This window comes from Lactuca sativa, chromosome 5 (assembly GCF_002870075.4).
Source record: "Lactuca sativa cultivar Salinas chromosome 5, Lsat_Salinas_v11, whole genome shotgun sequence".
NCBI classification, from domain to species: Eukaryota; Viridiplantae; Streptophyta; class Magnoliopsida; order Asterales; family Asteraceae; genus Lactuca; species Lactuca sativa.
Window position 1 is genome coordinate 165,406,752 of NC_056627.2, and position 72,089 is coordinate 165,478,840.

General features: G+C 34.8%; 1 protein-coding gene, 1 non-coding gene and 1 pseudogene across 2 annotated transcripts; all 3 read left to right on the forward strand.

The window, feature by feature from the left end:
• Positions 1-10,817: 10,817 nt before the first annotated feature.
• LOC111897294 (small nucleolar RNA R71) lies at positions 10,818-10,924 on the forward strand. The gene has a single exon (XR_002852180.2). It is a non-coding gene; the product is annotated as a small nucleolar RNA R71 (small nucleolar RNA).
• A 2,816-nt stretch (positions 10,925-13,740) lies between these two features.
• On the forward strand, positions 13,741-21,306 carry LOC111919430 (protein FREE1-like; annotated as a pseudogene).
• A 7,427-nt stretch (positions 21,307-28,733) lies between these two features.
• Positions 28,734-54,737, forward strand: LOC111919428 (cytochrome P450 98A2). The gene is given in 4 exon segments (XM_023914990.2): positions 28,734-29,606; positions 52,829-53,226; positions 53,955-54,566; positions 54,568-54,737. Coding segments are annotated over 4 exon segments (1,536 nt in total). The 5' UTR covers positions 28,734-29,113; the 3' UTR covers positions 54,601-54,737.
• The last annotated feature ends 17,352 nt before the right edge of the window (positions 54,738-72,089 follow it).

The window sequence follows — 72,089 nt, forward strand, 5'->3', positions numbered from 1 at the left end:
TTTCCACTTTGAGAGTGGTTGTCCCATATAGGTCTCCATATGTCTCATTGCAAAGACCCCACAATCAACTTTGTTTTTAACTGTTCTCCATGACATTTCAAGTCATTGGGGTTTGATACTTTCTTTTGAGATTGCATTTGGTCTTGGATGGTTTATTTCTTTAAAGTATATCACAAAGAAATTTTTCTGATCATTAAATAAAATAAAAGTTAGATATGTAATAAATTGGTTATTTTATGTTGTTGTGCATTAGGTACATACCAAAGGTTTCAATATTACTCCGTATTTTCCTTCATAATCCCCCTCAACTGCACTATTGTCTAGAATTTCAATTGACGCTTTCTTTAAGTTGAAGACAATCACAAAAATGTGAGCACTTTTAACAACTGGAAAGAATACCTGTTTCTATGTATATAATGGTAAGTATTTTGTTGATAAAATATACATAAAAAAACAACTTTAATTAACATACCATGTCAATATCTTGTATGTTCAAGATTTTTTTGTACCCATTGGTACTCTCATGAAAGTTCTCCTTGAATTTTTCATACTTTCTTTCATCAGACAATATAATCAATATAATCATATGTGAATTTAGTTGAATATATATAATTATGTTAAAGAATACATCATATTTGTATAATCATATGTGAATTTCAGTTGTTAAAAAAATATAATATTCATAAATGAATACATCATATTGGTGTATTTATTTATGAATAAGGAAGGAATTAAGTTTAGAACATAAACTTACACAAATTCCAACTTTCAAGAAGAGTCTGTATGGTGAATTTCCAAAATCCCTTTCTAGCTCTTGGTGGTTAAGTAAATCAGACCAAGTGTCTAAAAATTCTACAAAAATCTCTGTGTTTGCATATAGACTTTCCATAATTGCTCTTTCTGTTATCTGACCATATTTTGTCTGGACAACCACATCTCTACAAATATATAATCAAAATGTCATAGATTATTGTATATAAAATAAAGTTACTTGCGATGTATTGCCTTATAAGTTGAACAACCATTCACAGACAATACTCTCCTGATGTGTCAGTTTGGGTTTTGTGTCTGTTTATTCTGCATTTGAAAGGTGATTTGAAAGCATCAGCAATCTTCTTCTCTCTTGGTTGATCCAGATCATGCTTTGATGGTCCTACTTCAGTAGGAATTGATACAGAGATTGGATTTGGATTAAGAACATTTTTCTTTGCTAATATGATAACAACCTTCTGATGGTCGTCTTTGATTTGTTTCTTTGTAAGTGGTTTTTTTTGGTGAAGATTCATTAGATTTTTTACTTGAAGTTTGATCTGAATCTTGACTGAGACCTAGACTAAAGCTTGGATGAGTATCTGCATGCCAGGAGATTTATCATATAAATAGTTGTAAGGTAATTATAATATTTGAGTTTATATTTTGAAATGTTTATCCAAATTTTTACCTCCTTTATTTCCTTTTGTCTTGTCACCTTTTTCTCCTTTCTTGTTTTAATTTTCTGGCTTTTTCTTTCCTAAAAGATAAAGAATTGTGATTAAGTAATTCATATGTGAATAAATAATGCATATCATTATTTATGAATAAGAAATATTAATTTTTTTTATATTGCATTATTTATTTGTGAATAATAAAACTTATTATATTAATTTATTAGTGATTCAACTATTTACCTTTATCTTCTGCATTTCCTTTCTCAGTTTATGTATGTTTTTCTTCACCTCCATCTTTCTTGTTCTTAGCTTCTTTTCCTCCTTCATTTCTATCTTCAGAGTTTTCCTTTCCTGAAACATATACATCATATATGAATATTTTTTATTTTTTATTCATTTATATAGTGTATTATTCACTTATGAATAAACAATGTTATTTAAAAAATCAATATAAATATTGTAATATATTTTAAGTCATTCATTTACCTGTATCATCTCCCTTTGTTTTTTCAACTTTTGTTCCCTGTTCATGTACACCTTCTGATTTTTCCTTTTCTGCAAGAGTATTAGTTTTACCTATACTCATTGGTGACCCTGGTCAAAATTTAACAAACAAAATTGTTATTGTGTATTAATATTTTTATATATATTTTTAAAATAAAAGTAAGACAAAGTTTACCTATATCAATATTATCGAAATTAGTTTTCATTTCAGGGTGATTCCAGATTTCATCTTCTTGACTATTTAAACTTGAAATTCCAATTCCAAGGACATTGTCCACAATGTTGTCAACAACTTTATCCAACAAATTTTCATTTTTAGTTTGTTGAATAGTCTCTTCATGATTATTTGTTTCCTCAGCATGATCATCTTTTCCCTCTTCATCATTCTCATTTTCATTCCTCTTCCCATCTTTCTCTTTTACTCCAATTTCACCTTCTTTTTTATTCTTATTTGCATCATTCTTTATTGCTTCATTCTCTGCTTCATTTGAATCAAGTAAATAATCTACTTCTGGTTGACTTGCATCATTATCACTGTCTTCTTCTCCATTTCCCTCTTTATCTTCATTTTCTTTTTGATCATTTGTTTTTTGACCCATTATTGGTGTCAAATTGATTCCTTCAACTTCAGTTTCATTACTTGAAAATTAAAAAGCATTGTGCTTTCAGTTTTTTCTTCAACAATCATATTTTTCATCTTTTCCTTGAAAATTCTAAAGCTTTCCTTTTCATGGAACTTTGTCATCGCATCATTAAGCTTTGAATTTAGTTTTTCCTTCAACCTCTCAAAACTATTAATCATTTTTGATATTTTTGATTCATATGCCTATGTAACAAAAAGAAGTATATGATTAGAATTTAATATAATAATTTAATGTAATCATATATTATTAACATGTTCAAACTAATTACCTCAACAGAATGATCTTCATCTTTATCATAATCATTGTCTTCGAGATCTGTATCTCCTTCATCGTGTTCGTCAACAAATTCTTCATTTATTTCTCCAAGTCCAAATCTACCTTTTTCTTGTTCAAATGCCTCTCGATATCTAATCTTCTCTACACTCCAATAACAAATTGTTGGACGTTTATGTGTTACTGTCAAAGCTTCTGATTGGATGTTATCAGCATAGAAAAACTACACATGAATGATAACTAATTGATATTCATATATGAAGAAGTAATATTATTTTTTACTTATTCATATATGAATAGGTAATGACTTATTCATATATGAATAAGTAATGTAAATCATTACTTGTGAACAAATATATTTTTCTTATTCATATATGAATATTTGCTATTAGTTTATGAATAATCAATATTATTAAAAATTGAGTATGAACATTAAAATAACTTGCCACCAAGAAAGCTGAAGGTCCAACAAAGAAGCTGGTATCTGAGTTTGGTATGTATCAGTTTTTTGTTCTAACAAGATAGTCCAAAACATAGTTGCACCAGTCTGTGTTGCTGATATCCGTTCTTCTTGAAATATAGCTTAAGGGAACCGTGTTGCATCTTCCCATTGATGTTGACTCGCAAAACATGTTGACAAAAAGAACTAAGAAGTTCAATTTGAAATTGAAATCAGCTTGTTTGGTAGAAACAATAACATTTTTTATTGCACTCAGTCGGATGATTGAATCTTTTTTAAATTGTTGCTTCCATTCATCATAACTTGTATCATCCTTAGGCCATTGATCCAGTTGTGTAAGTTTGGTTCCACCACTTGGTATGCCCAACATGTCATGAGCAGACTCAGCTGTTACTTTCAGTTCCTTTCCTTCAATATATATCACCATTCTCTCAGAATCAAATTTTTGAAGAACATTAATGTGCACAAAAGTACTCACTAATTTTAATATTTATAACCTAACAAACTTAACTAGCTATGCACTTATAGGCAGTGTACCTAGTCAGATTACAATATAGCTTGGGTAAGTCGGGTGTCGATCACAGGGAACGGTGTTCTAATTAATTTACTTACTATTAAAATAACCTAATTTATTAACAAGTTTAAAAGGGGTTTTATCTGGTTTTACAAGATCAGATGAACTTAAATAAAATTCAATAAAAACACACTCTTGTTTAGTTTGAATCCACTTCTCCCTTATGGCTAGCTAATGATTACGGATTATTAAGGTAGTTTTTAGTTGTATTAGTAATTTAGTTCTATCTTACCAATAATTAACTAATTCATGTCAAACCATGTATGTTCACACATAATTAAACACAGAACTAATTATGAATGTAAATATGTTATGTAAGATTTGTTGTATAAACGCAATTATGGTCACAATACACGTTCTCTAGCACAGCTAGGCTTTATTTATTCTAATTATTAACTAAGATTGGTCAATCCCAGCTCTAACAATTCAATGTTCACTAAATCATTAGGTAAACATGTTCATGAAGTTTAATGGTCACTAAGCTACACAGAACATGCAATCAAGCAATTAGATAAACAAATAATAGCATGCTAGGTTATACAAATCAAACACAAGCAATTTTTACCAACTAAAATTAATCCATAATCATATAACTATTCATAAGTTCAAAGCTTCATCTAGCTAAACAAGAGTAGCTAGATTCAGCTGCTCATCATAGCAACTAAACCAAAACAGCTAAAACTAATGAAAGACATGTTCTTATTTAACTAAAATATAAACCTTTACTTCTTTTGGTGTTGAAAACCCTCTTCCAGAACCTTTCTTTCGTTCCAAATCGTCTTCTGGAATTCTTTTCTTCTGCCAAAAGCTTCTTTTTTCGTAATAATCAGGAGGACTTATATAATCCTCAAAAACCCGCGCCACATCGTGGCCAGATGTGCCACGTCGTGGGCTTCAAGCAATCCGTATCCTTCAAGGAAATCCTCCGCGTCGCGATGTTTATCTTCTGTAACACCCGTGCCACGTCGTAGGCTTCATCGCCACGTCGTGGATTGAGTGTCTATCATGAATTTATTATTTTCTTTTCTTTCAAGCCTCCCATGTTCCACATTTTGGCATTTTTGGTCTTTCTCTTCGAAAATCCTTTATATTGACTGAAAATAACAATTTAAAGTCATAAGTATCATTATTCTAAACATATTAACCCTTTATTAATAAAAATGTACTTAAATATTGCCTAAAAATAAGTATAAGTATGGCAATATCAAAATACCCCACACTTAGGCTTTGCTTGCCCTCAAGCAAATTTAAACTTAATTCTTAATTACTAACACCACATAGAACAATCCGACTCTAGTTTAGGCATTATGCCAAGACCTCAACACATGCTTTTGTGTCTAAAATATTCCTAAAGTACCCCCCCCCCCCCCATACTTTTAAATACTCACAATCTTCATAAACACTCGCCCACTTTTTCCGAACAATGCTCATTTTATGCAACCCTCCGAATCCATCCTCTGAAAACCTCCTTATCCTCAAGGTATTTTTAGTTGAGCAACCTAAGCATACATAATCTAGAATTACAATTTTTCGATACCACTATGGAGCTCTTTTGGAATTCTTCACTTCCTTGATAATTTGATCTTTGATTTCTTTTGAATTCACCACCTTATTTGATTTGATTTCTTGGTATCTTCAGCCTTTTGAATTTCTTGGAATTTTGATCTTTTGATCTTCACTTTGTTTGCTCCAAAATTCTTCAAACTTTTCTTGTAATTCTCTTCTTTTTTCTTTTCACTCAAAACCTACATGCTTAAGCAGAGGCGCTCAACCTCAACCTTTATCGGTTAATGATAATAATTTTCCTAGATACATTTCAGGTTTAGGCTGCTAAACATATTGCATCCCTCAAACCAAGTGGGGTTATGTTTTTGTTCCATGATTTCACTAAAATAAGGGAGGCCACAAATGCACTATAACGTATATTGGCTCAACTAAACATTTGAACTTTCATCGGATCATCCTACATAATACTAGCAATTATAGCTCAACTTATTATTACTAGATTCAATTATTCAAAATTTTCAAAATTTTCAATTTTTACTATCAAATTCTATGATTTTCTAGCAACTTACTTTTTCTACCCCTACCCACACTTATTTCATACAATGTCCCCATTGTATTCATAAAAATAAATCAAAATTAAAGAAAAAGGAGAAAAAGGAACAGACTCCCCTGGGATAGTGGCGTGAGCATCTCCAAAAGTGTGGAAAACGTGCAATTGGACTTCCAAAAATAGAAACTTGGTGTAGAACTGGTTGAATACATAAATAAACCACAAACATGACTCGAAACTTCAATTCTTCAAAGTGGGTATTTGTAAGAAAAAAAATATGGCTAATGATAAACTGGGTCACGTCGTGGCAGGTGACTGGCCACGTCGTGATATGGGTTGAAACCACGAACACCAAAATGCTGAATTTCTTTAACTGCAATAACGCCACGACGTGGCGTTAAGGATTCCACGTCGTGGAAACTGGGCATCAGCAGAAAATGGCTTATTTGTTTTATTTACTCTAGCTACTTTGACCAATGGCTAACTGGTTTCAGATGCTTCTATGCAAATATATTTCCCAACTATAACCTCTCTCCTAATATACCCCACACTTATCTTGAATTGTGGTTTCCGACTCACGACTCTAAGCTCCTTTGACAAACATGACTCAAAAGTTAACCTTTTATGCTCCTTCGAATTCCAATGCTAATCTGAAAATGGATCAACCCAAAAGAAAAAAAATAACATCATAGTTTAAGAATGTTTTACATCACACACCAATTTCAACATAAAAAAACTACTCAAAAACAAAAGAGAAAATAAAATCAATCATCATCTTGATCTTGTGCTCCACTTGGCCCTGCCCCGTCATTCTGCGGACACCATAGCTCCTCCCATGTCGGAAAATAGGGATACTATGGTGGCATAGAAGGTGGTCGGGTCACACCCAAATGCAAATAAATACCCTCAGTAAGCTGGGTATGGTAAATAGCATGCCCCCGTAGATTATCCAAATACGTTCCCACCCGACTCTGAAAAGGGTCGGTGGGCACTCCCTGCACATACTGCAAAGCAGCACGTTCTCTCTCGACTTCACATCTAGCCCGCACATTCCGACGTCGCGGTCTGGCTGGTGGTTGCTGTCCTGGCTGCACCTCCTCCTGCTCATCATCTATCGGCGGTATAACAAAACGACCCCTGATATTTACCACCGCTCGCATAACACCCAAGACTTGAATGGTTAAGTCTATGTCCGGGAATCAAGTATGATTCCTCACAAAGTCATGGGTCAAAATATGATATGACCTACCCAGGCGAGTAACCAAATGCCCCCAGTAATCGAGCTCCCAGGCGTAGAATTGGCCGCTTTCTTCCCCATGAACCTCACCAACATATAAGGTAAATCACAACAAACTCCCAGGGTAATAAGAGTCCATAAGTAAAATAGATTCTGAATGGGGACTTTATCACCATGATGCTTGTGATTTATTGAAAAAGTGATAAGGCGGTGCAAAAATCGGAAAACAGGATTCCGAATTTGTGACTCACTCGAGTCACGAGTGTTGTACTCATGGTTAGAAATGCCCCGCCAGAACTGCACATCCAAAGTACCGGGAGCAAAATCTCGAACACATTCAAGCAAGAACGGAATGAAAAATGGAGATTGCGTCTCCACTTCTGTATAGAGCCCCATACGCCAAGAAAATTCCCGAAGACTATACTCTCAATATACACCACCCAAACGAAGCACGAGTGCCCGGTTGTAGGTGAAATCAAGGGTGCGTTCCTCGAAGCATACGGTAGAGAAAAACTCCACCGATAATTCCCGATACATGGTTTCTTGAATGACAAATAAATTCCTCCACCCGTGACAAGTGAACGAAAATTGATCTCCAACATAAGTCTTCGACCAATAACGTGCCAACTCAGCTACCATTCCCACTCCACCAAGCCATCCCCAATCGATAATTGGGGCTATTGTAAACTCCCTATTATACAGCCATCCAAGCCGATTCTCGTACATAGTTAGCAACGGTCGGGGAATGTTTTGGGGAAACTGGTATAAGGGATGTATGCTTGCTACATCTATCGGGTTTTCCTCCTGTGGAACAGCTCGTCGTGGTCCCATTTCTGCATACAAAAGCAAACCAAAACAGCAAACATCCAAAGCATTAAAACATATTAAATGGGTCTGCCAGAAGTCACGACATGGCCAGGCTATGCCACGTCGTTGGCCGCATCGCAAACAGCTTCTGGATCGGTCATTTTATAAGCGATTTCTACCAAAATTAGTGCTTGGGGTTTGTTCCTATGGACATCTAAATGACATGCAATCTAAAATCAACCACTAGATTCAACCAATTTCTTGAATCATACAAACCCTAACCATGAAAACTTGAAATTGGAAGAACTAACTACAAAATAATGAGTAAAACACATACCAAGTAGATTAATTGGCAAGATCTTGCAAGGAAATTGGAAGTAGATTAAGAAATTGGCTATGGGGTTTTGTTGTTCCCGTTCTTGCGGCAGCTTCCAATATGATTGGGAATTATCGGTCAAAGGGTTTTAAAGAAATGGTCCCCCCTTATTTTTTTAAAGGCCACGACGTGGCTGGCGATGCCCACGTCGTGGAACTTAAATCTGTTTTATAGTCCCGTATTTCCATTTCGACCCACGACGTGGCTGGCTATGCCCACGTCGTGGAACTGCCAAATGCAAAATTTTAATAAACTCTAACATATTAACTAATTACTTTGCATATCATTCATTGTTTAAAGTTCCCCACAGCTAATTCTTTACCAATTATCAGTTTTTAGATGACGAATTAATGTCTTTCCTAAATAAAAGCTAAAAAAATTTAAAAGAAAAGAAAATGCAAACCAAGCTCGGGTTGCCTCCCGAGAAGCGCTTCTTTTTCTTGGAGTCTTGAGCTGGACTCCGTGCCTTCTACGTTGAATCTTCGGAAGAGTCTACCACTAGGATCTTTTGTTCCTTGAATCGCCGTTTGTAAGCTTGAACTCTCCTTTTATACGCCTTCTTTGAATTTTCCTTTTTAGCTTTTCCATCTTCTTCAAGCTTGCATTTTGTGCCCTTCGTTTGTTCCTTGCATTCCATAGCATTATCCTCCTCTTTTACCACTGTCTTTATTACTCTTGAAGTGACCTCCTCTTCATCACTTGTCATTTCCTCGTCCTCTTCGCTTACCCAAGAAGGCGGGCTCTTGTAAGCTATAACTTCAATCAAATACGGGACAGATGCCCTCGGTTTTGTCCTCTTGATTTGATGAACTACCTTTATCTCTTCTTCCATAAGTTTTTCCAGTTCTTCTAGTTCATTCTCTTCATTAATTGTGAACACCTGTTCTTTATCTTCTTGAAAGTCATCTTTTATCCCAAAGACTTCTTGTTCATCTCCAACCCTCAAAGTGAGCTTAGACTCGCGGATATCAACAAGGGCTCCAGCGGTGTTAAGCAATGGCCGGCCAAGGATTATTGGAACATCCGGATCTTCTTTCATGTCTAAGACTACAAAGTCTATTGGAAAAACAAATTTTCCAATTTTTACCAAAATATCCTCCACAATGCCGCGGGGTTGTGTCACCGAACGATTTGCCATGTGAATCTTCATTTTTGTAGCCTTCACCTTCTTAATCTCCAATTTTTGATAAAATGAAAAAGGCATTAGATTAATGCTAGCCCCAGAATCGGCTAAAGCATTGACCTTCATTTTATTCCCAAACTCACATGGAAGAGTGAGGCATCTAGGATCCCCCATCTTTTCTGGTGTTTCTCCCAACACAGCTTTTGAAGTTTGTTCACTTAGAATCACTGTAGACTGCTTCTTTAATTGCCTTCGAGTATCTATCAAGTCTTGCAGTAATTTCTGGTTCTCGGGAGCTTTGGGTAAGGACTCGACAAAGGGGGTATTAATTGGGATCCCCTTCACATGCTTTACATACTCTAAATGCTCCTTCTCCAGTAGACTAAGTGCACCTCGGGTGGGAAATGGAAAAGGTGGCTGATAAGCTGGAACGGGCTCAAAAGGTTTTTGATCAGACATGCGCCACATCGTGGCTAGAGGAGTGCCACGTCGTGGCGAGCCTGGTTCAGCACTTTCTTCATTTTCGATCTTTGATTTCTTGGGCTGCTGCGGTTCTTCTTCCAATGCCTTTAGGAACTCAGATATTGCATCTTCTTCAGTATCGATGTCCATTACGTGAGATTGGGTCTTTACTTCGGGATTCTTTGGGGACAAGTTTTCATGAACTAGAGTGGCTAGTTGACCAAATTGTACTTCAAGGTTATGGATGGAGGCTTGCTGGTTCTTTATCAAAGTTTGTTGTTCCATGATGGCGGAATCAGTGGCATCGTGTCTCTTTTCCGAAGCCTCCATAAATTTTATTAAAATGGTCTCTAGGTCGAGTTTCTTCTCGGCCGGTGGCTGCTCCTTTTGATAAAGGCCTCGACCTGTCTGCCTATATTTCTCTTCTTTTTGCTTCTTATACTCTTCATATGGCAGCCACTCCTTCTTCGGTTTCCTCCAGTCCTTATCAAACTTATCCCCACTAGAGTAGCACACTTGAGCTCTTCTATTCCCAAACTCATCTATATTGCAGTCCTTGGTCAAGTGTGAACCACTGCATCTCTCACACCCCACTCTTATGGCATGTATCGACTGGTCCATTTGTGTTATCCTGCGATCCATGTTATTCAGCATGGCCATGACAGCTGCAATTTCTTTAGTTTGGGCCCCTCCACCGCCTTTGATTCCATCTTGCCTTGGGTTGTGGTATTCGCGAGAGTGTTTCGCGAATTATTCAATTAGCTCCTTGACCTCCCTTTGATTTTTCTTTGTCAACGGTCCTTGAGAATCAAGGAGTTGTCTTGTCATCACATTGACCCCATCATAAAAGATTGACATCTCTTGCTGCACATTTAGGTCATGTTGAGGGCAAGTTCTGAGCAAGCCCTTGTACCGCTCCCATGCTTCGTATAGTGATTCCCCCGGCTGTTGCTCAAAGTTGGCTATTGCCTTCTTGAGTTTGGCTATCTTGGATGGCGGGCAAAACTAGTCCAGGAATTGCTCATGCATTTGAGCCTAAGTGGTGATTGTACCCGGTGGGAGTGCTTTCAACCACTCCTTAGCAGCTCCTTTGAAAGTGATGGAAAGCATCCTAAGCAAGACTGTGTTTCTGTTGACATTTGGGACATTGAAGTAATCTGCAATGTCGTTGACTTCATCTAGATGCTTAAAAGCATCCTCATGATCTTTCCCGAAAAATGGGATATCCTTTAGTGCGGTCAATATGTGTCCCTTCAGCTCGAATGTGGCAGTGGCAGGTATTGCGGGTTGGACTAAACCGGGACTCACATCTTCTCGAATCCGCTTCTTGTAAGCTCCCATGGACATTTCTTCAATCGCTACCATCTCGTTCCTTGGCTCGTTCTCGGGTTCGCTTGTGTGTTCTTCAAATTCTGGCTCGGTATCGCTTTCGGACTCGGTCTGGACGGGTGTATGATCTAAATGCTCAAGATTGCTCTTGTGCTTCGCTGATGAACTTGACTCTCCTGTCTTCTTTCCCGACTTCCTAGAAAAAGCTGACTTCAGTTCTTGCAAGGGCGTCTTTTTCTTGTGAAGTGCAGACTCGGGGTCTTCAAGTGGTGGCACCAAGTGTGTGTTTGAGCTTCTGGTCATGAACTCCTGCAATTTGCTAAACTAAAAGCGTAAAACTGAACTAAAATAAGAAAAACTAATCTTCAAAAAAAAATCTAGCTCTTACTGTCCACGTCGTGGCCAGAGTAGTGCCACGTCGTGGACTCTAGGAATAACAGAAAAAATTATTTTGCTGAAAAATTAACTTTTTTGTGGGTTTTTACTCCACGAGAAGGATCGATCAATTTAATGCAAATAAATAAGCTAAAAACTAAGTCGTTCCCCGGCAACGGCGCCAAAAGTTAATGTACACAAAAGTACTCACTAAATTTAATATTTATAACCTAACAAACTTAACTAACTATGCACTTATAGGCAGTGTACCTAGTCAGATTACAATATAGTTTGGGTAAGTCGGGTGTCGATCACAGGGAACAGTGTTCTAATTAATTTACTTACTATTAAAATAACCTAATTTGTTAACAAGTTTAAAAGGGGTTTTATCTGGTTTTACAAGATCAGATGAACTTAAATCAAATTCAATAAAAACACACTCTTGTTTAGTTTGAATCCACTTCTCCCTTATGGCTAGCTAATGATTACGGATTATTAAGTTGGTTTTTACTTGTATTAGTAATTTAGTTCTATCTTACCAATAATTAACTAATTCATGTCAAACCATGTATGTTCACACATAATTAAACACAGAACTAGATATGAATGTAAATATGCTATGTAAGATTTGTTGTATAAACGCAATTATGGTCACAATACACGTTCTCTAGCACAGCTAGGCTTTATTTATTCTAGTTACTAACTAAGATTGGTCAATCCCAGCTCTAACAATTCAATGTTCACTAAATCATTAGGTAAACAGGTTCATGCAGTTTAATGGTCACTAAGCTATACAGAACATGCAATCAAGCAATTAGATAAACAAATAATAGCATGCTAGGTTATACAAATCAAACACAAGCAACTTTTACCAACTAAACTTAATCCATAAGCATATAACTATTCATAAGTTCAAAGATTCATCTAGCTAAACAAGAGTAGCTAGATTCAACTGCTCATCATAGCAACTAAACCAAAACAACTAAAACTAATGAAAGACATGTTCTTATTTAACTAAAATATAAACCTTTACTTCTTTTGGTGTTGAAAACCCTCTTCCAGAACCTTTCTTTCGTTCCAAATCGTCTTCTGGAATTCCTTTCTTCTGCCAAAAGCTTCTTTTTTTTCGTAATAATCAGGAGGACTTATATAATCCTCAAAAACCCGCGCCACGTCGTGGCCAGATGTGCCACGTCGTGGGCTTCAAGCAATCCGTATCCTTCAAGGAAATCCTCCGCGTCGCGATATTTATCTTCAGGAACACCCGTGCCACATCGTGGGCTTCATCGCCACGTCGTGGATTGAGTGTCTATCATTAATTTATTATTTTCTTGTCTTTCAAGCCTCCCATGTTCCACATTTTGGCATTTTTGGCCCTCTCTTCGAAAATCCTTTATATTGACTGAAAATAACAATTTAAAGTCGTAAGTATCATTATTCAAAACATATTACCACTTTATTAAGAAAAATGTACTTAAATATTGCCTAAAAATAAGTAAAAATATGGCAATATCAAACATAAAATCTCAACTTCAGTGGTATATCTGTGATTTTCATTTTTAACAAAGCTCCAAAACTAGGGATGAGCAAAAGGACCGAACCGGACGGAACCGGCCCAAACCGGACCAGAACCGGGAACCGGCTTCGGCCAAAATCAAGAACCGAACCGGCCCGGCGGTTCTACCGGTTCCCGGTTCCTACCGGTTCTTGTCGTGTCTTCCAATGTTGGAACCGATCCTTGAAAATAGCATCATATGGTTCCGGTTTTTGCCGATTCTAGTGGTTTTAGTTATATCGGTTCCAGTTACTGGTTCCAAAAATCCACAAAAATAACGTCCCGGTCCCGGCCAGACCGCTTCCATCTGGTTCCGGTTCCGGTGCGGGTTCCGATTCCGGTACCGGTTCCCCGGTCCATATGCTCATCCCTATCCAAAACCCATAGATTTTACTGATTCTTTTTGTTCTTTGCTCATCCCAAGGATTATAAATAGTAATGCCTCTGGTGAATATCTGTTTTTCATTGAGTAAAATTCTTTTACCATTGGTTTTTCTGGCTTTTTTGATTGGTGACTCCTTTCTTTTTGCTTTTTTCGATGGATGACTACTTTCAAAATCAGAATCTGAATCTTGTAGTTGTTGTTTTTCAGGAGTTTTCCTTTTTGATGGACTTTTTCTACTTTGATTCTTTACTTTCTTTGGTACTTTTGTTAATTTTTTAATCTGGGAAATGAAAACATATAATATTTGAATAAGTTACTAATATATGAATATGATATATGCTCGTTGATTTATTAATATTTATTTGTTACAAAAATATAAATAATATATACAATTTTATTCATATATGAATATATTAGATATGATAGGAATTTTGTACCTTTCGCATTTTTCCTCTTTTGCATGGATCTTGTTTCTCTGATTGTTGGTGAATCTTTATCGTAAATGTTAGTGTTCTTACCTTCATTCAATAGTAAGTAGAAGGTAAATGAGTTTGATATTCAGGAATGAATATTTGAATAAAACATATGTATTCATATATTTTTATTCACATATGAATATGTTTTGTTATATTCATATGTGAATAGAACATATATAAGTCATTATTGTTGTGTTCACATTTGAATAATGTATGTATGGCAGCAAGCTGTCTTCTATTCATATGTGAATATAACATACATATTCAGGAATGAATATTTGAATAAAACATATGCATTCAGATTTTTTTATTCACATATGAATATGTTTTTTTATATTCATATGTAAATAGAACATATACAAGTCATTCTTGTTGTATTTACATTTGAATAATATATGTATGGCAGCAAGCTATCTTCTATTCATATGTGAATATAACATAAATATTCAGGAATGAATATTTGAATAAAACATATGTATTCATATTTTTTTATTCACATATGAATAATTTTTGTTATATTCATATGTGAACAGAACATATGTAAGTCATTCTTATTGTATTCATATTTGAATAATGTATGTATGGCAGCAAGCTATCTTCTATTCATATGTGAATATAACATACATATTCAGGAATAAATATTTGAATAAAAAATATGTATACATATTGTTTTTATTCACATATGAATATGTTTTGTTATATTCATATGTGAATAGAATATATATATATATATATATATATATATATATATATATATATATATAAGTCATTCTTGTTGTATTCACATTTGAATAATGTATGTATGGCAGCAAGTTATGTTCTATTCATATGTGAATATAACATACATATATTCAGGAATGAATATTTGAATAAAACATATGTATTCATATTTTTTTTATTCACATATGAATATGTTTTGTTATATTCATATGTGAATAGAACATATATAAGTCATTTTTGTTGTATTCACATTTGAATAATATATGTATGGCAGCAAGCTATCTTCTATTCATATGTGAATATTACATACATATTCACGAATGAATATTTGAATAAAACATATGTATTCATATTTTTTTATTCACATACGAATATGTTTTGTTATATTCATATGTGAATAGAACATATCTAATTCATTCTTGTTGTATTCACATTTGAATAATCTATGTATGACAGCAAGCTATCTTCTATTCATATGTGAATATAACATACATATTCAGAAATGACTATTTGAATAAAACATATGTATTCATATTTTTTTATTCACATATGAATATGTTTTGTTATATTCATATGTGAATAGAACATATGTAAGTCATTCTTGTTGTATTCACATTTGAATAATGTATGTATGGCAGCAAGCTATCTTCTATTCATATGTGAATATAACATACATATTTACGAATGAATATTAGTTTTGCTTGTGTTCAGAAGTAAACAAAACATATTTTATTTACCTTTTTGATTTGTTCTTGGTTTTCGTTTATATGTATTCTTCACTGTTGGTGTTGTTTCTGTAAGGGTAAGTAGTTAATATTAGGAAAACATAAGCGAAATGTTAAGTAACCTTTGTATTTTGATAGAATAGTTTTGAATAAAGATGAAAAATGAAGAGATGATGTAAAATCATTTATATATCAAATAATAATGGATTATTCTTACAAAAATTTCAAGTAAATAAAGTAATAACGAAGGACGGTTACAAGAATGAACGAGTATCATAAATTTCAAGTAAAATTGAAGTAAACAACCTTTTTTGAAGAATGAACAGTGTGAAAAACAATGTTTTTAGTTATAAATCAACTAATAATTTTCGAAGATTACGAGAAATTTCAAGTAATCAAGTGATAATTTTATAAATGATTCGAAATCGTTAAAAACTCGAGAAAAAACGCCGATGGTTACCTTCCATTGTCAAGAGTGAGGAAATTGTCTCGTTCATGTTTTCATCGGAAGACATTTTTCTTCGTTTATGTTATTTGATGCTTCTGCAAATTGTTTTCTTCTTATCGATTCTTCTGCAAATGGTTTTCGTGTTATGGTGTATCGAAGAGGGAAATGGTGTTTTTCTGTCGAGATTTGACGTGATACCAAATTACTCAAGTGCCCTGACGGTTTAATGTTTTTGGATTATTTACAAATTTGTCACCGCTCATTAATGTATTTAGATTATTTACAAGTTTGTCACCGTGCGTTTTTTAAGCTCATTAAAAGATTGGCTGAGAATGGTTCCCCCATTCTCAACCTTTTTTTTCTCAATTGAACCCTCTCTCTCTCTCTCTCTCTCTCTCTCTCTATATATATATATATATATATATATATATATATATATATATATATATATATATATATTCATATTCATTTGAGACAATGCTAATTTTGTGAAACCGTGAGACCAAATCTAAAAAATAATTTCAAAATGCAAAATAAAAGGAAAAATCCAAAAATTCTTTTTTTAATTATTATTTTCGGAACTCTAATTACCTAAAAAATAAAAAAAAATTGCCGTTTTTTTTAAAATACGTGAAATATTCTAATAGAATATATATATATATATATATATATATATATATATATATATATATATATATATATAGAGAGAGAGAGAGAGAGAGAGAGAGAGAGCTAGGTTCATTTGTAAGTATTGTGTTATTGTATGCATGATTGTGGACCAATCAAAAAATAATAGAAAAAACAATAATTAAATAAATGAATAAGGGTAAATAGGTAATTTGAGAAATAACTTCCACAAATACTCCCTATAATTTTGCTAGTTACGTTGAATGTAACCTAATTCCCCCCTTTTATAAAGGGCCTACTGATCTGATCAATCTTCCCCGCTTTTGCAGGTGCGCTTCGTCTTTCGATTTGCGAAGAAGAAGGATTCTCCGGGTCGAAGAGAACGAAGGAAAGGAAAATTTGAGGACCTAGGGGGTTTGGCTAGACCGAAGGATGAAGAAGAACGAACCAGCAAGCTGCTGTCGATTCTCGGTGGCTGAAGTCGTAAGGAGGTGAGCACCTCCGTTGTTTGAATGGTCCGAAGAACAGGGAAGAGGCAGCTAAAACTGTCGTCGACCTTAGGGGTTTCTGCTGCTTTATCAATGGTGGAACAAGCAAAAAAATAGATCGAGTCTTACTCTAAAGGTGGACCAATTTCATACTCAGATCTCATCCAATTTCTATTTGATGATTACGGAAGACCTATAACTTTTGGTTCTGGTGGCGAGAATACGCAGAGGAGTTCAATTTCATCATTAGATGATGCGAAGATTGTAAAAGCTACACCAAAAGTCCATGTGAATGAAGATGTGAAAAGCGGAGTGCAGAAATTCCGTGTAATTCTTCTCTCTGAAGGGGGTGGAGTTCAGGGAGACATGGATGTGCTATGTCAGGTTTGTTTTATACATTTCACAAATTCTTGATCATATTATTACATAGTATTTAAAGAAACTCAACTCGATCTTATCTCTGAAGATTGGTTTAGATGGTATTCGGATGCTTGATCCTGCAACAAACCGAACACTGAAACTCTATTTCCTTGAATCTGTAACAAGATGGGAGGTAAGTATGTTGCATCAAATTAATTTCTTGTTAAAGTTTAAAATCTCTTAAATACGACTCTAAATTCTTTCTTTCCTTATAGGTAATGGATTCAAATGTATTTGTTTTCTGGACCAAAACTTCCATTGATGTTGATGAAAGACGTGTTAGACTAAAGTCAAACAGTTATACCACAACCAATATCCTTGACATGGTAGCTGCTGCAAGCATTCGGGTTCTGGCGTACTTGTAACGCCCCATTCTTAAAGTACTTATTTATGAGTCCCCAAGATTTAAGAGGAAGGGTATTTTGGTCCTTTTATGGGAAATGGGTTTCATCCGATTTCGGACCAGGGTATGTATATAGAAGCGTAGGGCTTCTCGCCACCTCTTCGTGGATATAAAGTTCATCGAAAACGGAGCTAGAATGAGGGAGTTATGACACTTTGAAGATATTGGCATTTATGGCCCTTAATGGAAAAGTTGACAATGTAAGCCATGCATGCATGAGACACGCGTGGGTACGCCCAACGTAGGCTGGGTTACGCCCAGCGTAATGAGTAAATAGACGCGGGTGCAAGGTCGAGTACGCCCAGCGTACTAGAGGTACGCCCAGCGTACTCTCAGAGTCTTAAAACCCTAATTTTAAGGGCAACCACTATATAAGGAACATAATGGTTCCATCCTCATCCTCCATAAACACTCTCTTACCCTCAGAAACCCTAGACATCCTTCTTACCTACATTGTTGGGTGTGGTTGACCTTGGAAAGCTTGGATTAGCAAAGGAAAGCATAAAGGAAGAAAGGAGAAGTTGTCAAAGAAGGAGTGGAGTGGCTGGAACTTATAGATCTGGAAAGACATCATCTTTTGGAGCCTATGTGAGGTATAAAGCTTCTTGCTTGACATTCATATTGTATAGATCTATGTGTTGTGAAGTATTGACACCATTCTTGTCCCAAAAGTCCTCATCTTGATGCATGTTTCGAGTTGGTCGAGATTATCTATCCTTTCAGACCTTGGGAGGGGTCTTGAGTAAGAAAAATAAGGTCCCAAGGGTTGTGGTTGTCCCATGTGTGAGATAAGTAGGTCTTAATGGATTAAGACCTTTATATACGTCCCAAGCAATAAAGTTTAAGACTTTATGAATCCTAGGTATATTTGGCTTATGGATCTGAAGTTTGGACTTAAGAGGTTAAGCCATTAAGAACCTATGAGGATTTGAAGTCAGCGAGATTACGCCCCGCGTAATCTTATGTACACCCTGCGTAGTGATTATGAGTCCCGATTCCAACCCGTGAACTTTGAGTTACGCCCAACATACCAAGAGGGGTACGCCCAGCGTACTCCCTCTGTTGAGTTCTTCGTTTTAGGCCTTTAGAGTTTGGGCTGTTATTGGGCCATTAGAGTTTGGGCCATGGATGGACATTATGGATGTAGTGTTCTGGACTCTATAATTGTATGGACCTGGGATCTAGGCCCGTTTAGAAAGGTGGGCCCAATTTGGTAAATTGGGCTAATATTGAGCTTTGCTTTGAATTCTGGATCATTGGGCCTTCGTGGGCCATCAAGAGTAAGGGATAAGAGCCAAGTATGTATGTTAGGTCTAGACTAAGGCCCAATTAAGAGAATGGGCCCAATGTAACAAATTGGGCCATTAATAGGCCATTGGTGGGCTTAAGATCTTATCGGGTGATTGGGCCTTTCATATTTTGGTTTTGGGCCTTTGTCATGGACCAGATTGAGTTAAGGGTAAATTGGTCAATTTACCCTTAGAGGGATGTTGTGCTTGAGCTAATGGCTATTTGCTTTTCTAGATAGCTCGGGATTATCGGTGAGACGGTGGTTCAGGCATCTGCTTCGTCGGTTCAGATTGGCGTATTGAGGTGAGTTATCCTCACTATATCAATAGGGTCTAAGGCACCAAGGCCGGCCCTTTATCGGATTGTGATCTGGGTATCGTTGTTATGTTATTGAATTGTTATGTTTGCATCCTGGTAGTTAGGATGGTATATGTTGGAGACCTGGTTAAGGTCGGTATCCTGGTATATAGGATGGTATATGTTAGAGACCTGGTTAAGGTCGGTATCCTGGTTAGGATGATGTTATGCTATGTGATCTGCTAGATCGGTTTGATTGAATGTGAATTGTTATATGTTTGAATGTTTATGTGCACATGGTTGTGGGACTAGGGTTGGGTTGAGGCGGGTCCTGCTTTGTGTTGTATGCTAACATACACAGGGCGGAACGGTTATCCCGAAGGCCCAGCGAGCGCTCCAGATAGGCTGTAGGCCCCAAGAGGGCGGACCAGACGTGCCGAGGCTCGGAGAGTGGACCATGCCGACTAAAGGCCCGGTGCGGGCTGACCAGTCATACTGTAGACTCAGAGAGTGGACCAGGTGGATTGAAGGCCCGATGTGGGCGGACCAATCACACTGTAGACTCGATGTATGTGGCTAGACTCAGAGGGTGGACCAGGTGGACTGAAGGCCGGTGCGGCGGACCAGTCACACAGTAGACCCGAAGTGCATGGCTGTTCTGTGTTCTGTTATGATATGGCTTTTTATGCGTGTATGGTATATGTGGTTGGTATTTTGGGGATATCTCACTAAGCTTTCGGGCTTACAGTTGTGGTTTAATGTTTTTCAGGTTCTTCAGGAGACCGTGGCAAGGCAAAGGCGTGATCGTACCGCTCCTCATGATTATGTTTTATGTTGTGGTTCTGGGAAGATTCTGATAATAATTGTATTGAAAACCTTTTTGTAATAACTTTATGAAACCGGGTTGTTTTTTAAAAGTTTAAATTGGCTTAGATTTTTAGAGTGTTACAGTACTACTATGCTTCCATATTCTCTATTGTTCATAAACTTTTTTCTTGCATATTCATGGTTCTTCTTTTAACGATTTAGCTCAAGGAGATGGAAGAAGTAACAATCTCTGAATAACCAACTGAAAAGAAGAAAGTCTTCCCTGATTGGAAAAACTTGATTAAGCATGGAAATGAAGAAAAAGATCACTGGGTTAGTTTAATCTTCTTAAATCTAAATTGTATTAGAATTCTATTAATGGTGTCAATTGTCAAATAAAAATATTTGGAATTGAATCTTCTTTTGTATGTAGGTTCCAGATGAAGCATCTACTAAATGCACAACTTGTAAAACATATTTTGGAGCTTTTGTGCGAAGGGTTAGTCTGTTTGTTTAATTTCAATTCTTAATTCTTAATGAGGATTATTTATTTATTTATTGTTTTGTTTTCTCTTTTGCTTTGTAGCATCACTGTAGAAATTGTGGTGATATTTTTTGTGATAAGTGTACTCAAGGTAGAATTGTTCTCACAACAGAGGAAAATGCTCAACAAGTTCGAGTTTGTGACCAATGCATGGTATGCAATGCATAATTTAAAAAATAAAAAATAAAAAAATTATAATGTATAGACAAATATTGATTTTCTACTCATTAATTTTTTTATAGGCTGAAGTTACTCAAAGGCTGAGTCATGTGAATGAGGTGGCAGATAGAGGTTCTTTTGGGTTTAATAGACATGAAGATCTTACAAAATTCTACTAGAATGGAATCTTGAATTCCGATTCTGACAGAATTAAATCTTGAAAATGAACATTGTTTGGGATGAGGATGAACAATAACCACCAATCTTCCAAAAAGAATAGTGTATTCCAGCAGAATAATGTACGAAATAATGAAAAAAAAATATATGTAATAGTATAATCTGGTAGAATGATTTATATATTGTATTTCTTTGTTATTAATAAATGTAACATTCTCATACAATAGTATATAATTTTTTTTCTTTTCTAAGAATTTAATGAATTTTATTTTAACTTGTATCCAAAATTTTATTATTCTTCAAGAAGTTTATTAAATCAAAATATATATTACGTCAAAATGTGTATTCTTGTATGGTTCAATCATATTTGTTATTTTTCATTATATTGATAGATATATTTCGTCATGTTACGAATTATGAGAATTATCATCCATACAATCAGATATTTAAAACTAATACAATCTATTTCCTTTAAAATATGCAATTTTCCTTAAAATATGCAAATTTCCGTTATTAAATTTATACTAACTAACTAAAATACCCTTTTAGTTAGAATATATGGTATTTTTTATTTATATTTAATTCAATAATATGTAATAATCACTTACTTAAAATAAGTTAAATTGATTGGCCACATTTATTTATATAATAACATAATAATTACTTTTAATAAAATAACCTAAGCCTATAAATATATATATATATATATATATATATATATATATATATATATATATATATATATATGGTTAGGTTATTTTGTTTTGACTATCTATTGAGTGCATATATGATTGATTTTGGACCAATCATTTTAGTTATTTTAAGAAAGTAATTAATGCATATTATATGTTGAAGATATAATGGGTATTAATTACATCTTCAGCATTTAATATGCATTAATTATTTTTTCTTAAAATAACTAAAATGATTGGTCTAAAATCAATCATACATGCACAATAGATAGTGAAAACATTTGAACCTAACTCTCTCTCTCTCTCTCTCTCTCTACATATATATATATATATATATATATATATATATATATATATATATATATATATATATATATATATATATGTTCAAGATCATTTGAGACCATTCTAATATTGTGAGACCGTGAGACCAAATCTAAAAATAATTTTAAAATGCAAAATAAATGGAAAAATCCAAAAATTGTTTTTTTAAATATTATTTTCGGGATTTGAATTAACTAAAAGAAATAAAAATAAATAAAAAAATCTCGTTTTTTTCTTAAAAATACGTGAAATATTCTAATAGAATATTACACTGACATATTCTAAAAAATAATTTTAAAATGCAAAATAAATGGAAAAATCTAAAAATTCTTTTTTTAAATATTATTTTCGGAACTTGAATTAACTAAAAAAAATCCATTTTTTTTGAAAAATACGTAAAATATTTTAATAGAATATTACACTATACATATTTAAAAAATAATTTTAAAATGCAAAATGAATGGAAAAATCCAAAAATTCTTTTTCTAAATATTATTTTTGGAACTTGAATTAACTAAAAAAAATAAATAAATAAATGCGTCTCATGGTCTCACAAAATTAGGTCGTCTCACATGAACCTAACCCTACATATATATATATATATATATATATATATATATATATATATATATATATATATATATATATATATATATATATATATATCTTAATTACCTTATAAAGCATTTTTGGTCAAATCCTGAATTTTAAGTCGTACAAACATACAATGCATTTCTACAATCAATTTATGCATTACAAAAAGAGTAGAGTACATATGGTCAACAGTTGAAAATGTCAAATCTCTTATCCCCTATTCTTAGGCTATTTTGACCCGGTTCATTCCTTATCTTTGTATTTTCCCAAATCTCGCAATTTCTGTTCTCAAATCTTAGATATATATATCGTTGACGTTTCCATTTCTAAGGTTTAATTCATCTTTCATCATTCAACCACCATTGTCACCCGTCGCGTGACGCGGGTAATGGTTAGTATATATATATATATATATATATATATATATATATATATATATATATATATATATATATATATATATATATATATATATATATATATAGAGAGAGAGAGAGAGAGAGAGAGAGAGAGAGAGAAAGAGTTAGATTCAAATGTTTTCACTATCTATTGTGTGCCTGTATGATTGATTTTGGACCAATCATTTTTGTTATTTTAAGAAAGTAATTAATGCTTATTAAATGCTGAAGATGTAATTAATACCTATTATATCCTCAACATGTAATATGCATTAATTACTTTCTTAAAATAACTAAAATGATTGGTCCAAAATCAGTCATACATGCACACAATAGATAGTGAAAACAAAATAACCTAACCCTATATATATATATATATATATATATATATATATATATATATATATATATATATATATATATATATATATATATATATATATATATGGTATCAGAACCATGGAACACTATGTGATATTACCTCGATTTGTTGTTTATGAGTATATTCAATAGATTTAAAAACAGTAATAAACAATTGATTAAAAACCAGTTAATAGAAGAATATGAAATACCAAAAAATTTAGACCTTCTTAATAAATGGACTATTCCTAGTATCCACCCTAAATTCATATATGAATTAGGAACTTTTGAAGAATTGGGTTTTATCCAAACTGTTAAAACTATAGAAGAGAATTTAACTATGAATGAAGATGACATGACAGTTCAGTTAATAACTCCACAAGATATTAATAGATATAAACATATTTATAATTACTTGCATATTGGTTTAGTGCAAATTGCTTTTAAACCATTAACATTACAAGGATTACCTGAAAGTTTTTTAGCAGTTCTTAGGGACGCTAGAAATAAAAATTGGAAACAATCTTTAATGGGTATAATAGAATCTAGTTTGTCTCATGGACCGGTATATTTTAATGTTTATCCAAATTTACAACTTTCTTTGTCTGATAGGAATATTTTTCAAGCTTTAACATTAAATGTCAAAACTCATGGTTATAATTATTTACCAGGATCGGAAGTAATATGTATATGTTATCGTATATATTTTAAACCATTAAAAACGATGAATCCTAAATGTAAGAAAGTTAATAAACCTATAAATGAAACAATTTTAATAGAAAGTAATTTTGATATGTCAAAAATTACAACTAGAAAAGCCATAAAATGGGATGAAATAAAATTTCCCCAACACTGGATTTTAGAAGATAATATACCACCCATGTCTTTAATAAATAATAATATAGAAAGTATTATACAAACTTCTGATGGGGCCGTTACTATTGAATTTAACAATGAAATAGAATATGAACACGACCTAATAAAACGAACAAGATCGACAAGATCTTCACATTCATACATATCACCACTAGATTATAAGGTAGAAGTCCCCTCTACTCGTGCTTCTGTTGATATCAGAAAAATAAATAATCTAAATATATATGATGATATTGTGTATGAGGCGGAGGCATCTACTCCTTCTGAAATGAATTTTACAGTTTAATGGATTTAGACGAAAAAATAGATTTTAGCCCTGGTTCTCAGGCAAGAAAAATTATTTCAGAAGAATTTTATTCAACTAAATGGACATTTTTTTAAAGATTGGTTATTTAAAAATTATTCTAAAGAGGAGTTACAAGAGATACAAAATAAATTTTATGAACATTTATCCTCTATAAATCAGATTATACATTTTATTTCTTGGTTTACTTATACCTTTCTACATGATATTCACAACATAGAAAGAGATTATACTCTATCAGGAGAACAGATAATAACAAGCATATTTCCACCTCAAATCCCTTTTACAATTACAAATAACAATGTTACCATAAAATTTTCAGCTTATCAAAAGCTTTTTGAAGAAAAGACTCTTACTGTAGATATAAATCATATTAATAGGATGATCCAACAATTAAATTTCCATAATTTATATTCTATAATAATAGGAGAACAATTAATGGATTTACACAAAAAAATAGAAAAAATAAATAGTCAAAAAGAGATAATAATACAAAAAAAGAGAAAGAAAAACAAATAAATGATACTATTCAACCACCACCAAATATTACTGGTTATAAATTAAAAAACTACGATTATATGCTAGATATTATACAAGAACAAATGAAAAAACTACATATTAATACCATAAATAAAGAAATTTTAGCATTAGTAAAATGTATTCTTAAATTTCAAGACGATTTATATAATCAACATTTCATTATAAAAACAGATTGTCAGGCAGCTAAATTCATGTTTAATAAAGACTTTAAACATGATGTTTCTAAGCCAATGTTTACTGGATGGCAAGCTACATTAGCATGTTTTGATTTTGAAATTCAATATAAAAAAGGAAGTGATAATAGTCTTCCCGATTTTTTAACTAGAGAATTTCTGAATGAGTTATAGCCAACTAAGACAGTTATCTCATGATATCATTAATACAAAAAAATTAATTAATGAAGCGGAAGTTGAATTAACCAACTTAACAAATGAACCATATTTCAGGAGAACAATAATTAATTTAAGATTAATTGGTTTAAGAATTCAGCTCAACAATCTTGAGAACAAACTTATATTACTCTTAAATTGACATTTTCAGGTAAATTTCTTATGGGTGACTCAAGATTACAAGTAAAGAATAATCTTCATTGTAAACATATCAAGGTCTTAGAATCGTTTATCAAACGAAGTAAAAAAGATAGATCGATAACAAGAACTGACATGAAACGATATAACATTATGTTCAAATATCTTCATAAGAAAATCTCAGAAACCACATGCTAATTTGCAGGATGAATTCCAATCGTGGAAGAGGCCATCCTTCATACAGGGGTAGTTATAGTAGAGGTCGAGGAAATCCTACGGCTTCAAGCAGTTCTTATAGAACTGGAAATTCGTCACAAGCAAATGATCAGTCTCTTCCAATTCCTGGAAGCCCATTATATGAGGAGTTTAAAGCATTTTTAGAATCAAAAAAGGAAAATATTCCTAGTTTCGCCCAAATGATCACAGATGGTGAAACCATCAACGATAATTTTGAATATAAAGAATCATCTCATAAAGATAATATTATTATCTTAGAACATAAAGATATAATGCTTTATTTTGAAAACAATGATGATCCATGGTTTTTAATGACAAGATACTTGGATACAGCGACATACGCTGGATATTCTTATAAACAAAGATTATATTATGAGAATATTTTGAAAATAACTGGATCAGTTGAATTTTCTCATTTTACATCCGGAGGTAATACCAGTGTTTACAATTTTAGCAAAGCCATTATCAAAAAGATCATATCACCTGAGGAATGGGGATTAAGTACCCTCAAGGAAAAAGAGTTTATACTCCCTCCTTCGAAGATACCAATGAAATTTACATATTGGGATTATATTGAAAGCTTTCATAAAGCCTTCCTTTATGAGAACCCTCAAAGAAAACATACTTGGTTCTTTAAAGTATGTGAAAAGGCTTATAACCAAAGTAAAGATATACCAAATTGGTGGATCTCATATGGCCCAAGTATAGATATTCTCCCTGAGGAACCATTTAGGAGATTATATGGGGAATGGTTACTCATCTCTCCTAGATACCGAAACCAAGCCATTCCTTTGAAATCAGAAGGGCTGGAAGCAATATCTTCCATGCATTTTTTCATGGAAGTTTCTATTCCTTGGATTTGGAAATGGTCCCCACATGTGGATTATACTCCCTCCAAATTTCCTTCTCTACAAAGGTCATACTTTACCAAATTCTGGCCTAAAATGTTTCATAAAAATCCAGAAACAAAAATCCTTAATGCACAGGAAACAATTGATCATATCAATCATCAAATTAAGAAATACCAAGACCAGAAAAATTTCTCGGAAATAGCCTCCTCAACAGAAGCAGCTCCCTCAACTTCTCAAAAGGTCAATCTAACTAAAGAAGAAATAATCAATTCATTCAGGTTATACTGTTCTGAATTAAAAGAAAACCTTAAACGGTTTACAAAACATGAAAATGCAAAAGATGAAGGTTCAAGTGAAGATATTTCAGATAATATGTCAGTTGATAACCACAGCCAATCACAGTGTTTAGCGGGGGAATCCCAACCAGATGATGAAGAAATTCCAGATGAAGACCTCCCCATTGATTGCATGATTGACATGATTGAGGAATCAATCACTCAAAGAAAGAATCTTTCCAAAACAAAAAGGACAGCACCACAATAGACTCAAGGTGACAAGTGGATGGACCAAAATAAAAGAGAATGATATTCTTCAAGAATTATTGAAGACAAAGAATAATATTCGTCAGATCTATTTATGTAGCCTCTCTCTTATGTTTGAGACAGGCCTGGAGCCATTTCTATATTTCTCTCTTATAATCTCTTCTTGTAAGAAATCCTTCTGCAACAAATAGTTTGAAATAAATTTGGAGTATCAAAGTTTTACTACACGACAATCTTGGATTCACCTTTCTGGTTAGTCTACTTCCTTATACTTCATTTTATTTGTAAGCCTAATGCAAGGCTAATTCGTTAATATCACATAGTATTCTCATGGAAGCAGTATTATGATCAGCAAATCATAATTAGATATGAGCAAAAAAAAAGTCTGGAGAAAAGGGCAAAGTCGTGTTTTAGCCCTGCTTTTATAACCACATTGTTGTTTTAGGGCGTTTTACTCATTGACTCGCCTAGCCCGCCTGACTCTTTTGTAAATATTTTATAAATTTTATTCTTTCTTTGGTATTGACTCTTTTGTAAATATTTTAAAAATTTTATTCTTTCTTTGGTATTTTAAAATTTTTAAATAATTTACTCATATCTTCGTTATGGTCCTACTTGGTTGTAAAAAAAAAAAAAAAAGTCTGGAGAAAAAGGCAAAGTCATGTTTTAGCCCTGCTTTTATAACCACAGTGTTGTTTTAGGGCGTTTTACTCATTGACTCGCCTAGCCCGCCTGACTCTTTTGTAAATATTTTATAAATTTTATTCTTTCTTTGGTATTGACTCTTTTGTAAATATTTTAAAAATTTTATTCTTTCTTTGGTATTTTAAAATTTTTAAATAATTTACTCATATCCTGTTATGGTCTTGCAGCCATGGAACACTATGTGATATTACCTCGATTTGTTGTTTATGAGTATATTCAATAGATTTAAAAACAGTAATAAACAATTGATTAAAAACCAATTAATAGAAAAATATGAAATACCAAAAAATTTAGACCTTCTTAATAAACGGACTACTCCTAATAAAATTTATAAAATATTTACAAAAGAGTCAGGCGGGCTAGGCGAGTCAATGAGTAAAACGCCCTAAAACAACACTGTGGTTATAAAAGCAGGGCTAAAACACGACTTTGCCTTTTTCACCAGACTCTTATATATATATATATATATATATATATATATATATATATATATATATATATATATATATATATATATATATATATATATATATATATATATATATATATATATATATATATATATATATATATTTCTCAAATCAGAATCAACATCCAAATCCTAAAAATCCTGATATCGTAATTTTCTGATAATTTTGGATCGAGTATTCAAAGGTGGATATTTCTAAGACCCAGCTAGGTTGTCATTAATGTGATTATATCCCACCGTATCATCAAACTATAGTGTTTTTGAAAGAAAAACATTATTAAAACATGAAAGCAGATCCTAAATCTATGTAACGTTTGATTCGAACATGAAGCCAAATCCCAAATGTGTATAACGTTTGATTCAAGCATGAAACCAGATCCAAAATCTATGTAACGTTTGTACAAGTTAAAATTCATATATTGAAAATATTATCCAATCTTCACCATCTTAAAACCAAAATACCGTTCAGCAACTCCTCCGTTAACATTTCGATTGCCCTCCCTCCACCACCGTGTGCCACCACACCATGACCCTCCTACTACTCCCCCCTTTCTTCCCTTTATTCTTCCTAGCTTACATTAGTTACATATTCTACCAAAAACGCCGGTTCAAGCTCCCACCGGGCCCACGCCCATGGCCAATCGTCGGAAACCTCTACGACGTCAAACCAGTCAGGTTCCGCTGCTACGCAGAGTGGGCACAGCAATATGGTCCGATCATCTCCGTTTGGTTTGGATCAACTCTAAACGTCGTCGTCTCCAACAGTGAGTTAGCAAAAGAAGTACTTAAGGAAAAGGACCAACAAATGGCGGATCGGCACAGGAGCAGATCGGCGGCAAAGTTTAGCAGAGAAGGGCAGGATTTGATTTGGGCGGATTATGGACCACACTATGTGAAGGTTCGGAAAGTATGTACACTTGAATTGTTTTCACGGAAGAGGCTTGAAGCTCTAAGACCAATTAGGGAAGACGAAGTTACGGCTATGGTGGAATCTATTTTCAAGGACTGTACCCATCCTGGTAAGTTTATTCTTTTTTAAAATCATTTTTCGTAGTTTTATGTAAATTTTCGTAAATTGGTAAAAATCTTACATAGTCTTACGTAGACTGATTAAAAGTAGGTTTATTACATGTAAATAGTTAATTATCATATGTTTAAATAACTAAGGGGTGTTTGGATTAATTTATTAGCTTATTGCTTATTAGCTTATTTATGGTGGAAATAAACAATAAACAATAAGCATGGACAGAGATGTTTATTAAAATTAGCTTATTTAGCTTAATAAGCTCATTTTTAAAAATTTTATCCAAACACTCAATGTTAGCTTATTGTGGTGGAAATAAGCAATAAGCAATAAACACATTTTTTTTTCTATCCAAACACCCCCTAAGTTGTATGTGTTGCTAATTACTACACTTTATATTGTACTAGGTGCGAGACTCGTATATTATACGGGTTGATTTAAAAAAATATTAAATATTAAAATGTAAACAGAAAAAAATTTTAAGGTACAACTTTAAAATAAGAAAGGAATAAATGTAATTATTGCAATTTAATATCATATATATGATATTTAATATTTTACATATATAAGTATCTCACTTTAATTTTAAAAATTGAAACACATCTTAAATTTAAAGTGGATAATACTTATTTCAAAAATACTACAAAATGACAAGTGTCAAAACTCATAAGAGATTGACATGTAACAAAAAAAAACATCCATTTATTAAGGAGGATATTTGATCCAACTTAAAAAGAGTCAAATTTTGTTTTCATTGAAATTGATGGAATGTTGAATAAGGATGTAATGGTTGTTGATAGGGCCATGGTAGGGTCAGCAAAAAAAAACCGCAAAAAAAAAAAAAAAAAAAAAAAAAAAAAAAAGAAAGAAAGAAAAAAAAAAAACCAAATAATTGTATAAATAAAAATTGAAATAAAAACAGACGGTAGGTTTTTAGTTTTCCAAAAACCAAAAGTTTTAATGCGGTGCGGTTTTTAGTGTTGCAAAATTTGAAGCGCATGACACACACACATACACACACACACACACACACACATATATATATATATATATATATATATATATATATATATATATATATATATATATATATATATATATATACTTTTTTTATCTGTTCAAATTTATATTGTGAATATGCACTATAAATCATTAACTTTTTTATAAATTCACTGTATGAACCTGCACAAACTCACAGTGTGAATCTACACAGATTCACAGTATGAATCTGCATAGATTTCACAAGGTGAATCTGTACAGATTCACAATGTGAATCTTAACAAATTCACAGTGTGAATCTGAACAAATCAATTTTTTTTATCAAATTTGATATCAATGGATAGAAGATAAAAAGTTATGAATGTCTATATTTTTAGTTTTTCTTTTTATGAAAAATTTATTCTAAAAGCTGAGAAAAAAGATTGGTTCCATGGTTCTAAGGTTTAAAATAGTTCCTTATTGAACCCAACTATATATATATATATATATATATATATATATATATATATATATATATATATATATATATATATATATATATATAAGTTTCGTTGATATTAAAAATAAAATAAAAAAATCGAGATTCAACTCCAACCATATAATTCACGTCTGCCGCTCTAACACTCTAACACTCTAACGTACCAAATGATTTGTGAGAACTTGCGAACTCATAATCAATTTATCATTTTTAAACACCAAAAATGTCAATCTTGTCCAAATGGTGCGTCTAAACCAAATCTAAGCTCAAAAAAAAAAGATTTGGCAAATTTTTTATTTATTTTTGAAATTTTCATGTATGCATAATCAATAAGTGTACAGACTATTAATGAGCACAATCAGCAGTCATATGGACTGCAGATGTGCACAATTTGGAGCCATATGGACTGCTGATGAGCAATCAACAGTCATATGGACTGCTGATTGTGCTCATCAATAGTCCATATGACTGCTGATTGTGCTTATAAGTAGTCCGTACAACTGCTGATTGTGCTCATCAGCAGTCATACAAAAAACCAAAATAACTTAATAAAATAAAATCGTCAAATCTTTTTTTTAAGCTTCTGTATGGCTTAGACGCACCATTTGGAGAAGATTGGTGTTTTTGGTGTTGAAAAACGATGCGTTGATTATGAGATTCAAAATAAAATAAAGATCTTGAGATTCAACCACAGCCACATAATTCACATCTGTCGCTCTAACCCTTCGACGTACCGCACGAAGAGTCACTCATAATTATAAATGATTATGTAGCGCCGCTCGTTCCTTTCACATCCGCCACCTTCCCTATAACCACAGTCGACACCGGCACCACCACTACCATCACTTATAACACCGCCACATCTGCCATGACCACCTCTTCTGCCACCAACCATTATAATCATATATGATTACTCAATATGTGAATATATATATATATATATATATATATATATATATATATATATATATATATATATATATATATATAAATTTATGATTAGGCATATACGTATAAACATTATAATCATATATGATTATACCTCTCTGCCATATATTCATTTATAATTAGGCATAACCCGTTATTGACGGTATGTTGGAGCGTTACTGCGGTAAATGAGAAATATGTGGCGGAGGTTGAATATCAAGATCTCTATTTTTTTAATCTCAAGTGAACCATCCCTTATATATATATATATATATATATATATATATATATATATATATATATATATATATATATATATATATATATATATGTGTGTGTGTGTGTGTGTGTGTGTGTGTTTGTGTGTGTGTGTATGTATGTATGTATGTATGTGTGTGTGGATCTCGAAGTCGTATCTAGATCGTAGATAAGGAATTGTGCCGTTACCTAGTCCCTAGTGAGATCCCGAGCAATCGTCATAGGACAAAGTTGTTAGAATTGCCACATGGATTATACTGTGGGAGCAGGCTCGTACGATCGAATTAGGTTGTTGTACGAGATGACATGGTTTCTCTCCTAGCTGGAGAAAACCATATTGGCGAGGAGGGGAAGTGTATAAGAATCATGGAGGTTGATGCCTCAGGGTCAGATCCTCCTCGTGGAGGAGGTGTTGCTCTATTTATTGGTATAAGTCAAGGTTAATTAGTTTTGGCCTTGGGACAACTCAGTTAATGCACATCTAGCCAAGGGATAGGCGAGGCCTCCATGTAGCGCTATCAAGCAGCAGCTATGTGTAATGCCCATATTTCTAGACTAAGCATAAGCATAATGACGTAATAGTTAGGGTCAACTATTGTAACCTACCTTGAAGTAATAAAGAGGAATTACTTGAATATTATGTGATTTCATGTGCATTATACTTATTTATTAGATATAATAAATCAAGAATTAAAATAAGAGTCAAAAATAAAAAAATAGATAAACCCAATATCTATGAAGAAAGTTGTAGTGGTCGAGACATGGATTCTGGATATATAAAGAACGCTCAAATCCGAGTTATAACGGAGAAATTATGCTTTGTTGAAGTTTCGCGACAAAACCGGCACAACGATGTGTAATGTAAAAAGTGAGTTTACGATGAAGTACATTTTAGCCTTAGCAATCTAAACAAAATTCGTAGTATACGTTAAACGGAGAGCGTGCATAAAAAGAACGCCCAAATTTGACTTCGTATAAGGAAGTTATGATTTTTCTAAGATTTTTCATAACAATATGCAGCTCGGAATTCGAATATTAGATCGACCAATTTTTAGCCGACACAACCTAAACACGAATCGAAGATTTCGTTAATAGGAGCTCAACGATAAAAAAGACAGACGAAAACGGACATCGGATGACAAAGTTATAAATTTTTAACAGACTTTACATGTCTCGGCGTGTTAAAAATGTAATTTAAAAATAAATTCAAAATTAGCCGACGGAGTCTAAACGAAAGTTGTAGATTATGTCTCCACCTATGCGTGGATATAAATGACGTCGAAAACAGAGTTTTTATGCGAAAGTTACGAATTTTAGAAGACGAAAGTGGTTGTTGGGGTCCCTCCCCCATGCGTACATAGCTTGTACGCCCCGTGGTCTCGCAATGCATGGCTCCGGATGTCACACCCCAAAACCTATGAACGGCGAAAACATTCTGGGGCGGAGGACGTCATGTACAGTATCACAACAATGAATAGTAGTAAACAAGCAACAACATCATCCATTGCATTAATAGTATAATTTTAATACAAGTGTGTTCTGTCAAATTATCTAGACACCAAAATATAAATCAAAATAAAAGATGAGTCTTGAATGAGCTCCACCTTCTCTACACCATGCATTTGTACCTGTCTACTGGTGACCTGAAGATACAAGTTATTTTGGAAGAGAGTATCAGCTTTAAAGCTGGTGAGATCATAAGTATTTTAGTGTCTGAAATTGTAAGAATGTATTGGTAAGAATGTATTTGTAAGAATGTGAAGTATAAGTATGAAAAAGTTCTGAACGTCCTAGAAAACCCTATGTTTCCTACTAAAAGTATCATTCTACCAAGGCATCTAGTATCTGACTGTGTCTCTTGTAAGAGTGTGTATTTTCCCAAATCTGACTATCATTAACTAAAAATATAGTTCCTACATTTCCGTGCTTCGTGTGGATATTCACGAAGTGAATGTAATGGAAAAATGAAATAGTACTGTAGTGTTATAATAAGTGACTACTGCTGTACTAACTACCTTAAACCAAATGTAATTTAAAGTACCATGTGATCGGCCTGTATCCTGCTACCGACTCAATAGTAAAACGACGATGTAAGACGCCGTAAGAATGACATTTGGCACCCGTAGACTTGCAAGTCCCACTGTAGCGAGCAACAAGGAGTAGGATAGTCAATCTAGTATAGATCTATATGCAAACTCATACGCTCCCTAATTAAGGAGATTATGGATACAAAAACGGTCATGGCAGGTAGTGCCATGCCCCGTTTAGTGGCTCACATAATTGTATGTAATGTATATGTATGCTAGCTGTATTGCATGTTCTCCTTCTGTCTAGCCTGTATGTTCTCTCTGTATAGTATTATAATGTATGGTATGTACTAGCTGTATTGTGTGTTCTCTCTATCTAGCATGTATTGGAATGTACTGTGTGTACTAGCTGTATTGTGTGCTCTCTCTCTATCTAGCATGTATTGAAATGTATTGTGTGTACTAGCTGTATTGTGTGTTCTCTCTCTATCTAGCATGTATTGACTCATGAATGAACTGACTCATTTTATGATTCATTGTTCTAGTAATAGTATTAGTAACTTCCTAAACTACGCCTATCGTAGTTTACTAGTAATATAACTTGTACTTATTAACATGAAAGTATACCCTTGCTACCCAAGGGTATTGAACTGACCGATAGAACTTTTATGTCTATACATGTATACATAATATATAACTAATATTTAGACGACCTTCGGACGAATAACCGATGCCCTAAAGCCACATCCCAACGAGGAAATAGAGATAAAGCGAGCTAGCCTTCCTAAGTCCTTTAAACATTACTTATATAACTATACATATATAGGCATGCAATTGACAATATAAAAGTATAAAAGAAGTTTTGTAAAACCTTACGAAAGCTTAACAACTAAGCAAAAGTGACTTGATGTCAGTTTGTAAAACGGTTTGAAAGTAGCTTGTTGGATTAGAACAGTTTTAAGTATAAGAAAAACCTTTGTTTGAAACACAATTGTAACCGGGTTTGAAAAGAAACATTCAGTATGTAAGACAATTTAATAAAGAGTTTTAAATGAGTAAAAATGGTTTGGAAATCCATTTGAAGTAATCTGTTTGGTAAAACAACTAAACGTCTAGTAAATCCATTTGTATGCTAGATATTAATCACATGTGATTGATATGATAACTAGCATGATTCAACTTGTATCCCCCCCCCCCATAAAAGTATTTAATAATAATTCAAAGGTTAATTAAAGGGGTATGAACTCACCTGTAGTGAGTGGTTTGGATGAAAGTGCCGGATAAGATGCTAAGTGCCAAGTGGAGACTTGAGCACACACGCGAATCCTATTTAACATATATTGATACATATATGAATATAATTAGTGTTTAAAACAACTAATTATTGAATTGGGACCACCTTAGGGACTAGTAAACACTTATATTGAAGTGTTACAACCATATATGGTTGTATGAAGGGGTATATGGCTATACAAGGGAGTGTATGGTCAAAATACACACTATATGTGTGTGTGCGGCCAGGGTGTGCGGCCGTACTTGGTGTGTGCGGTCGTACACATAGTGTTCTTGGTGTTCTTGGCTAAAGATGTTACCTTTTATGAAGATCAACAAGGAGATTTGGATGATACTTGAGGATTCCGGGTCCTAGCTTTGAAGAAGTGTAAGAAGTGTTCAAAGTGACCAAGTGAAGTATATATAGGAGGGAGTGTGCGGATGGATGGGTGTGCGGTTGGCTGTGTGTGGCTGGCTGGCCGCATACTTGTGTGTGCGGCCGCACACACCTAGTTTGGTATGTTTGGCCCGTTTTTGCGATGCTACACACATTCTAACCCATCCTACGACTCATATCTTGATTATACTAAGACTTAAGCACTCATAATGACCCAAGACTTCATTATAAAATAGCAAAACGAGGTTAACTTTGATAAAAATGAAGGATGTAAGCTAGAAATTTCGGGTTGTCACACCGGAGCTTCCACGTCACCTCACCCGAAGCTCGCCACCTATCCATTCTTATGCGGAGCATCGCCTCGTATGTGTAGCGTAGTGAGTACACGCAACATACTCCGAGGAGTACGCCCAGCGTAACCGAAGTTCCAGTTCCTATAAATACCATGTGAGGGTCTCCATTCTTTTCCACACCAAATCAATTTCTCTCTCTCTCTATCTCTCTCTCTCTCTCTCTCTCGAACTTCTCTCTAAGCCGTCCCAACCTCTATTACCTTCTAAGTGCTAGAGGAAAGCCCCCGGAGCGCCCGAAGGCTCCGAGAAAAGGAGTTTTTTGGATTGGAAAGTTCTGCCCCCGCAGAGCCCGGTTCCTAGCAAACCTCCAGGTAAGTGAGTTATGCTTACCTTACTTTAAATATAACTTATGTTTAAATTTAGTATCGTTATTATGAACTTGTAAACAATGTATATTATAAAATATAATATAAATAGGTGTTAATATAATATCTTTTAACTACACGCGGTACGGGGAATCTGGTTTGAAGGGCCGCATAGGGTTGTTGGATTTTAGAAGTGCTATAATGCCAAAATGGTCCTTACCTCCGGTGTTTCATGTTCGGCTCCTGTCTGTACATAGTGGTTGAAAATTGTTATTTAACATTTATAAAATAATAATGCTCGTAAATAGTCGCGATAAACATTAGACTAAAATCTAGTGGTAATAATAGTAGGTTTCGTCAAAGGAAAGTATATTGTTAAGAAGCGAAGCGTTGTCCAAGTTGGAATCACCACTTTAACAAGTGAGTGCATAGTCCCTTTCATCTTACACATAGATATGAAGTATTTAATATGAATTACGTGTTATGTGTGCATATTATCTGTGTTCTTGATATCTATGATGGATGAACGATTTATACATGTTTTAAATGATTTAAATTGTATATATGTAACATCCCAAAATTCAAGGCTAAAAATTTCATTTTTTAATAAGTTATTAGAAAACCAACGGTATAAGATAACATCCATAATATCATGTCATGTCAAAACCAAAGTAGAAGTAGTCAAAACATAATATCATAAAACAATATCAGAGTGTAATCCCAAAGATCTCATGTGCGGAAAACCATAGTGTGATGCGCTGCGATCAAGCCGACTCCTTTCCTTTGAAAATGAAGTACCTGAAACCAAAATTGAAAACCGTAAGCACGAAGCTTAGTGAGTTCCCCCATCATACCACATACCGCATAAACACATAATGCCTAGCATATCTGGGTGCTGGTCTCCCCTTTGGTATCTTTCAACCGGATAACTGCCTAGCATATCTGGGTGCTGGCCTCCCCTTCGGTCTCTTTCAACCGGATAACTGCCTAGCATATCTGGGTGCTGGCATCCCCTTCGGTATCTTTCAACCGGTAACCGGGGACTATTTCACCCCTACCACTACAACATAATAACATAGCATAACATACATGAATATAGCGTCAGGCATATCTGGGTGCCCGACCTACCCCTTCGGTATCTTTCAACCGGTATCCGGGGACTATTTCAACCCCTAGTACTACCACATAATATCATATCACATGTATCATAATCTGTCTAGCACATAAACATAACAGGTAGTAGCAAACATAGACAATTATCACAAAGACAATCATCTAACAACAACTCCTACTGGTGGGCCGGAATTGTGGCCGTAGACCCACCCCTACTGGAAGGTAACTCACCTCACATTGCTGAAGTCCTGTAGACACAATCCCACACTTGTTGAAATCCCGTAGACTCAACCGCAACTATTGGATGACAGATTCCCGAACTGTCAACACCAAAACAACACCCGATTAATAATTGGGTCCCAACACATAACCATAATACATACTTGGATAATTACTTCATTACCCCAGGCTTGGCTTATATAAGCCCAAGGCCCAATCCATAGGCCTAAAGCCAACTAGGAAATCAAAGCCTAGCACATGGCCCAATTTTCCAAATTGAGCCCAGGCCTATACATGGTCTTATTCTAAGGCCCAACATTATACAATCATTAAGGCCTAACTATGGCCCATCTATGGCCCAATTTTCCAAATTGGGCCCAACCCCTTACGTGGGACTTACCCTAGGCCCATTAAATTATTTTAGTCCACATAATTATTCTTGGATGGCCCATTAATAATCCAATCATCAAGGCCCAATAGAAAGGTCCAACAATAAACCCAAGTGAAGTTAGGGTTTCACAGAAAATGCCGATTAGGGTTAAGTTTCCTACTTAAGTCATTAAGGACTTAATCCACTAAGGACTTAATCCATTAAGTCCAAGATGCATAGCTTAATTTCTTCCAATGATTATTATTTAATATCTTTAGTTATTAAGTAATTCCCATACGTCCCGATTAATTCCCCAAATTAGGCTTTTATTGGCATAAGGGTTTTCTAATCCAAATACTAGGCCCTTTATCACTTTGTTGGGCTTGCAGGTCAATTGGGGCTTTATTGGGCCTATTAGGCCCACTAGAATATCATTAAGTCCATTAGGGTTTGCATTGAGTCAATTTGAGTCCATTAGACCCATTAGGGTTTTCACTAAGCCCATTAGGCTTCATTGGGCCCATTAGGGTTTCTAGCACCCCAAACGAATCAATCACAACGAGGCAAAGCACACCGCCACCCGACACGGCGACTGGTGGCGGCAGCCACCACCCTAAGGTGGTGGTTTTCAATTTCTTTTATTCCATTTTTGGTTACAATTTACAATGCCAATCTGATTAACACACTCAAACACACTAATCTAATTAAACACACACACACACATCTACCTAATGGTGGCCGACGGTGGCGCATGGCAGCAGCCACTACCTCACGATGGTGGTGGTGGTTGTTCTTAATTTTCCGGCCAACAAAACCAGTCACGACACACACACACACGCACTTTAGACTTCACTATACACTCCAGCCACCCATCTGGTGGCTCACGGTGGAGACAACAACGAATTTGGGATGGCAGCCACCACATCACGGTGGTGGCGGTGATTTATTTGGTTCCCAGTCAAATAGCCACACCCCCGAAATAACACAAACCACTCGGACTTGAAGCAACAGCGCACTCGCACCCACGTGAGGCACGGACATGGCAGTGTTTGAAGCGATAAGCGATAACCGGAGCAACATGAGAGTTGCACAGGCAGTGCGGGTCGAGGCTAGAGCATAGCACATGAGGAGAGGAAGCAGTAGTGGCCATTAGCGGTAGAAGGTGGCAGTGGGACCGTCGTTGAAGTGGTAGCGGCGATGCTCGACGGTATTGCGTCATTTCAGCGACATGAGTTGTAACGACAGTAGTGGGGAGAAGCGGCAGAACTATCGGCGGTGGTTGAGACTTTGATGACAGGAGGGGTAGTTGTGGTCTTTGTTGGCCGGAGCATGGAAGTAGATGGGTGGTGTGGCGGCTGGAAGAGGGAGGGATAAGGGTGGCGGTTGTGAGAGTGTTTAGGGTTAGGGTTTCATATTCTATATATACGAAGGGGTGACGGGTTCACACCCGGTGATGCATCTTCCCCATAATTACAACTCCGGTCCCTCTTCCCCCTTTCCTTTCAATATTAGGCCATAATTTACAAAGCAGCCCCCCCCCCCCCCCCCCCCCGAACACCCAAAATCCTTTCACAATCAGTCCATAAGTTACCATTTGAACCCCACCATCTAAACCCCTTTATAAATTAGGTCCAAATGATCAAACTTCAGCCATGCTAACATTTTTAGTCCCTCCCCTTCTCATTCTTTTCGACTTAAGTGCCAATAATTACCACGGAGCCCCTGACTTCATAAATATTTATAATCTGAGTCCGAAACTTACACTTTTGACCCCCGACTTCTAAAATTGACAATTAACTCCTCGAACCCAACACCCTGCATATATAATTATTTATTTTAGGCTACCATTCGTTCGTTAATATATTTATTTAACTAATAAATAAATGGGTGTTACAATATATGTATTTTATATCTACGTATATGCTGGGTAGAACATGGGTAGATGAAATACTCGATGTGTGATCAAATAAAATGATGAGAGGCCTCGATGTTTACGATGATCCAGTCATATAGAGGAGTATAGATGACAACCACAGACTATTCTAGACAGTCCAGTGGAAGGTTGGCAGGCTCACAACCTGTAGGTGTTTTTGAACTACGTGTTCACCAGGTGTACTCCATCCCCCTCATGGTTGCCTTATTTGACATAAATTGTTGAGGAATCCCCTGAGCAGTGTTGTCCATCCCGATAAAAATCCTTAGGCTGGGTCCCTTGAATTAGATGCTTTAGGGACGTAAAATGAGGATAACGGGAACGGGTAATCGGGTTGAATGAATTGATGAAATTAACAAACTTAATTATTGTGGGTTGAAAACCCTATGTGCTCACCATGCTCCCAAGCTTGACCTACTCAGTTTCTTGTATATAGGTAGTGGCATGAGAGGACACGAGTGATGGTCTGATGAGAGATTAATGGATTATAGGCCACTAGAATAAATAGATGTTGTAAGGCATATGTTGTTTCTGTTTATGCTTTTGATCTGTATTTACAATGACATCCCGAGGTTTTTAATATAATGAAAATACATTTCTTCGAAAATGCTTTGATAAATTCTTTATCATATTTTTTGGGAACAAATTCTGCAACTCATTTCTTGAAAAGTATACTCTGATTTTCAAATAAAGCATAAAAAATTGGTCTTTTCTGGCCGTGAAATTGGGGATGTCACAGTTGGTATCATAGCATTATTTTAAGTGAACTAGGAATTTGTAGGATTTCTAGACTTAAACTTATAATTCTAAGCGATGATTGTGAGATGAGTGTCTACTATATTTTAGACATGAGCACTAGCTTATTTCAGGGAAAGATGCCTAAAATATTTTTATGTGCTAAATGATTTATATTATAGCTATAAATATGTCTTATATGCTATTATTTGATCGGATCTATGGTCTGTTGCCGACTAGATCTGGAAACTTTATGTGTTCATATTTCTAAATGTTCAACTACGATATTAGAACTAGCATACAACGTTTCAGAGTGACAAAGAAGACTTAAACATCTATTGTAAATAAAGATCTAAATCCTTCTACTTTGGTGTATAGATCGACATGGCAAGAATCCGAAGTGGATTCGGAAACGCAAACGGAAATAGGAATCAGCAGCCTCAACCCCAAGGAACTGAGCGTGCACTAGAAGTAGTAGCTACACCTGAGCCAATCACGATGGCAAGAGTACAAACAATGATTCGGGCTATGATTGCCGAATAGAGGGAAAAATGAGGCAAATGTTGTTAAATAATAGGGATGAACCTACGATGCATGTTGAACAGCCAAAACTAAATAATAGACAGTCAGAAGAAGGAAATTACAGTAGAGTCGTTGGTTAAGCTGAACCACCAGTGGTTAGGAGGAATGACCAAGAGGAAGGAATCGAGAGGAACGAATGCAAGTATAAGGACTTCACAACTTGTAAGTCATCGACATTCACTGGGAAGGAGGATCCAATCGGAGTAATGGATTGGATCTCAGAAATGGAGTTAGCCTTCATAACATGTGGTTACAAGGATAAGCTACAAACCACATATGCAATGCGTCAGTTCAGAGGTGGCATTGTTCGTTGGTGGAACACTCTGGGAAAAACCATAAGCCCCAATGATTCACTACAACTGTCTTGGGCAAAGTTCTTGGTACACTTTAAACGCAAGTTCTGCTCAGCTCAAAACCTGTTAGAGCTAGAGAACCAATTCCTGAAATTCAAGAAGGGCATCAAGTCCATTTATGAATACACCAATGCCTTCACAGACAAGATGGAGTTTTCTTTGCGCATCGTCCTTGAAGAGCTGACGAAAATCGATAAGTATGCAAAGGGACTTCCATGGGAGTGCGCTGTGCCAGTACGCCAAACACCCACTCTTGAGGCAACTATCTTGGTTGCCAAGTCTGTTAAGGAGATGATCAAGGGAAGAGCCACCAGCAAGCTTAAAGTTTGCGAAAATAGGAAGTTTGAAGGATCTTCAAGGTCCAACAAGAAGAGAAAATTCTCGAAGTCTGGTTCGAAGAAATTTAGAGGAGTTGAAGCTAAGTGGTGCAAGAAGTGTAAAAAGAAACACTTCGAGAAATGTATCAAGGAGGTGACTTGCTACACGTGTGGAAAGACTAAGCATTACGTTAACGAGTATACATCCAACAAGAGGGTGTGTTATGGATGTAACGAGGAAGGGCACATGTAACGTCCATAAAATTCAAGCCAAAAATTAAAACTTTTTAAAACATTTCAAAACCAATAAGTATTACAATTACATTTCCAAAATGGTTTAATATCAGAGTTTCCCAAAACGTTCGTCATACGTGATTAAATCCTCGAGTTTGTATTAATTACCATGGACGTAAGTCGCATGCGAACACACCATGCCCAAGTATTGAGGTTGGTGTTTGTGTCATTGACGAATGGGTGGTGAATTACAGCCCCAACTAAGCTTAGGTACTAAACCTCATGAAAATAAGTTGTTTTACTATATAAAGATTGCGATTAGGGGATTCATGATTAACACTTGAAGATGTAGATTCATGATGTACACAATAGTTTTGATAAGGAAGCAAGACCATTGATTATCTTCGACCATCGTGACCATGGAAAACAATAATGCTCACTAGGGGTGAAGTAATAAACGATAATGGAAGAATGAAAACAAGGATGGTAAAATGATAATGGAGGGAAGAAATGTTATTGGGGATGATATATTTACCAAATGAAAACCAAATCGAGTTTAATTAATTACTAAGTTAAAACGAAATGTTTAAAGGTTTAGTACCTAAGCTTAGCTAGAGCTGTAATGTATATTCCCTAACCCCATATATATATATATATATATATATATATATATATATATATATATATATATATATATATATATATATATATATATATATATATATATATATAGGGAGCAGCTCAATACAGAACCATAATTATTGGTTCTTCAAGGAACCAAATCTTTTTTTCAATTTCTAGAGCTTATTCTTTATTGAAAAAAAATCTAAAAATATCTAAATTAATATATAAACATTGTGAATGTGAAAAATACTTTTCAGATTCACCTTGTGAATCTGGATTGACGTTGTGAATTTTCAAAAATTCACATTGTGAACTTGACGTAAAAAAGTTCGAATTTTATATCATTGGAAAAAGGATAAAAAGTTATAAATTTCTCCATTTTTAGTTTTTTTTGATAAAAAATAAGTTCTAAAAGTTGAAAAAAAGATTGGTTCCTTGGTTAATTATGGTTCTCTATTGAACCTCACCCTATATATATATATATATATATATATATATATATATATATATATATATATATATATATATATATATATATATATATACACACACACACACACACACAACAATGGACAAAACGAGACGAATGGTGCTGGGTTTAATGACCGTATTGAATGTTTCAAAATAATCCACTCCTTATTCTTAGTTGTATCCTTATGCTACTATGCGTGCCTTGTAGTGAACAATTTTACTATCTGAATGTCGTTTGATACGAAAGATCCATTTGCAACCTACAACATTAACATTAGGTGGACAAATAATAAGAGACCATGTATTATTTCGCATCAGTGCATCATATTTAAGTTGCATTGCTTTTTGCCAACAACCATGCTTATTTGCTTGTTTAAAGGTATGTGGCTCAATGGAGGAATTAGATATAACTGATGTCGAGAAGGCCTTGGGTTTTAGAGAGTTTGTACGAGCCCGAGTGGTCATTAGATGATCACTTTGGGTAGCAGGTCTGTAATGGGCAGCTAGGGCCTGATTGCGTTTGGCACGAGAACTGGATGTGGATGCTTGATAGTTTGGATTTTATGAAGGGATTGTAGAGGAAGGAGTAGAAGGACTAACAGGTGGTGTGTCATGTTGAACAATTTAAGATGGGACAGAGTTTTGTATTATGAGACTGGAGGAAGAAGAGTTGGAATGGGTTAAAGGAACCATGGTTGCTTGTTGAAGAAGATCAGAAGTGACAAAATGGTAGGGGATGAGGATGAGAGAGAGAGAGATTGGGTGGGCATTGTTGCATATGGGAAAACATCTTCATTGAAGATGACTTGTCGGGCAATGTAAAGGTGTGAAGTTGGAACATCAAGGAACATGTATCTTTTGTGAGAGGAACTGTAGCCTATGAAGACACAAGGAAATGATTTAAAATCAATTTTGTGGCTGTTGTATGGTCATAGAATGGGATAACACAAATACCCGAAAGTTTTGAGAAAAGCATAATCAGGAACTTTGGAATACATTTTCTGATATGTGAATAAGAAATCAAGGACAGGAGTTATGGTCCTATTATGAAGATAAGTAGCTGTCTTGAAAGCATGCTCCCAAAAGATGTGTGGGAGAGATGGCTAAGCTAATAAAGTCCGCCCATTTTCAATTATGACATGATTTCTACGTTCAACCACACCATTCTATTCTTGTGTATAAGGACAAGATATACGGTGAGCAATACCATGAGAGTTAAGATATTTGGAAACATTGCGATACTCACCACCCCAATCTGTTTGAAGACTTTTGATATCAATATTGAACTGAGTTTGTATCATTTTTCTAAATTGAACAAATGTATTAAAGACTTGTGATTTATAAGATAGAAAATAAATCCAAATGAATTTCGTGCAATCTTCCACAAACAAAACAAAATACCGATTTCCATTGATAGAGAAAAGGGGAGAAGGACCCCAAACATCTGAGTACAAAAGTTCAAAAGGTTTTCTAGCGGCAACATGAGAATTATTTAAAGGTAAGCGGTGGCTCTTTCCTAATTGACAAGAATCACAAAATGAGGGAAATTGAGTTGAGGATGTAGGAAGCTAGAACAAAGAGACTAGACGTCGTAGAAGAGGAGCGTGAGGGTGAGCATGGTGCTTATTCCATGCATGGAGGGTGGTTCAGATGCCTGTGAGAGCCATGGTTGCTCCTATTTTATTTGTTTTATTTGTAGACACAGGAATATGATAGATACCAAGATCAACGTCCCCTCAGAGGATTGTTTTTTTCCCTTCAAGGACTTGACATTGTAGTGAGTATGCCAAAATTCCAAATAAACATTATTATCAGAGGTGAGTTTAGAAACACTCAAAAGGCGTTTAGTGATTTGTGGAACAATAAGCATAAAAGGTAGCTTAAGAGAATGCAACTTAGATGAAGCAGTATGTGAAATAGCAAGAGTTTTACCATTTCAAACTTGTAGTTGGTCTGCGCCTTGATAATCTTCTGCAAGGTTCATCTTCTGAAAGTTAGGAGTGACATGATCAGTCGCCCCTGTGTCAAAGTACCAAGATGGATCAATAGACACAGTGGAGGGACTTTATTGATGAGTAAGATGTGCTTGGCGAGGTTGGTCCCGTGGATTTGGTCGGCAAGAGGGATAATTCACCTGATTGGAGCATTGCCAGCAGTCCACTGCTTCATGCCCTGGTTTGGAGCATAATTGACATTGAGGACGTCTCTTGCGAGAATTATTCGAGTGAGACCCAGATGAGGAATTTGTGGACCCATTATGTTGAGAGTTAGAGCGAGAAGATGTGTGATTTGTGTTGAGAGCCAATGAAACGGAAGAAGTAGGTGCTGGTGATGGATTAATCTGAGATTAACGTAGGTGGTCATGCTCTAAACGGGCTTCTTCTTGAAAAAAAATACACAGGAGATCATCAACGGTAGTTTGGTCATCTTTAACCATATAGGCAATAATAAAGGTTCCATAGGAAGAGTCCATCTCACCAAGGATATAACCTATTAGGTCTTCAAAAGAGACAGGATGCAAGCTTTCTGCTAAGGCATCGGCGATGAAACGCTTCTTCTCCACATAATCGATAAAGGAGAGTGATCCTTTGGTGATAGTCTGAAGGTCAGTCTTCATAAACATTCAATGAGCTCGTGTCTGGCCTTGAAACGTCTTTTCAATTGATGTCTAGGCCTCATGAGAAGAAGAGTAATGAGCAACAGTGGTAAGGGATGTTTCAGACAGAGTCGAACGACGCCACAAAAGAACAAATCGATCCTTCTTCTTCCGAATAGTGTAGTCGAGATCTGGTGTTGTGGTGGCCTTCAGTGGGTGAGACCATAATTGTCTGTGATGGTGGATTTGGGGCTTGGGAAAAATCATCTAGCTCAAACGTTTCAAGAGTTGAGATGATAGTTGATTGCCAAAGAGGGTAGTTGTCACGTGTGAGTTTGATGCAGATGGAGGGGAATTGAAAGTTGAGATTGGAATTGTTAGCAAGGCTGAGAAGAATATGATTGACGGCCATGGTTGAACGACAAGAGAAAAAATAATTAAAGAAAAATGTAAGTGGCTCTTGATACCATGTAAATAATGACAACAATGTAATGTTTCTCTATTGTGTTATATGTAAATACAACTTATACAAAGACTGGAATTTATACAAAGTTTACAACTAGAAACCCAAAATATACGGCTGTACACCAGGTTTACAATTTATCTAAGAAATAGTCTTCTAAACATGTGCATTTTCTGACCCCGTGATGTTACCGTTATTTAGTACTTATCTTAAAGCTTTCATCATTATTGTTTTCTTTATATAAGTAACCTAGATACTTCCATTTATCCTACGCTTCTTGATTATGCCTTTCTTGAGTAGCGCACAATTGCATCTATCCCTATATCTTTAATCTTCGTCGTACATCTTATTTTTGTTGCTTGTCAAATAGTTAAGGTTTCTTCTCCCCTTAACCGTATGTGTGGTTAGTAGTAGAAACGTTGATTGAATATTCCATAAAAATATAATTCTACCCTAATGAGTTAATGCTTCAATTAGTTAATGTTTCTCAATTAGTTAATTCTTCAATTAATTATTAGTAGAATCGTTATTGCTTCTATTAGTTAATGCCACTGTGTTGAAAACCGGACCAGACCGGCCAGTTGAACCGGAAACCGGCCAAGTTACCAGTTTTTTAAACCCAAAAAGCAACTAGTTTTGTTGAAACCCGGATTAAACCAGACTGGTTGAACTTGAAATAAAACCGGTTTATTGATCAAAATTTTGGTTTTCTAATATATAGCTCAATGGAGCAAGCCAACTTATAAGAGCCAACCGATTGGAATGAGATTTTTCCTTATTCTTCCAAACAATGATAAGACTCCATATTCCTTTTAACTCTTTCTCCCTGTCGATGTTAAATGCCTCAAAATGCTTCCATATTCTTCAGATATGCTTCCAACTCCTTTATATTTTTACTTAATATACCTCTTAATATATATCATATATATTTAAATCACACACACATTACATGTATTTAACATACATATATAAATCACTCATATTCTTATATATATATATATATATATATATATATATATATATATATATATATATATATATATATATATATATATATATATATATATATATATATATATATATATATATATATATATATATATGGTTTTTCCGGTTTTTAGGACCGTTCCAACCGGTCGAACCAGTTAAACGATCCACCCACTAAGACGGCCGGTTCGATGTCCGTTCCGGTTTTCAAAAGCTTGGTCAATGCTTCTCAAATACTTATCTATTTTTTTTTTCTCAAATAGTCGATGATTCATCTACTTAATGTTTCTATAGGTTCATTCTTTTGATTTCCTGAATTTTTATTTAACTATATAATTGATAATTTATGGAAATTGGAAAATCCCTTTGAATCTCATATATGAATTTTAAATAAATTCTTAATTTTTCTTGTTAACGTTGAGTTAATTTTGTTAAATGTAATTTTTATTTTTATTTTGACAAAAGGGTAATATTGTCGTTTTAATGTTTTATTTGTTATGTTCCAGTATCTAACAACTTTTTCTGTTTTGCTCCAGTCCTACCAATCGTTATATAAATAAATTGTTGTCATAATCTGTCTAATAAATCCAGTTCTGTTTCATCCCGTAAACGTTTCATTAGAGTAGTATCTTTAACGTAAATTTAATATGATAGAATATCAATCAAATATGATTGAAAAAAATATTGTATATATATAAGGAAAAAACTTAATTAAACAAAAGCGTTAATGTAGACATTTCTAAGTTTATATATATATATATATATATATATATATATATATATATATATATATATATATATATATATATATATATATATATATATATATATATATATATATATATATATATATATATATATATATATATATATATATATATATATATATATATATATATAAAGGTTGTAAAAATCGCTCGGCGGTAACTCGGCGGGGATTAGTCGGCGATTAATCGGGGACCCTAAATTATTAATAAAGTAATTTAAAAAATTAATATTTCCTAAAAAATTAAGTATATGGAAATTTTAAATTTTAAAATATTTAGTATAATATTTTAAAATTTGAAAGTTTAAAAATTTAAAAATTTAAAATTTTAGTGTAATATTTGAAAATTATTATTTTTTTTGAATTTTTTTAATACTTGCCGTCTATGACCGCCGAAGACCGCAAAGGTCGCCAATGACCGCCAAACCCAAGTTTGACCGATTTTAACAAATTTCCACCAAGAACCCTAATCTTAATCGGTTCGAGGCTGTTAAATGATTAATCGCCGATTAATCGGTCGATATGGCCGATTTCTGCAACACTGATATATATATATATATATATATATATATATATATATATATATATATATATATATATATATATATATATATATATATATATATATATATATATATATATATATATATATATGGGTGAGATCGGTTGACAGCTCATATTTACCCGAGAACCTGAGAACTAAAAGTGTTCATTAAGGGCATGATCATCATTTTACCAATCTCATTTAATGTTTTTTTTTTTTTTTTTTTTTTTTTTGTGTTATTAGAAATATTAATAGAAATGTTTAAATATTTACATAATAAATCAAATTTTCGGATTTTTTTAAAAATAGTATTTTTTGATTTTTTTTTACAATTGTATTTTTTGGTTTTTTATTAAAACTGTAGTTTTTTTTTTAATTTTTTATAGAAAACATGAATTTTTGAAAAAAAAATTGAAAAAATACCTTTAAAAAAAACTGCAATTTTTTTAAAGCATTTAAAAGTCAACAAACAATTACAAAAATACTGTATACATTTAAAAAAAATACTATAATTTTTTACCCAACAAATCAACATTTTAGGTACATATATGAATATTTTTACAAACGCATACATGCATATTTCATATGCTATAATATTTGTAAGGAAATTATAAGAAAACTCATTTTATTTACTAATCTATAAACATAATAGAATAAATATTTTATTCGATACAAAATAAAATATTTATAACAAAAAAATGCTACAAAATTTCAAAGCGTTTTCATGTCTTCGTGTCAATAATTTCATATTTTCTTCAAATTTTTCATTTTTCACCTCTTTAATAATCACCACAATTTCTTTCAAATCTACAAGAATAAAAAAAGTTGATTGATACCGAAACACTCACAATAATACATATGTGATTTATATGTGATTAACATATGAATCACATACAATTCACATATGAATCACATGCGATTCATATATGAATCACATTTACATATGACATCATATGTGAATTACATGTGATTTTCATATGAATCACAATCATATGTGATTCGTATGTGAATCACATGTGATTTACACGTGAATCTCATGTGATTTACATGTGAATCAAATATGATTAATATGTGAATCACATGTGATTCATATGTGAATCATATTTGATTCACATGTGAATAACATGTGATTTACATGTGAGTCAAATGTGATTAATAATCACATGTGATTCATATGTGAATCATATGTGATTTACATGTAAATCACATGTGATTTACATGTGAACCACATGTATAAATCTTTCTTAGGCATTTGATCAAACAACTAGTGTGCAAATATTTGTTCTTCGAAATAAACATAAATTAGAAGAAAAAATAGTTTATAGTTTATATCTATTGAAAGCAATTTATTTCATGTGAAATGAATCCAAAATCGAATAAGAAACTAAGAGCTAACCAAATCAAACTATTTCATTCTGTTGTGATAACCTAAAATTGGAGAGTGATGTGAATGAAGATGGATGGATGATTTAACTGGATTAGAGACGGAGATGGAGACCGAGGCTCAAATCGTTCCCAATTTTTCTTTGACTTCAATCAAAGAAAACTTCCCGTCATGTGGTGGAGAAGTGATTTCAAAATTTAATGACTAAAAATATTAACTAACTGATTTTGACGCTTTATCTGACAGAGAGCATGTGATGTTTGTCCACCGGATAGTCACTAGATACACTTTATTAGATACGAAAGCTTCAAAATCAAAATTATTTTCCCACCTCCTTCCTCTTCGGTCTCAGTATCCAACAAATACACAAGGCCCAAACCTGAGAATAGAGAGAGCAATTATGTCGCGTCAACGATAACGATAATTTTCTATCTTCACTCGATTTCAGAAAGGTGAATCGGAGTTCTGACTTCAACATTTCATGGCGACAAGTGAGGCAGGATATCCAGTAGCCAGTGAATCAACGACGACAATGAAGGATAGATCACAGATACATCATATTTACGAGTGAAAAAATGAAGCATGGATCGATTAGAGTCAAAGGAGCGGAGTGAAAGTTCAAGATCAGATTAACCAGATCTAGCAAATCATTCTTCAATTTACAAAAATCAAGTTCTGGTGATTGGCATATATCATCGTTTCTTCTGGTAAAAAAGAGCGACATATTCATAATCGGCTATGGATGTTGACGAAGTAGCAAGTTGCGATGGCCATGAAGATGTGTGTGTGTGTGTGTGAGAGAGAGAGAGAGAGAGAGAGAGCGAGACGTGAGGAATAATGAGAGATGATAGTTTCTTAAATTATTTTTTAATAGTTAGGGAATAATAATTGTTAATACCTAATATACCCTAAGATTACTTTTAAAAAGCCTATGATACCATTGAAATTGATGATAATTACAAAAATGTCATCTTTGATCTAAGCTATTACAAGTGTTCAACCCTTATTGGCCGATGAGTTTTTTTCCACCCGCTAAGTTTTTCGGCCTTCACTGTTTTTTTTTCTTTGAAAAAAAATCTGAAAAACCCAAATTTCTTAAAATTTAGTTCTCTACAAAATGAGCACAATCATGAAAATTTGAAAAAAAAAATATTTTTATATTTTTTATATTTATACAAAAACCTAGAAAAAAAATTCTCCAAAAATTACAAAATTTTAAGGAATACTTCTACTCAATATTCTAATGACTTTGTAAAAACAATTTTTAAAAAATAAGGTGTTTTAGATACAAAACTTGATTTTAAAAGATTAAAAGTTTTTTAAAAAATGTTGAACATAATATGATCCAAATAGAGATGATTCAAAATATTTATGATTCAAAAATATTATTATTCAATATTTTTATGATCCTTAACTTGTTATGATCTAAAAATATTTTGATTCAAATATTTAATGATCCTTAATTATTATAATTTTTTATTATTCAAAATTGAAAGATTCAAAAATTATAAATATCCAAATGTTGTACTGAACAAAAACATTTTTTAATCCAATATATTATGATCTAAATTAAAATGATCCAAATTGATATAATCAAAAAATGTATGATGCATTATATCGTTATGATTCAAAATTCTACGATTCAAAATGTTATTATCCAAAAATAATATGATTAAAAAATTATGAATGAAAAATATTATAATCCTTAATATTTTTCTTATTTAAAATTGTATAATTGTTAAACATTCAAAAAATCAAACCGATATTTAGTTTAAGAATTCAAAAAAGATAATAAAAAAAACACAAATACCCTACTATCTTTGATTATGTAGTAAAGATGTTAAAAAAACAAAAAATAAATAGAAAAAAAAAGAAAACAAATTTTAAAACAAGAAAAATAAAAAAAAAGAACGTAAAAAATATAAAAACACATCTATTTAAGAATTTTTTTTGATTGTTTTTAACGAAAAATAAAAAAACGAAAAAAAACAAAATAAATGAAAAAGAAAAGTAAAATCCGCTTAAATGACGTTCTGTGGACGTTCGTTGCGCATGATTAATCTCTCGAGTCCATATTATGTTCCATGCACGTGTGTCGTGTGCGAACGTGTCGCGACCAAGTAAATGAGATTGACGTTTGTGCCCTTGAGGAAATGATTGGTGGAGAATAGTCATCATGGTTCCTACGAATTTTTTAGTTTCTATCGGACTCGAACCCTATAAACCTAAACTTTGAACTAATTTTTTTTTATTTGGAGAACGGAAAAGCTTTTAATTTAAATAAAAAATGATACACTTAGTTTTTTTTAGAGTTTTTAGGTGCTTTCATATTTTATTTTTATTTTCTTTACATATTTATAAATTACAAATATTTTTTATCCGTACACTTGTACACAAGTAAATTCCAACCTCCAGTTAATTTTGTCAAACGAACGTATATTTAGTAAGTATAGAGTTTTGCACTAGATTTGTATAACTTGACAAGTTAGTCACCGTTTATGTTTGTACAGATAAGATTGGCAAGAGTTTGCTAGTGAAATCCTACCTAGGATCAGTTGCATTTAACAACATCACTCGACTCGTTTTTGGGAAACAGTTTGTGAATTCTGAGGGCATGATAGATGAGCAAGGGAAAGAGTTTAAATCTATTGTGGACAATGGGATAAAGCTTGGTGGATCTTTAGCCATGCAAGAACACATTCCATGGCTCCGGTGTTTCTTCCCACTTGAAGAAGAAGCCTTTGCCAAACATGGAGAACGTCGTGATCGGTTGACCCGAGCAATTATGGAAGAGCACATTGCCGCTCGTATGAAAAGCGGAGGAACCAAGCAACATTTTGTTGATATTTTGCTCACACTTCAAAAGCAGTATGACTTGAGTGACGACACTATCATCGGCTTACTTTGGGTATTCTTCACTCCTCTTCCATTTGTTTTGTATGAAGCATAAGATCAAAAATTATAGAGAGACTAGTCCATATAAGCTTTCTAAGACTATTGATGAGGATTAGAATGACATTCATGCCTTTTGAACAGGTAATAGATTGGAATCAAGTCTGTATCATACCTTATTTCACATTTTTGTATATGAAAAAATTTACAATTTTTGTTCGCTACATCCGTTCGGGTTTGATTCTTTATTCCAATGATACATAGGGTTAGACATGTCTATTATACACACATGAGGCAATAGAAATCAAAACAATACAATTGGGTATTGTATTGGTTATGTGTTAGAATAGGGATTAGAACTGACACAAAAAAGAAAAAAAATTACAATCTTTTTCCTATAAGTAATGTGGAACCAAGTGGGGCAGCGACTTGCTCTCAATCTATCCTCCCAGTAAAATACATAAATGCCCTCCTCATCCCTATAATTGAATATATCTCTAAAAAGCTTATTAACTCCTAGTATCCCATTTTACAACCACAAAACCTTAGAAACAAGTTTACAGGTTGTTCGAACATGCACCTAAATATGAATTTATAATAATTAGTTTTGAGGGCATTCGTAGAGCCACATGATTATGATTTTCTATATAATTAAATAAAATTAATCAAATATGATTATGATTATTCAACTCGTGGAAATATTTATTTTTATAACTATTTTCAACGTCTTTGATTCATGAACAGGACATGATCACGGCGGGAATGGACACAGCCACAAGCTCAGTTGAATGGGCAATGGCCGAGATAATCAAGAACCCAACGGTCCAACAAAAAGTTCAACAAGAATTAGACTCCATAATCGGCTACGAACGTGTGCTCACAGAACCCGACTTCTCAAACCTCCCATACCTCCAAAATGTAGCCAAAGAAGCTTTGCGATTGCACCCCCCAACCCCACTCATGCTCCCTCACAAAGCTAACACAAATGTCAAAGTTGGCGGTTACGACATCCCAAAAGGGTCAAACGTACACATAAATGTGTGGGCCGTGGCCCGTGACCCTACCACATGGAAAAACCCGTTGGAATTTAGACCAGAACGGTTTCTTGAAGAGGATGTCGACATGAAAGGACATGATTATAGATTATTGCCATTTGGTGCGGGAAGGAGGGCATGTCCGGGTGCCCAATTAGGGCTTAATTTGATGACCTCTATGTTAGGCCACCTTTTACATCATTTCTCATGGGCTCCAGCTAATGGCTTGAGCCCTGGAGAAATTGATATGTCTGAAAACCCTGGGATAGTGACATACATGAGGACCCCGCTTGAAGTTGTTGCCACACCTAGGTTACCTGTTTGTATTCTATAAACATGTGGTTGTTGATATGTAACGTGGTTTGTGTTTGAAAGGTATTGTGATGGTTAAATTTAAGTTTGTAGAGCTTTTGTATGTTTATTGAGGTTGAGTGATTGGAAGAAAGAGGTGTTATATGTTCCTTTCTTGATGTCATGGTAAAGGAAAACATAAGGGAACATATAATAATTGACTAAATTTAATTTTTTTACAAACATTATTTTTATGTTAGCATGAGGAAGGTATTTTTCTTCTTTAACTCATATTCTTTAAAATTCACATAGGACATGAAATCAAGAATAGTTGGGTACAATAGTGAAACCTATAAACTTTGTAAGATATATGATATACCAATCATAAAACAACAATTTATTGAGGAATTCCACCGAACCAATTGTAAGCAATATAGAAATAAAACGTTATCTACAAAATATCAAATTAGCAATTAAGAGTTATATTCAGATAAGTTTGAATAGAATAACCGATTGTTAAAGTACCTGGTTGCAACAAAATAGTAGCAAGTTTATTCATAGGAAATTGACTTAGGAGGGTAAGTATCTTTTTGTTTTGTTCACATTTAGTCAACTTTTTTTTTATACACGATTACGATTGACCAATGAACTTGTTAAAAATGTTTAAATGTTACCATTGTAGCCGACTATCTTAAGTTACAACTTACTTGGTGTGTACATAGCATCTACGAACGGGAAAATGAGTTAGGAGGGTAGTTGTTTATTTGTTTTGTTCACTTTGATGAAACTTTTTTTTGTACACAATTGGACGTCAAACTTTTTAGAAGTGTTCAAATAATATCATTTGTAACTAATACACAGTCTTGACAATTAAGTAACTTTGTAATACATCTTCTAAAATTTGATGCTACTGTAACACCTGTTTCCCATAATGGATCAGTGGATGGCATTAGGGAGTAAAAAAACATTGTTTTTGAGGAGAACCATGTGCCACGATGTGGCACATAGGGTGTCCCGGCGTGGAATGCAAGATGCTAAATGTGCTTCTTGGGGAGGCGCCACGACGTAGCAGTATGGTGGCCACGTCATAGCGAGCATGGCAGCCCAAGCCCATGAGTTTTTAGGATTTTCTTCATATTTAAGAATATTAAACTCAAGTTTGTGCATCTTGTTCAACCTACAACCCCTCCATATCATCAACATATAGCCATAATATGACATAACCATGAGTAGTGTTTTTCTCATAGACACACTTATTCTAGACCCACTATCCAACATGGGTTGATCAAAATTTAGATGCCATTGTTTTTGAGCTTGCTTTAAACCATACAATGACTTAACAAGTTTACAAACTTTGTTTTCTTTTCCTGAGGCAACAAATCCTCTTGAAGTTAAGACCAAAAAACTTCTCTTGTCTTTCAATATAATTAGCTATGGTGGGGAGCATTTTGGTTCACAGGTGGAGGATTTTGTGTTTCACTTTGTCCAGTCATTCTAAAAAGTTATTATTCAAACAAATAATTAGAAACAAAAACGAAATTCTTTACACAAAACAAAATTTGTTTACAAAAAACATATATAAGGCCATTAGCAAAAATAAAACTGAAAAAAGAAGAAAACAGATTTAATCGAAACAAACTTGATTAAAACAATTTTAGCGAGAATATGTATAATATTTTTAGTATTCGATAATGAATATGAAAACTAAATAATTAGTGATTTATAACGGTGATTGACTGAGGCTCGTGTTTGACACAATTCCCATAGACAAATTCGTAGTCTGTTTCGAAGGAACAACAAACGAAGGAGTATGTACTACCGGATCTAAACATATGCCTGGAGAGTTTGCTGGAATTTGTATGCATAGTGAAGGAGAAGAGATTATTTGATGGGGGTGTGTTGGAATGAGGTAGAAAAAATACTTAACTCCTAAGTTCACATGCAACCAGTTTGGATCTATGTTTTCTCTATTGATAGCAATAAACTATGAACATCAAGAACCCTAATGGTAACCTATTGTAATCGAAATATCCATAGGATTAGGGTTACATAGCTCTTGATTTTTGTAGCAAATAATTACACCAATATTCTTCTTGAAAACCTTGGAAAGCAAGCACCAAAATTTTAGTGCCTCTAATGGATTCTATCCAAAACCCAAGAAACCTTAGAATGAAGAGGAGAGAGAGTATAAGGATATAATTTTCGTTCCAAAGCTTGTAGGTATATGTGAACGAAAATAATGAGCCAAAGAGTCATATTTATAGCTAGGGGATCACAAGGATAAATATTATTTTGAATTATAAAATAATAATATTTTAATCTATTCAAATCCTTATCCTTATTAGCAATCTGGAATATTCCAAAAACCCTAAAAAGGCTCCAAGAAATCGTCAACTCTAGAAACAATCTAGAACTGCTTCTATTGTTCAACTATTGAACAATTACAATTCAACTCTTGCACTTTTAATTAATTCCAATTAATTTATGATTAATTATTAATTAAACAATGCTATTTCTAATTAATATATTAATATCGTAATATATTAAAAAATCATTTATTGCTATTTATTAATCACCTAATAAATCAATAAATCAACCTCTCTCTTCAAAAGTCATTCTACACAATTACTAGTTCTAAGGACAAACTAATAAGAACTTTGCTTCCATTAGCTTTATAGCAATCGGGTTATGATCTTAGAAACCTTAATCCAACAGTCTCCCACTTGGATAAGTCTATAACTACAATTTCAAGTATAACAAAACAACAAAGAGTGCTTTCCAAAGCCACTGTCGAACTCTGATCTAATCAGACATTGGCCCTAATATAAGTGATCAAATATTCCTTCGTTCTACAAGATATCGTATGGAAATTAGATATGGATCATAATCAATCTCATAGTCAACAATTATGTTTCCCTATTTCCCGATTTATGACAACTGAATTCAAACTACTAATTGAACACATCAATTTAGTTCGGGCATCACCAAGCAGTTCAGATGTCAACAACAAATAATCAAAAGGTCCAAAGATATTGCTTTTCTTGTTAAGGAAAAAGGAACGAATAAACTTCGACTTGTATACTTGTATCTTTTACTCACTGAATCATAGACATCATGTTACTAATGCCTTTTCGAAATACCAATGCATAACTTACTTGTAAATTATAATTTATATATCTCCATTTGAAGAATAAAAGATATTATCGTCTCAAAAGTACTTGTGACAGAATCCATGAAATAATTCTTTGAGCGTAGGTTTATCCAATACTCAAAATCCCCAATTTTCTAAGTACTCTTGAAAATTTTAGCAATTTTATTGCAATATCTAATCCCCGTAGACAATCTACAATTCAATTCATGACAGTCTTAATTCACTACATACTTCCAAAAGCATGAGCGAATGCGGAATTTGAATAATCAAATTATGCAGGAAATAAAATATGCAAAGTAAAACACAATAATAAACCAATTGACTATTGTATCATGCTTATTGAATATAAATAAATCCTTATTATTTAATCACCATAACAATTACGAATTTATTCATTGTATAATGTTTCGATTAATCAACTAACCACTTGAATAACATCAATCATGCCATGTTATGAACATGCATACTATGCCTCTCTATGGTCTTCCCTTTGTGAACAGATCAACTGGACATTACTCCAATGATGCTCATTTCATAATTCCAAATTCTTATTACTATCCAAGATGTGGTGGAATTCCAACTTTACATGCATTGATCTCCTATGATATAGAGATTCCAAAGTCTCAAAGACTGAGTCTTCGATATTATAGAATATTCTACTAAAACTTTGTTACTAGAAATAATTCCATGGCAATGAAGTCTCAAATTCAAGGTACACTCCTTGAACACCTTTTTTCGTTAAACTTTCCAACTCACATCTAGATTTTACAAGCATCTCCCATCATGGAAACATTTTAATATTTCCATATAACAATCATTTCTGACCAAGAATCATCTCAACCCAGAAACATGTCACTATGATCCGTCCTAAATAATATCATACTTCTAACTTTCCACAAGAAACCAGTCTTTGGTAAATCTCAGAAGGTTCTTGACAGTTTGTTTAATAACTCTAGTCAATTATCGATGAGAATAAATCTCTTTGATCGATTAGATCTTTCACAGGTAAAGATGAAGATCAAACAACACAATCACAATAATATAAAGAACACAAGATAGAATCAACAATATGCTTATGATTCAAATGTAGTCACGCCTCAGCAGAGCTCTATGAAGAACTTCCACTATAGAGGCAAGCTAGGGTTTACAATACTGAATAAGAAATAATAATGAAAGCGTTAACTACTAAGACTGCATGCATGCAGCTTATATACTAAACCCTAGGTAAACATGCACAGTTGAACAGGCCCAAACTGGCAAACAAAACTGGGCTATGGACCAAGCCCATGACGCAACACAATATACCCAACAATCTCCCCGTTTGCGTCAAATGAGGCGAGAGATCACTTCTTCTGAGTAGGCTTCACAGTCTTGACCACTTTAAACAGCCGAGGGATAATAGCAAGAAGTGTTTGCCGAAACTGAATGTATCATCGTAGCATGTCAGTAAACAGCTTCTTGTCACCTGCAGAGTTCTGATTGCACTTGTGGATAATCTCTAAAATATGCTCCAAACAAGCAGTTGAGAATAAGTGTTTATCACACAAAGCAAAGCCACATTTTTGCTTTTCACCCCTTACAAACATCACAGTGTGAGACTGGGGGTCAATCCTTCCCTTGACCATAACATTTACATCGCCAATTCTGCCAGAGGGTTTGATCGTTGGTCGCTTATGAATGGCAGAGGCGATCTCTTGATCCATTTTTGCCACTTCGTGTATGTAGCAGACAAGCATTCGCTTGATATGGTCAATGATTGGTTGATAATCTTGTGGATTCGACATTAAGATGTTGTTGAGCAGTATCCAATCATGGGGATTTAGGTTCAGTAGATCAACAAGGGAGAAGGTATGAACAGAGCCTTCAGAGCCTCGTGTCACCTTGAATTTGACATTAACGAACTTCCCTGCTGAGTAAGGCTTCATCACCTTGACAGTAGTAATCTTATGTAAGCTCCATGACAGATGTTGTGGTTGAGCGAATTCCAGAAGATCCCGATCAACCTTCGGGTCTGGAGAGGGGATTGGCACAGTAGAATTGAAGCAGTGGAAAACGAATGCCTTTCGAGTGATAGGCATGTCGAACTGTGCATCCTTTGTAATTTCAAGCCCAAATGACATCACAGGCTCAAGCCACAATGTACTTGGTTCGTCAATTGCACACCTTTGGAGCAAATCAAAAGTCCACTCAGGAAAGCAAATCAAAAGTCCACTCAGGAAAGATAGACTTTTTCTTATCCAGGAGCTCCTTTTCCTTTCTCTCTTTTTCAAGCTCTATCAATGATCTCTTAAGCTTCTCCTCAAGCTCTTTATCAGATTCCTTTGTTTTCTGGAAAGGATTGGTGGGATCCGGTTGAAAATTTACTTCAATTTCATCATCATCTTCTTCATCGTCTTCACCAATTGTCATCTCGGTTGTGAGAGGAGGTTCGGTTGTTGTAGAACGAGCCCCCATATCAGATACGTTGGTTCGTACTCCAGTAGTGGTTGTGGTAGTGGTGTAAGTGAAGATAGGAGTAGAAATGGGAATAGTGGAAAAGGGTTGAGATGTATTTATAGGAAAAGTTGGAGGGAAAGTGATAGGTACCGAAACAGGTGGAAGAGAATGAGGTGGGGAGTGAACTTGAACTTCTGGGGTAGGAGAACGAGGCGGGGTCTCACCACAACCCGAAGCCTCATCACCAGAGCTTTCGCTATCAGATTCTGAAGGAGGAGCAGATTGGCGTTGAGGAGGAACATACTCTGATTCTGAATCACTTGAGGATTGGAGTATGAGTCTCCTAGCAGGCTTTTTCTGCTTCTTTTGTTGTGGCGGTGACTTAGCTGCTTGAACAGGCTTTCGCTTCTGAGGGGTTCGCCCCTTGGTTGTTTTAATGACCTATTTTCCTTCTGAACCTCAGCCTTCTTTCCTCTCTTGGCTGGTTTGTCAGCCTCTTCAATGGAACGAACCATGTCGGGGGTTAGCTCCCTTGGACCCGAAGATGGCAGCTCCTTGTATTGTTGCAGAACGGTGCTGGCTGTAGGCACAAGAACCAACATGGTGTCAGGGATGGATCCAATGAAAGAGTACTTGGTGGGATCCGTGATGATTATCTTCATGGTTTGGAAGGTAGCAATAGAGGAGAGAAGAGAATCTACCATGATTGGAATGTGAAGTGGATCCATTGCCCACTTGGTGATTATAGACCAGTACCTGCCACACGAAATCTCGGAGTGTCTTGAGGAAGAACTCAAGCTTTGCACCAGTTATTGCCCAATGATAGATCCATAATCTAGATCAATCCCGTGATATAGACCGTAGAGCAGACTCATAAACGACTTGCTTGCGCCATCAGAGCTGACACTGCGTTCAGAGAGTCCCTTGAACAACAGAGTAAATAAGCCATTCCATTGAGGAGGAAGGCAGGACTTTTTGAACTTGGTTATGTTGGTGAGGATTTCAGTGTACCCCATTTGATAAAACATGGAGAATAATTGATCGGTGGTGATCGATTCAGGGTTTACCATGGTGGGTTCTTGAGATAGACCAATTAGGGCACAAAAACGGTTCTTGGAGATTGAGGACTTTTCATTGTGGAGTTCAAAGTGGATTCTTTCGGCATCTTTATCATAGTGAGCAGTGGAGTAGAGATGTGATAAGCAGGACATGGGAACACTGCCGACCTTTGACAAAGCAATGACTAGCCCTGTCGAAAATACCCGATACCCGAATTACCCGCCCGATTTTTTCGGGTATCGGGTAAAATGGGTCGGGTAAATCGGGTATCGGGTAAATTTTTTCGGGTAATCGGGTTACCCGAAATTTTTTCGGGTCGGGTAAAGGGTATATTTTTTGGGTTTCGGGTATACCCGAATTACCCAAATTATTTTAATTTTTTTGTAGAGCTTTTACTATATAACAGGTATTTGATCACGCTTAAACTAACTATCATTATTGTAAAACATAAATATATTTATTATCACAATACGACACTAACAATATTAAAAGTAATTTTTATATATCATCACGTTCTTTAAAATTTAACTGTTTTCTTGATTATAGTTTTTATTACAACTAACAAACTCATTATCTTGACGAAACTTTAGAACATGGCAAAACTTATGACTACATTTATCTTAAACATTTTAAACTTTTAAATTAAGATCTTTAGGTATTTGTTTTTTTTAACATCTTATTAGATTAGATTAAGTCGTTAAAAAATTACTTGATATCTCATGTATTATTGAGTAGAAAATCTCAATGTTCAAAGCTTGAGTAACTTCGTTTATGTCTCGTTTGTTTATATAAACAAGACTAATAAAGCACGACTTATTTATTTCATTAAATTTATTTTTAGGTGAAATTAAAAAAAATCATATATTTCGGGTAATACCCGAATTACCCAAACCCGACCCGATACCCGAATTACCCAAACCCGAATTACCCGAATTTAGTTTGGGTAGGGTAACGGGTAATTTTTCTAACATGAAAAACCCGAATTACCCGAAACCCGAAAAAATTACCCGTTCAACACCCCTAGCGATGACCAGAGGCGAGTATTTGAGACACTCGACAACACACATCATGTATGGTTCATAGATAAAGGGTGTGAGATCGATGATTAGGTTTTGTTGAGGTTTGATAGTGAGAAGGGTTGGGTGTGCAGGAGTTTCATGAACTGAAGAAGATTCTTCCATTGTAGAAACTTGGAGAAGAAGATAAACAGTAAGATGAATCGCCTTTGTTCTTGGAGCGGTTTGAAAGTGATAAAAGGGTAAAGATTAGCGTGCCAATTCCTTTTATACTTACAAGGAGGAGAGAGAAAAATCCGGCTAATATCTTGGATTTATTTGAAACGTCGCCTGATTTGATTGATGAACAGTTGGCATACCCACTGATGACGCAGGAGAGAGAAAAGACGTTCCCGTTTGACGCGCCATTCCATAAAAGCACTTTTTCAAATCTTCAACGCCGTTAGAGAAATCTGAGTCAGCTTTAACATGATCCCTAACGTCACCCCATATTTCACATGAATCGTCATCACCTTTTTAACTTTATCGAGCATTGAAACACCGGGTGTAAAACCAGAATTTGGAAAATCAAAGATTTTCGTGCATAGAGTGTAAAAGATAAAGAAGTAAATCAAATTGTGCAAGAAAAATTTTGATGTCATAAAAGGACATAAAGCAACTGATTCTGGGCACGAATCTCTTCATTCAAGGTCAAGAGAGACCTTAAAGTGCTTGTTTGGCTTCCCATTGAATAACGATCAAATACTTATTAAGAAGTATTGAAAGGCCTCTTTTAAATGTAAAGCTTATAACGGGTGGTTTTCACTTCAATTCATGAATTCGATACTTGATATAAGACCGAAAATGAACGAAGTACTTGTGAGATCATTGAGATCTGTTGAACAAGTAGGTGGGAAACATATTAAGTGGTTAAGGAAATATAATTGGAAATCTCAAAAAAATAAAACTGGATCTTTATGGGAAGAAATGCCTTGGTAGTAGACAATTTCATTAAAGATCACATAAAAATAAAAGAGATTCCATTAGGTAACCAGTAAGATCATGAAATGTAAATTCACCGTCAATTCATTACTGGTGTTGGATATTGGGTTTCACTCAATTCGTGGTGAACGAACTTAAGATCATAAACACAAATGTTGTGTAACCATAAACCTCAGTGGTAAGAACCGAGAGTCTCAAGGGTGACAATGATGAACCAAGAGTAAATGGAGAATATAAGGGAGGTGGCAACAGAATCGAAAGTACCTTCTACTAGATAATTATGACAAAGAAGAGAAACTCTTAACTCATATGAGAAGAGTAAGGTAGCTCTAGACCGAGTAGTGTTAATTAGCCTGTTGTGGAAGAAACGATAGGTATAGATCGAATCATTAAGGCCCACTCAAAGTCATAGAGGCTTAAGTCAACAGCAGCAGCATGCTTCTAGGGACCCTTAACTAGTTCATATTGAAATTTAAATATACCTTCCTTAGATCCACATTCGGTTGTAATGGTACATATGTCACCTAAGAAGAACAAAGAAACACACCACACAAGCAAACAAACGAAAATATTTTTGACTTTTTGAGATTTTCCAAAATAAAAGAAATAAAAACAAAAAGATAAAATATACAAGTATACAATTAAAATCCCTTGATATGAAAACGAAGAGAAGGAGTTCAGATGGACCGAACCCGAAATAGACCGAACGCTCGGTTCATTTCGGTTTATGGTCGATCCGAACCCGAAATAGACCGAACGCTCGGTTCATTTCGGTTCACTCTAATTCGCTTCTTACCTTTATTGATGCGAAGGCGATTTTGGTACTGATTCCGATTACATCATTCCAAGGCCTTGCAAAATCTTGTTGAAACTTGCATCAGGAAGAGCCTTAGTGAATATATCTACCATTTGATCAGTTTTCCTTACGAAGTGAGTTTCAACGTTACCATCTTCGACGCGATCTTTGATGAAGTGATACCTCAATGCTATATGTTTCGTCTTGGAGTGTGGCACTGGGTTGTGACAAATCCTAATTTCACTTTCAGAGTCGCAATATAGAGAGATTTTCTTCATGTTCAACCCATAGTCTCTAAGCTGACTTTGTATCCATACTACCAGAGATGTGCAAGAAGCAGCAACGATGTATTCAGCTTCTGCCGTGGAAAGCGAAACACAGGTTTGTTTCTTTGATTGCCAGCTGACCAATTTACCATCCAGAAATTGGCATCCTCCAATGGTACTTTTACGATCTAATCCACAGCCTCCTAAGTCAGCATCTGAGTACGCTTGGACAAAAAATCCAGAGTTGGCTAGATACCACAGACCGAGAGAGTAGGTTCGCTTCAGATAGCGAAAGATGTTTTTCACAACTTGCATATGTGGTTCACGAGGGTTAGCTTGGAATCTGGCACAGTAACAAACTGAGAACATGATGTCAAGTCTGCTTACCGTGAGATACGTTATGGACCCAATCATTTGACGATAGAGCGTCATGTCAACAGCTAGCTTCTCTAATGAAGGTGTAAGCTTTATCGCAAACGCCATTGGAACTTTAACCCTGGAATCTCCCATCATGCCAAACTTAGCGAGCAGTGTTTTCGTATATGCCTCCTGATTGAAAAAAATGCCTTCGGGTCCGTGTCTAATATTTAAGCCAAGGAAAAAGTTAATTGGATCCATTGAGCTCATCTCAAATTTAGTTTCCATCAACTTCCGGAACTCAGCTGTTAAGCTGGGATTCGTGGAGCCGAAGATAATATCATCAACATAAATTTGGACTATCATAAGGTGGTTACCCTCTCGCTTACGAAAGAAGGTTGGGTTAACCGAACCTTGTTTAAATTTAGACATTTTTAGAAATCGAGTGAGAGTTTCATACCATGCCCTGGGAGCCTGTTTTAGGCCATATACCGCTTTTTCAAGAATATAGCAGTAATCAGGATGCTTCTCGTTTACAAAGCCTGGCGGTTGCTCAACGTATACGGTTTCTTCAAGTTCGCCGTTGAGAAAAGCACATTTGACGTCCATCTGATAGACTTCAAAGTTTTTGTGAGCATCATAGGCAAGAAAAATCCAAACAGACTCTAATCTTGCGACGGGAGCGAAGGTTTCTTCATAATCAATACCTTCTTCTTGACAGTAGCCTTTCACCACCAAACGAGCCTTGTTACGAATCACATTTCCTTCTTTATCCATTTTATTTCTGAATACCCATTTGAGACCGACAACCGAAGCATCCTTTGGGGTTGGAATAAGGCGCCATACCTTGTTTCTTTCAAACTCATTCAACTCATCTTGCATGGTTTGAACCCATTTAGAATGATCAAGTGCTGAATTAATAGTCTTCGGTTCGACTTTAGAAACAAAGGAATTGAACATACAAAACTCCACTTGAGAAAAGAGTGCATTTTGTTTCGCTTTGATCTGGGAGCGAGTTAGCACTGTTTCTGAAGATTCTCCAATGATTTGACTTTGAGGATGATCTTTGGTCCATTTGATGAGTGGAGGATAATTAGGATCGTACGTGGGATTCAATTCAGCATCAACTTCCACTTCAGGTTCCGATTGAGTGTCATCATCATTAACTTTCTCCCCCTCGAATGATGACACGAATTCAGGATCAAAATGCTCCCCTTCGATTGGACTTTCGGCTGAGCCTGATGATTGTGACGTTGAATCCTCCCCTGGAATGAAGGATCTTGATCTTGATGAGGATTAGGACTCTCCCCTGGACAGAATAACGGTCATTTGAAGATTCTCCTTCGACTGGCTTCTCGGTTGCTTTAGGTTGATTAGCAGCCATCTTTTGAGCAGCAACATCGATGATTTGCTTTAGACTGTCAACTTTGTTGTCTTTCGCCGATGATTCAGAGTTAATTGCTATTTGAGGCTCATAAAAAAGAAGCATATATTGCTCGAAAAGATTTGAAATAGGGGCTGTTACTTGACCAGTCTTTGGAAAGATTTCCTGAGATGTACTTTTAGTTGCTTTCATCTTCTTGACATAACTATCGTCAAAAGTGACATAGTATGTTTCTTCAATCTTCTTAGAGCATTTGTTTAGAACTCTATAAGCCTTAGAATTCAGGGAGTAACCTAAGAAAATACCTTCATCAGCCTTAGCATCAAACTTGTTTCGATGCTCTTTAGAGTTGAAGACGAAGCACCTTGAACCAAACACATGAAAGAATGTCACGTTCGGTTTGCGATTGTTCAGGATTTCGTAAGGAGTAATAGAGAATCGCTTGTTCAGATATGATCGGTTCTGAGTATAACACGCAGTAGCAATTGCATCCGCCCATAAATATAAAGGCAAGGAGGCGAAGCATAATATCGATCGAGCCGCTTCACATAGAGATCGGTTCCGCCTTTCAACGATACCATTCTACTGTGGAGTATAAGGGGCTGAAAAATTATGAGTTGTCCCCTTTTCAGCAAGAAAATCTTCAAAGTCTTTGTTTTTGAATTATAAGCCGTTGTCGCTTCTTACGTTACGAACAACTTTCCTCAGCTGAATTTCTACTTGCTTTAAGAAGAGTTTGAGCTTTGGAGTAGCCTCGGATTTTTGCTTCAAGAAGAATACCCATGTGAAGCGAGAGAAGTCATCGACAATGACTAGAATATACTTGTTTCGACCAATGCTTTCAATGGAAGAGGGACCACACAGATCAATGTGTAATAACTCCAATGGCTCTATCACCTTTGTGTTGATAATTGAGGGATGACTTTGTCTACTCTGCTTTCCCATTTTGCAGGCAGCACATAGATGTTCTTTGTCGAACTTGAGTATTGGAAGACCTCGAACATGATCACCTATAACCATCTTGTTGAGATCCTTGAAATTAAGATGAGAGAGTCGTCGATGCCATAGCCAGCTTTCATCTGAATGAGCCTTCGTGAGCAAGCAAACTGCTGGTTTACCTCGAATTGGGTTGAGGTTTAAAGGGTACATTTCCCATTTTCGCTTCGATTTCAATAGAACATTCTTAGACTTCTTCTCGACTATTTCTGAACCTTCATCATCAAACGATACCTTCAATCCTGTTCCAACCATCAGCTGTGATACACTGATAAGGTTGTGTTGAAGCCCTTCAACATATGCGACCTTTCTTATGGAGAAATCACCATTTGTAATCATTCCATAGACTTTAATAGTTCCGTATGAGTTGTTGCCATACTTCACAATACCGCCATCCTTGAGAGACCGAAACTCCCTCAGCTCTTCCTTCCTTCCTGTCATGTGACACGAGCAGCCAATGTCAATATACCATTCTTCGTCCAACTGCTCGTCACGCATAACCAGCAAAATATCAAGCAGATTTAGGAACCCAAAGTTTCTTGGGTCCTTGTGATCCTTTTACAAGAGAGGGAATAGTAAGAGAAACATCAACCAAATAAGTACATTTAATTAAAGTTGTTTCATCCTTTCTTTTTATTATGAAAACTTTAATTTTGTTAGACTTAGTTTCGATAGACGTAGGATTTGAGGCGTTGATATTTGCATTCTTTTGAATCTCTTTTGGACGTCTGTCATCTTCTCGAAAGAGATTTCCTTTCCCATTTAAATCCTTGGAAGAGTGAGAAGAGTTAGGTTTGGAAGCAACATAGGATCTTCTATTCGTGTGATTGATCTTGCTTGGTTGGGGACCGAAACCATTCTTTCGGTTGATATGGTGCTGAGGACCGAAACTCTCATTTCAGTTTGTTTGAGTTAGGGTACTGAAGCGTTCCTTTTTGTTCCTCACCTCCTTTTGCTTAGAAGGTTTTTCATAGCGAACATAATTAGGATTTTGAGATCTCCAGAACTGCTTCCTTTCTCTAAGGTTTTTCTTGTACCTCACATTTCTTTGATGCTTCCTGTCTTTCACCTGCTTTGGGTTTCTGTGAATGTTAGCATTTTTCTCATAACTTTGAGTATTAACATCACACTTAGGTGAATTGGTTTCGCTTGAAATAACCACTTGCTCATTAGAAGAGTTTTTAGTCCCACTAGTGCTTGGCTTTTCGAAATGAGTAGGATCATTAAGTGATTCTGCTATATATTTACCTTTCACTCTCCATGTGGTTATCTGTGACAGACCTTCTGTTTCATCTGCATTATCAATAGGTGCTGACTAGAAAAACTCATCACATCCATCAGCATTATCTTCTGCTACTATCGCCGTCAATTCGGTTGTATGTTGCTAAGTTACTCTATTAACTTTGTATACCTGATTTGGAGTACATTGTACCTTTTGATACACAACCGCCTTTTCTTTAAGGACTTTGGTCTTGTCTTTTGATATACGAGCAAATTCAACTGAATTTTCTGAAATCAGACTTTTATTTGCTTTAGGTTCGCTCTTGACAAACGCAGAACAATCCACCACATCCTCTACAGAGATTTCACTCAGATCATCGTCCTCATTAAGTTCAGATGCATTTTCAACATCAATTTTATTTCCTGAACTTAATTTGGCATTCAACGAGTCAAATTTCTGTATAGTTTCGGTTCTTAACTTCAATCTATCATTCTCATCTAAAAATTTTTTGAGCATGTCCTTATGGTCCTTGGACTTTATGTAGGATATAATTTTGTCAAGACCAATTTTGTATGTAGGAGAGATCTCATCAGATGATAAAACGCTTTCATAGTTGTAAGCTTTAGCGTCGATTTCATCCTCCTTTAATTCAAGGAAGGGCAAAATCATGCGATGTATCTTCTTTCCTATTTCACAATCGAGATACAATTGAGTGATGTTAAAATAGAGCCTCTTAGCAATCAAGCAAAACACATTTCGTTGTTTTAAAAGTTTAAGATTGTCTCTTTGCAAATAAATCAACTCATCCTTAGACCTAATCAACTCTTTCTCCTTCAGCTCTATCCACATTCTCCTTTCCTCACTCTTCGACGATACCCTGCTAAGTTCATCAGTCAGGTTAGAGTTTGTGACATGTGTTTGGGACAGACTACTACTTATACTAGAAAATTTTGTTTTTAAGCTGTTTAGTTCCTTTTCATAGTTAGTAATAGGTATTTTTAGAGAAGCTAGAATATCTTGTACCTTCTTGATCAACTCATCACATTCGTTGATATGTGCACTAACAGGTTTCGCAGCGAAACACCTGTCCTCTCGCTCTCTCTTGCCTTCTATTTCCCCGTCAGTTGTATATCCTCTCATCTGAGATACTCCTTCGGTCACCATCAAGCATCTTCCTGTAGTTTGTTTTTCTTTAACCAACATCGCCTTGCCATGAGTGGGTTTTCTTACTTCTTTGTCCTCTGAGTCTGTGGACCATACTTCCACGCCACCAAATTCATCATGGTTATTTGTATCCTGCACAATCAAAGCATTCATAGTTTTATTGTTAGCAGCAGACTTTCTTTTCTTGATTTCCTCCAGACGTCTCAGGAGACTCGCTTCCTCATCATCATCTTCCGTCTTTTCTGCCCTCTTTTTCAGCATGCAGTCCTTGGCAAAGTGATTCTTTACCCCACAGTAATGACAATCAAACCCTGAGTCTCCACCTATTTTCACCTCTTTCTTGGACTCGTCTGACTTTGATACCATCTTCGGTTCCTCCTAAACCTTTTCGGCATTGTAGCTTCCCTGCCAGTTTCGGTTCTTGTTGGCTGGGAACTTTATTTTAATGAACTTTCTGGGATTGGACACCATAAGGGCATACTCTTCACCGGTTAGATCGTAGTCAGCAAGATCAATTCCTCATCTTCTTCAACATAACTTTTTCCTTTAGAAACTAGGGCTAACGAACCCATGTTTGAAACCACATTCGTTTCCTTAGTCAGTGCATTTTCATGGGATTTCAAAATTCCCACCAGTTTCGCCAGAGAATACGATTTAAATTGTTCATGTTCCTTTACTATTGACACAACTGCCATCCATTCAGGTCTAAGACCGTTCATGAAAGTAACCTTCTGCTCAATAACTTTCCTCTATATGCCGTGCTTTATCATCTTGCTTAAAAGATGGTTAAACCGATCAAAGGTCTGAATCAGTTTCTCTTTGGGCTTCTGTTTGAAATCACCAAACTCAGAAAGCAAAAGAGTTTGAATCAAATGCTCCAGATCTGCGTCAGTGGAGTATAATTCTTTTAGCGTATCCCATATCTCTTTAGCCGTAGTGCAAGAATTCACCAAACGAAACGTATCTGACTGCAGTGCAAACCTAATCATTCTTAAGGCTTTTATGTTACACTTAAACTTATCTTTCTCATCCTGAGGAATGTCTTTCACATCACTCACAAGCTGATTGTACTCCTTTTGAGTTTTGACAATCTTTGAGGTGTTCGAATGAGCAAATGGGCCAACAGTGATGGCTTCCCATATCAAGTACCCATTATCTTCTGAGCCAATCACGTAATCTTCAAAGTGGTGCGTCCAAACTTCATAATCCTGAGTATACAGAATTGGAATCCTTGTCGTTGATCCGATACTGTTGGAGATGTTTATTGGATTGGTTTGTGAATCATCCATGGACATCGTGATGAAGTTTGATCGATAACCTATTTAAGATCAGACTTGTAATGTATTGTTAGAGTAAGATCAACAATTAATGAGATACGTCAATACGGAATTATGGCTCAATTAATATCAATCAAAGCGGAAAAACCCTAATAACTTCTTCGATAGAAGAGATGTGTATGAATTACACAGGCTCCTGCTCTGATACCAATTGATGAGAATAAATCTCTTTGATCGATTAGATCTTTCACAGGTAAAGATTAAGATCAAACAACACAATCACGATAATATAAAGAACACAAGACAAAATCAACAATATGCTTATGATTCAAATGTAGTCACGCCTCAGCAGAGCTCTATGAAGAGCTTCCACTGTAGAGGCAAGCTAGGTTTTACAATACTGAATAAGAAATAATAATGAAAGCGTTAACTACTAAGACTGCATGCATGCAGCTTATATACTAAACCCTAGGTAAACATGCACAGTTGGACAGGCCCAAACTGGCAAACAAAACTGGGCTATGGACCGAGCCCATGACGCAACACAATATACCCAACAATTATAATTCTAGTCCTTTTTCTCATAATGTTCAAAGCCTTTAAAAATTTAGAATAAGTGAATATTATACCATATATGATCCTATATCTGAAGCATATGGGACTCAATTCATTATGTCTCACGTAAGGATTTTATATTTGTTCAATCTCTTGCTATAATATTTCCATATATCGAATTTCCTATGTTGAAACATTTCAACATAATATTGATATATGTCTTTAACTAAGTCCTATTAAACTATATGATCTAAACCTTTAGATTCGAAACAAAGTACGAGTGCCCTCTCCCTTAAGTCTACTATAGTGAAACAATTCCCAAAGTTTGCAAAGTGCACATTGGAGATATTGTTCCCTACGAATAGTAGCATCAACATGCAATACTAGCATATCAACTATGCTCCCACTAGCTTTCCCATGTACCATAAATCAACCGGACTTCTAAAAATCAATACTCTTTGACTTTTATACAAAAGTACATATTTCTGCTATGTGATGCTTTGAAAAGTCTCTAACTAGACTTCTTAAGCATATACACCTTAATTGGATAGCATATGTATGTGTTTGAACCCTTCAATACCGATAGATATATCTCTCAAAAGTTCAAAAAATCCCATGCCATTCCCCACAATTTGAAATATGAAGAGGGATGTTGTAATCATATTGTAAATTTGTGAATGCAACTAACACAACCAAATATCAATATTGATCTTTATAAGTTCTTTAAAATCTATATGCGAAAGTATTTCCTCATAATCATTCTCATGAATTAGAGAGAAACCTTTCCCACCCAATGTAACAGCCCGGAATTTCAGGTATTTCTTTAAATTATTTTTGGGGCACATTTAGGAGGGGACTCGGCGAGTTGGTGCACGACTCGCCGAGTAGGGCCAT